The sequence below is a fragment of the Oncorhynchus gorbuscha genome, linkage group LG23 (assembly GCF_021184085.1).
Source record: "Oncorhynchus gorbuscha isolate QuinsamMale2020 ecotype Even-year linkage group LG23, OgorEven_v1.0, whole genome shotgun sequence".
Taxonomy (NCBI): Eukaryota; Metazoa; Chordata; class Actinopteri; order Salmoniformes; family Salmonidae; genus Oncorhynchus; species Oncorhynchus gorbuscha.
The window spans coordinates 8307466-8377289 of record NC_060195.1 but is presented as its reverse complement, the minus strand read 5'-3'; the positions used below and the strand labels follow the sequence as shown (position 1 = coordinate 8377289).

The window sequence follows — 69824 nt, the reverse complement described above, 5'->3', positions numbered from 1 at the left end:
ATTTCACATGAAAAAGGTTGCCAACCCCTAGTGTAGCCTATTACCCGCACCTTCAGGATCTTATTGACAGGCCAGCAGCAGCGGGAGGAGGGGGGGGGGTTGTGAATACCTTTTTCTTCTTCTGGTTATCTTGATCTCTGGCTCCCTCTTGAGTCATTTATGTCTTTATTATTTCATCCAACGTGCTGAAAGCGCGTGTCATTCGGTCATTCGGCCAAGTGTCTGCAGGTTTTCGGTCTTCCCTTGCGGTTGATTGATGAATTAAGGTCACTGATTAGTAAGGAAATCACCTGGTTGTCTAAGTCTTAATTGAAGAGAAAAACCAAAAACCAGCAGACACTAGGCTCTCCATGGAATGAGTTTGACATCCCCTGGTTTAAAGCATCAGACAAGCTCAGTGCATATATAATACAACACATAGGGTGTGTGTGTGTGTGTATATATATATATATATATATATGGAAAAATCTATTGGTCGAAAGAACAGATAACACTCGGGTGACCAAGATGTATTTTAGTAGAGGCCAACCCCAGACAGATAAATACACATTATTCATTATGTAAAGAAAGTAGAATACTAGTGGTTACATTCTTGGTTAATTCGGAGGCACAGATATCACTATTGGATGTCATTGATTCGTTTAGATTTTTGTTGAAGATTGAAAACTGGTTCTATGTGTTTTGACCTATTTTCTAAAGACGAACAGCTGATAGCACCACAAGAAAGTATATGCATAAATAAACACACTTCAGGGAAAATGGCTATACAGCAGAATATGCATAACCCGTTTAAAGGTGTGTGTGTGTGTGTTGATCATCAGGTGTGTGACCCATCTCAAGATGGCACGATCTATAACTACAAAGCTAAGACCCTGAATGGGAGTCGTTCAGTCTCCCTCAGTGAGTACATGGGGAAGACCGTCCTCTTCGTCAACGTAGCCACTTACTGAGGACTCACCTTCCAGTACCTGGGTAAGACTGTCTGGTTTAAGACTAACATTATAACAGTAGGCTAACAGTGGAGTTAGCAAGCTGCAGTAGGCTAACAGTGGAGTTAGCTAACTGCAGTAGGCTAACAGTGGAGTTAGCAAGCTGCAGTAGGCTAACAGTGGAGTTAGCAAGCTGCAGTAGGCTAACAGTGGAGTTAGCAAGCTGCAGTAGGCTAACAGTGGAGTTAGCAAACTGCAGTAGGCTAACAGTGGAGTTAGCAAACTGCAGTAGGCTAACAGTGGAGTTAGCAAACTGCAGTAGGCTAACAGTGGAATTAGCAGAATGCAGTAGGCTTACAGTGGAGTTAGCAGAATGTAGTAGGCTAACAGTGGAGTTAGCAAACTGCAGTAGGCTAACAGTGGAGTTAGCAGAATGCAGTAGGCTAACAGTGGAGTTAGCAGAATGCAGTAGGCTAACAGTGGAGTTAGCAGAATGCAGTAGGCTAACAGTGGAGTTAGCTAACTGCAGTAGGCTAACAGTGGAGTTAGCAGAATGCAGTAGGCTAACAGTGGAGTTAGCAGAATGCAGTAGGCTAACAGTGGAGTTAGCAGAATGCAGTAGGCTAACAGTGGAGTTAGCAAGCTGCAGTAGGCTAACAGTGGAGTTAGCAGAATGCAGTAGGCTAACAGTGGAGTTAGCAGAATGCAGTAGGCTAACAGTGGAGTTAGCAAGCTGCAGTAGGCTAACAGTGGAGTTAGCAGAATGCAGTAGGCTAACAGTGGAGTTAGCTAACTGCAGTAGTCTAACAGTGGAGTTAGCAGAATGCAGTAGGCTAACAGTGGAGTTAGCTAACTGCAGTAGGCTAACAGTGGAGTTAGCAGAATGCAGTAGGCTAACAGTGGAGTTAGCTAACTGCAGTAGTCTAACAGTATGCAGGCTAACTCGAGGCTTCACAGTAGACTGGCCCCACACCTATAGTCTTGGGCGGTATACCATTTATACCGTATACCGGGGAATCTCAAAATACCAGACTGTATGATTTCCAATACGGACGTGCGTGCTACGCCACTGCTTATAACTAAGAGATAGAATAAATATAATCAGAGATATCATCTAATCCTATTATATCCAGGTCAGGGCTCCAGCTTTGCATCTGCTTTGCTAACCTACTAGCTAAGTGACTAGATGTCAAGATCAAGCTTCTTGATTATTATAGCAGACATTCAATCACCTCCTGGTTCAAGATGCCTGTTGCCTATAAATAGTTTTTTTTTTAAATAGCACCGCTTGTGTGCAAATTCAATACTACCGTATACCCTGGTATGGTACAGGAAACATGAACATCTGGATTCTGCCCAACCTTACCCACACTTCGTTTAATCTTCGTTTAATCCCCAAGTCCATACATAGACTAACAGGCTTGACTGACTGAGGCCTAGATTCAATCCGATCAAGCGTTAACCGGCGATAGCTGTCACCCGCATAGCTGACGTTTTGGCTGTGTTGGAGGTGGGAACTGCTTTGGAGCTGTCAGATCGGTGAGCTGCTGCTCTTGTAATCATTGTCAGGAAGCCACACCCAGAAGGAGGAAGTGTACAGGCTATATAGAAATAATGACGTTCTAATTGAAAAATCATTAAACGAAATCATGAGGATTTCTATCAGCCTAATGGAGGTGCAGATTACATCTCACATTCCAGTGTTGGAGATTGTAAACAAAGGCTGTTAATGCGACTCCATGCGGCCAATGGCAATGTCTGCTTTAGGTATAATGCCGGGAGCTGCTTGTGGATTTGACAGAGCTTCAACTCACGACACATTTCAAAAACAACCGCAATGCAGATGTCGGTTCTGATCCTAGGAATGGAGCCCCTAAAGTGCTCTGCAACAAAGACAAAGGCTAGTCCATGTGTGACCAGAACAGGGGAACTGTAGTATACGTCCTACTTTAATGTACATTGTTTAGAAATCCAGATTTTTGACCTCAAGTTACCCAAAGGGGTTTATCGGATTGATCTCGTTGTTGTGGCATCTTTCTATTATAAAACCTTTAATCCAGCTGTGTGTGTGTGTGTGTGTGTGTGTGTGTGTGTGTGTGTGTGTGTGTGTGTGTGTGTGTCATCTAATCAGAGTTGAATGCACTACACGAGGAGATGAAGGATTATGGGTTTACCATTCTCGGGTTCCCCTCCAATCAGTTTGGAAAACAGGAGCCAGGAGAAAATCATGAGATTCTGGCCACTCTAAAGTAAGTATTGTTTGTCTCTCAAAGACCCTTTAACAATTGAACAGTCATTAAAATACATATAAAGTAGTCTAATGTATATGATATACTGTACATTACCAATGTTTTTATTATGAAGGTGAAATAAACCTGAAACTGATGCAAGTGTCTTTGCATGCCAATAAAGGCAAATCCTCTGTCAATCAACAGAGCTTCATTTAGTTTGGGAAAAACATCCCAGGATTGGGAGATCAGTTTCTGAGATGCGATATACAGATCCCTAAAGTATAGCTCGCTCTGAGAATAAGCAACATTCCTATGGTATCTGGTCCCTCTAGCCCACCTTAGACTCTACCCCTGGCCAGCTTAAACCCCATGTTCACCAGACTGTTAACCCTGGTTTCACCAGTGTCTGCCTTCGGTATATTTGGGTTTATAACCTGGGTTGTTAACCTCTAGTAAAAGCAGAGATTGTATGTTTAAGAAGCTTAACAGTGTTGTGGTTTGTGTTTGTGTCACATAGTCTGTCTATCTAGGGCAGTAGCTTAGTGAGTTTGGCACCCATTAAAAAGGTCCTTTAAGTTCTCAAAAGCTATGTGCCCTGGTCAGAACCATATGGGCCCTGGTCAAAAGTAGGGGACTATATAGGGAATAGAGTACAATTTGGGAGGCAGCCCAGTGATAAGTGTATCTCTATCTCTCCTTGGGTTCCAGGCATGTCCGACCAGGAAATGGATTTGTTCCAAACTTCCTGCTATTCCAGAGGGGGGATGTGAACGGAGACACAGAACAAGGAGTCTACACTTTCCTTAAAGTAAGCAAATGTTTAGAGAAAGTGTTCAGGAAAAGCACTCAATATTCCCAGGTTTTCCAGAAATCCCAAAACCTTCAACCAAGAACTTCTGGAAAACTTCAACATTGGAAAGTTATCAGAAACAAGTTGACTGATTGTTGTCATCCTAGTGTGCAGTGGAGTCAATAACACTTTGTGGGCGATTTACCTGGTCAGATTCCCACTATAATCCTGACTGAATTATTGGACAGATACTGTGGCTGTGACAGCTGGCAAAATCAACCCTGTAACAGAAACAGAACTGGGTTACACAGAGAGAATTATACCGTAACATTCACTGTGTCTATTGGGTACAGACATTGTTTTTAATAGGTCTAACAGTTAAGACATGTCATTTAATGGTACAAATGTATTACATTTTTTAATTGTGGCATGAACACAACCAGTCATGATGTTTTCATCTGATTGTCAAATAAACCACTTCATAAAGTAGGCTACCTCCGGCTGCTCACGTTCCTCCACTCCAAATAATCCCAGCATCCAAACAGTGCACTGTGCACGCGCCATTTACTGAATGGAAAGAGACCTCTGTTACAAACAGGGTAATTTCTATTTCGTATTCCTCCCAAGGCAGCAGCTACTCTTCCTGGGGTTTATTATGGATCCCCATGAGTTCCTCCCAAGGCAGCAGCTACTCTTCCTGGGGTTTATTATGGATCCCCATGAGTTCCTCCCAAGGCAGCAGCTACTCTTCCTGGGGTTTATTATGGATCCCCATTAGTTCCTCCCAAGGCAGCAGCTACTCTTCCTGGGGTTTATCATGGATCCCCATTAAGTTCCTGTCAAGGCAGCAGCTACTCTTCCTGGGGTCTATTATGGATCCCCATGAGTTCCTGTCAAGGCAGCAGCTACTCTTCCTGGGGTTTATTATGGATCCCCATTAGTTCCTCCCAAGGCAGCAGCTACTCTTCCTGGGGTCTATCATGGATCCCCATTAGTTCCTGTCAAGGCAGCAGCTACTCTTCCTGGGGTCTTCTATGGATCCCCATGAGTTCCTGCCAAGGCAGCAGCTACTCTTCCTGGGGTCTATTATGGATCCCCATGAGTTCCTGCCAAGGCAGCAGCTACTCTTCCTGGGGTCTATTATGGATCCCCATGAGTTCCTGCCAAGGCAGCAGCTACTCTTCCTGTTGTCCAGCAACATTAAAGCAGTTATATACAGTTTAAAATATGACATGCCATTACATTTCAAAACATTTTACCCAACACATTTAGTGTGTTCCCTCAGGCCTCTACTCTACAACAACATATCTACAATACAACACCCATGTGCACATGTGTGTAGAGTGTCTTATGTGTGTGTCTCTTCACAGTCCCCGCTGTTTTATAAGGGGTATTTTGTCATTTTTTAAATCTAATTTTACCGCTTGCATCGGTTAGCTGATGTGGAATAGAGTTCCATGTAGTCATGGCTCTATGTAGTACTGTGTGCCTCCCATAGTCTGTTCTGGACTTGGAGATTGTGAATATATCTTTGGTGGCATGTCTTGTGGGGTATGAATGGGTGTCTGAGCTGTGTGCTTGTTGTTTAAACAGACAGCTTGGTGCATTCAGCTTGTCAACACTTTTTACAAATACGAGTAATGATGAAGTCAATCTCTCCTCCACTTTCAGCCATGAGAGATTGACATACATATTATTAATGTTAGCTCTATGTGTACATTTAAAGGGCCAGCTGTGTTGCCCTGTTCTGAGACCGGTGTAATTTTTCGAGAAAACTAGAGCCTGTAGGACCTGGCTTGTTGATAGTTCTGTTAAGAAAGTAGAGAAGTGCTTTATTTTGGACAGACAACTGTAATGACATTCAGCAGGTGTCATTAGGCCTACAACACTGGCTCTATTCATGGTTGCCAAGGGAAACCATGCTTAACCAAAAATGTGAACAAGAAAAAGGCGTCAGAGCGAAACAGCACCCATTTGTCCCAGTATTTTTAGCCCATGTATCTCATGCACTCTGGACATAAAGACTATAACTTGGGATCCTTCCTGTAGCTCTCATCCTTCTGATAGGACAACATAACCTGCCCAACGGTAGTTCTAACCCTGTCTTCTAGAACTGTTCTAACACGATAACCCTGTCTTCTAGAATTGTTCTAAACCTAACCCTGTCTTCTAGAATTGTTCTAACCCTAACCCTGTCTTCTAGAACTGTTCTAACCCTGTCTTCTAGAATTGTTCTAACCCTAACAGTCTTCTAGAATTGTTCTAACCCTAACCCTGTCTTCTAGAATTGTTCTAACCCTATAACCCTGTCTTCTAGAATTGTTCTAACCCAATAACCCTGTCTTCTAGAACTGTTCTAACCCTATAACCCTGTCTTCTAGAACTGTTCTAACCCTGTCTTCTAGAACTGTTCTAACCCTGTCTTCTAGAACTGTTCTAACCCTGTCTTCTAGAACTGTTCTAACCCTGTCTTCTAGAATTGTTCTAACCCTGTCTTTTAGAACTGTTCTAACCCTGTCTTCTAGAATTGTTCTAATCCAATAACCCTGTCTTCTAGAACTGTTCTAATCCAATAACCCTGTCTTCTAGAACTGTTCTAATCCAATAACCCTGTCTTCTAGAACTGTTCTAACCCTATAACCCTGTCTTCTAGAACTGTTCTATCCCTATAACCCTGTTTTCTAGAACTGTTCTAGCCCTATAACCCAGTTTTCTAGAACTGTTCTAGCCCTGTCTTCTAGAATTGTTCTAACTATTACCCCGTCTTCTAGAACTGTTCTAACTATTACCCCCCCCCCCGTCTTCTAGAACTGTTCTAACTCTATTACCCCCCGTCTTCTAGAACTGTTCTAACTCTATTACCCCCGTCTTCTAGAACTGTTCTAACTCTATTACCCCCCGTCTTCTAGAACTGTTCTAACTCTATTACCCCCCCGTCTTCTAGAACTGTTCTAACCCTATAACCCTGTCTTCTAGAACTCCTGCCCGCCAGTAGGGGACAGCTTTGAGAACCCCACCAACAGGCTGTTCTGGGAGCCCCTGAAGATCAACGACATCAAGTGGAACTTTGAGAAGTTCCTGGTCGGACCGGATGGGAAGCCCGTGATGAGGTGGTTCCCCCGGGTCCCAGTGTCTGAGGTTCGGGAGGACATCCTCAAATACTTCCGTCAACTCTTCTCCCAGTCCACCCAGCAGAACATTGACTAAGATTTTATGTGCCTGTAGATTTTAAATTCCTGTATTGAAATTCAGCCTACAGATTTATTAGATTCACCTTTTTAGATACATGAAAACACAGTGGACTGGTGTCCAGGGTCCAGATTACACCGCTTTCTGGACTAAAAAGCACTTTCGATGGAAATTCTTCAATGAGTATGCTGTCATTTCATTCCAAGAGTAGGCTTAATCTGGATCAAGTGTAGAATAGAACATCATTCAACTGATTTGTAGAAGAAACTGTCAATCAATTCAAATGAACGGCTGGCTGTGGTGGTAGTGGGTAATGGGTCGCTGGTCATAAAGGTGGCATGTTGTATGAAGGTGAGGCTTGAAAACAGCGCGTCTGTGGTGCCAAACCTGAGTTCTAGGGTCCAGGCCAGTCCTTCAGTGCATTCAGGCTGGGCCTGGTAACCCTAGGAGCCATGTTACCTCCTGGTCCTGCCACCCAGTGCTGCTGCCTGACTAATTCATGTCAATAAATCACGTCAGTATAACATGGTGCCAAGTTCTTCCTGTAAACGATGATGAACTGTGGTGTGTGTGGCCACTCAAATGCTTCCACAAAATGTCTAGGTCAACAAAGAAAAGTTTTAAAATTGAAGATGACCAGAGTAAGACGTACGAAGACATTTAGGATGTTTATTAAGCCAGTTTAAATACAAAAAAAAAAGTCTCATCACATCAGTAATGTGCTTTTTGCCTTCTGCAAACACTCCAGAACTATAAACTAGAAAAAGACCACTGCCAGAGGGGGAAAGAAACCAAGGCATTCCTGTCAAAGAGTAATTCAACCATTCTGGAATCTAGTGTCTCTAAAAAAAAAATAAGTGATCCAACTGGATTTTACAGTGAACATTGTGAATTAACACCCATCTTTACCAGTCTGAATGCAACATACACAGGTTTATAATACCCATACATATGCAATCCTATGTAGCTTTGATTCAGGAGATTAGTAGTTCACCACCAAACCAAATCACACATCAGAAGGATTGGTGGCTCTAGGGGGTAGTGACCAACCCCCCTCGCCCCTTAAAACTCCAGACACCAGGGAAGATATCAAAACATTGTAAAGTATAGTAGTAATAACTCCACGCCATTTTGTCAACACCTATCCAATCCTCTGATCAACACAAGTACCTGGGGTAAGGTACAAGGCTGGGTTTGGACTTCAAACCAGCTCTTGACGGTATCACAGAGGCTCACAGGACTGCCGGATAGACAGGATATTAGTATGGAGCTGCTGGTCTTACAGGATTGAGACAGAAGCCAGCAGAGTCAGGGACGTGGCCCAAACAGCACACTATTCCCTATATAGAAAAGGGACTTTTGACCAGGGCCCGGGAGTCTGGCTGAGGTGGTTTATCACGGAGATAATCACTGACTGATCCTTGGGGGGTTAGCAGAGTCTCCGTTAAAAAAAAGAAGCTTAATTTCCTCTGATGCAAAATGTTTTATTTTACCTTTATTTAACTAGGCAAGTCAGTTTATAACAAATTCTTATTTTCAATGGCGGCCTAGGAACAGTGGGTTAACTGCCTGTTGAGGGGCAGAACGACAGATTTGTACCTTGTCAGCTCAGGGATTTGATCTTGCAACCTTCCGGTCACTAGTCCAACGCTCTAACCACTAGGCTACCCTGCGGACCCTACACTAACCACTAGGCTACCCTGCGGACCCTACACTAACCACTAGGCTACCCTGCGGACCCTACACTCTAACCACTAGGCTACCCTGCCGACATGACTGACAGGTTAAAAGCAATATGATGGAGACCAATTGTACCCCGTTAACTCAATATAAAAATGCACATATTACAGCTCCTACAGTATGCTGACCATACTCTGCAAGCAGAGTGCTCAGGTAGACTAACGTTTACAGCAACCAGAACAGGCCTACTGTAGTGCTATCAACTGTCAGCATTAGGGAAGGAAAGGAAGCCATTCAAGACTATTGGGACAAAGCCTGGATACACTACGACCTATGACCCAATCCTCCAGACATATGACTGGACAGCTTCGGGGGTAAATATGTTGAGGACTTATCTACCTTAGGATAGCAATACATATTGAAATCGATGATCAAATATTTAAACCAATTAAATCAAAAAAGGTGTTGCATTGAAATCACATCGGTAATTTTTGGCCAATCAGGTACGTGCGCATGTATGTGTGTAACCAACATACGATGTCAATAGCTACAATATATTGGGAGTACACTAACAGAAAGAACAGCATTACTAAAAGACAAGTGATTTACATTTAGTCAATGCAACCATCAAAAAACAGTAGATTATAAATAAAATGACGACAAACAAATCATGATTTTTTTTTTGTTGGCATGATATACCAGCTAAATTCACTTCCCAAGTTTACTGTGTTATAACAATCACTGTATGAACAGTTCTACTTGTGGTAGAGTTCTAGAACACCAACAGTAGTGAACAAATCCCACGGTTACCATTTCTATAGATTCCAATTCCAAGGCAATTGACCTTTTCATTATATAAATGGTTGGAATGAATAGAAGTAGTACTTGTTGTTATTGACATGGGATAATAAGAGCCCTTTGACCCTACGAGAAACAAAACTGCTTTGTAAAAACTTTATACATATTTTGCAAATGGGACGATCGTCAATAGCCGATAATCTCTTGGGTATATTGTCTTAAATATTACATTTGGATCATTTCAACCTATTACACACAAATGACTTCAGTTCCTGCATAGAATCATATGAAGCAGATGTTGAATCTCCCCCCAAAAAATGAAGAGGTTAAAAAAGAAACGCATCTAAATTATAATATATTTCTGAATAGCGAAAACAGTGTTTCACAAGTAGGCTTATAAAAAAGGCAAGTATAAACAACATTACAACAGGATATCTACAGTTCAGTAGGAAAAGTATAGTTCAAATCACACCTGGTCAACAGAAAACTAACTGATTCATGCTGCTACCACCCAGCTGGCTCCACGGTGAGAGAACAAATGGTAGAGAGGACCTTAGTGCTTTCCAGGGTCAATATTCTATCGCTCTCTTCTTCCAAACCCAGTTGCAGTGGACTGATCTATAGACAAGAGTAGAGGAAAAGGTTTAGCTCTTAAGCAATCAGCCACTCAAGAGAACGAGAGAGTTTTGCAACAAAACAAACAAACAAATATTCAGGTAACATTTAACCAGATATCCTGGTTGGAGGATCCAGAATTTCCTGCTTCCGGGTGATCTTCCAACCAGGTTTTCCAGATGTTTGCAACTCTTTTACCACAGCCATCTGTTGTATCAGCGTACCCATGTTCTCTGGTGGAGGTCTGGAACCATCCCCGGCGCCGGCCCACCTGGGGCCTCTGGGCTGGGGGAACGATGACAGCACCGGGAATCACATTTTTATTTATATAAGTCCTTTTTTACACAAATTGTCACAAAGTGCTTTACGGTAACCCAGCCTAAGCCTCCAAAACAGCTAGTAGCTGCTTCGTGGCAAAGAGAAAACGCTTCTCTGTCAGTAGCCATTTTATATATTTATTTTACCTTTATTTTACTAGGCAAGTCAGTTAAGAACAAATTCTTATTTTCAATGACGGCCTAGGAACAGTGGGTTAACTGCCTGTTCAGGGGCAGAACGACAGATTTTGTACCTTGTCAGCTCGGGGATTTGAACTTGCAACCTTTCGGTTACTAGTCCAGTGCTCTAACCACTAGGCTACCCTGCCGCTATAATCTAAGGGGTAGTGGCTAGCGGTCCATTTGGGGTCACTGGATCATATTCACTAGGAACCAAAACGGAAGAAAAAAAAACAAAATAGGGAAGGACAACCTGAACAAAAAGGTCCAATAAGAAAACGCTGATTTTTCCTTTTCAATTGCAAAACAGTTTCCACTAATAAATCTATTGTGATACGGACCCTTACCGGTGTGAAGTTGCTACGTTCCGTTTGCGCTACACTGTCGGCGGCCGCGGCGATGTTGAGTATCCTGGGCTGGTGGTGTATTGTCCGGACCTCCTGTCCCGGGCCTCCTCCTGGAGCCACCTGCATAAAGGGACCACAGTAGGGAGGGCTCAGAGGGCCATTCATGGTGCCTGAGGAGGGGTCTGAGGTACGTCTCTCCTGCTGCTGCTGGCCCTACCAGGGAACACTGGGGGACACACCTCGGTGACCCCGGTCAGAGCAGAGTAAAGCAGGGCAAGCAGGCAGGTAGAGGAAGCTCAGAGTCCAGTCACTTGGAATTATACAACAGATCTAGTTGATCTACGTCTGGAAATACAGAGGGTTGGTGGGGGTTGTTTTCAGACAGGCAGAGGAATGTTCCAGTAGTTTGAGATATAACTGGAGTAAAGCACAGCCCTAGTTGGTGCTCCTCAAAACAGACAGGAAGTGAAGCACAGCACACAGCCATTTGTACTTATCTAATCAGGAGAAAATCCATCCTATTGCTGTCATTACTTCAGGGATGTCTTTAAGTGCCATGTGAAACTAGACTGATAGGGCTCGTCTTCACGTGACTGTGGTGGTAAACCTGTCTGTCTGACTGAGGGGTTAGCCTATAATACCTGTACTAATGGACTAGGATCACCACAGCCATGTGAAGACAAGCTAAACAAGTCTATGGTGGGAGATGAGAACAGGCCCGGTGACTACAGTACCCGTCTATGGTGGGAGATGAGAAGGGACTGAGGCCCGGTGACTACAGTACCAGTCTATAGTGAGAGATGAGAAGGGACTGAGGCCCGGTGACTACAGTACCAGTCTATAGTGGGAGATGAGAACAGGCCCGGTGACTACAGTACCAGTCTATAGTGAGAGATGAGAAGAGGACCGGTGACTACAGTACCAGTCTATAGTGAGAGATGAGAAGAGGACCGGTGACTACAGTACCAGTCTATAGTGAGAGATGAGAACAGGCCCGGTGACTACAGTACCCGTCTATGGTGGGAGATGAGAACAGGCCCGGTGACTACAGTACCAGTCTATAGTGGGAGATGAGAAGGGACTGAGGCCCGGTGACTACAGTACCCGTCTATAGTGAGAGATGAGAACAGGCCCGGTGACTACAGTACCCGTCTATAGTGGGAGATGAGAAGAGGCCCGGTGACTACAGTACCTGTTTATAGTGGGAGATGAGAAGGGACTGAGGCCCGGTGACTACAGTACCAGTCTATAGTGGGAGATGAGAACAGGCCCGGTGACTACAGTACCTGTTTATAGTGGGAGATGAGAAGGGACTGAGGCCCGGTGACTACAGTACCAGTCTATAGTGGGAGATGAGAACAGGCCCGGTGACTACAGTACCTGTTTATAGTGGGAGATGAGAACAGGCCCGGTGACTACAGTACCTGTTTATAGTGGGAGATGAGAACAGGCCCGGTGACTACAGTACCAGTCTATAGTGGGAGATGAGAACAGGCCCGGTGACTACAGTACCAGTCTATAGTGGGAGATGAGAACAGGCCCGGTGACTACAGTACCCGTCTATAGTGGGAGATGAGAAGGGACTGAGGCCCGGTGACTACAGTACCAGTCTATAGTGGGAGATGAGAAGAGGCCCGGTGACTACAGTACCAGTCTATAGTGGGAGATGAGAAGAGGCCCGGTGACTACAGTACCAGTCTATAGTGGGAGATGAGAAGAGGCCCGGTGACTACAGTACCAGTCTATAGTGGGAGATAAGGGACTGAGGCCCGGTGACTACAGTACCCATCTATGGTGAGAGAGGAGAAGGGACTGAGGCCCGGTGACTACAGTACCCGTCTATAGTGGGGGATGAGAACAGGCCCGGTGACTACAGTACCTGTTTATGATGCTGCATCTGTAGTCTCTCCAGCTTGCATCTCTCCCTCTGGGCCTGGACAAGATGTCAGAGGAACAAACCAACAGAAATGGATGAACACACATCAGGAAAACCCACACATGGCAGGTGGAGGAGATGAGAACCTCCCTAGTCAATGCAAAGTGTTGTGAAACAGTCTTCGTCCCAAGAGGCACCCTATTCCCTATACAGTGCACTATTGACCAGAGCCCATTGGTATGTGCACTACATAGAGAATGGGGTGCCATTTAGGAAGCAGATGAAAGCAGCTCCTAACCTGATTGGTGAGGTTGGTCACCTGACCCTGCAGCCTCTCCACCTGTCTCCTCAAGTCCTCCTTTTCCTCGTTCATTCGTTCCCTGTCGCTCCTCTCTTTCCTAAAGTCCTCCTCAAAGATCTTCACCTGAGAGAGTAGATACAGCAATGGGAGGAGGATTACCCCGGGTACTAAGTTGGTGAGGGAGGAGGAGGGAGGATTACCCCGGGTACTAAGTTGGTGAGGGAGGAGAGGGAGGATTACCCCGGGTACTAAGTTGGTGAGGGAGGAGGAGGGAGGATTACCCCGGGTACTAAATTGGTGAGGGAGGAGGAGGGAGGATTACCTCGGGTACTAAGTTGGGGAGGGAAGAGGATTACCTCGGGTACTAAATTGGGGAGGGAGGAGGATTACCTCGGGTACTAAATTGGTGAGGGAGGAGGATTACCTCGGGTACTAAGTTGGTGAGGGAGGAGGATTACCTCGGGTACTAAGTTGGTGAGGGAGGAGGATTACCTCGGGTACTAAGTTGGTGAGGGAGGAGGATTACCTCGGGTACTAAGTTGGTGAGGGAGGAGGATTACCTCGGGTACTAAGTTGGTGAGGGAGGAGGATTACCTCGGGTACTAAGTTGGTGAGGGAGGAGGATTACCTCAGGTACTAAGTTGGGGAGGGAGGAGGAGGGAGGATTACCTCATGTACTAAATTGGTGAGGGAGGAGGATTACCTCGGGTACTAAGTTGGTGAGGGAGGAGGATTACCTCAGGTACTAAGTTGGGGAGGGAGGAGGATTACCTCAGGTACTAAGTGTGTCTAACTGACCTGTTCCTTTAACACCGTTATCTGAGTGAGAAGCTCCTGCCTCAAGTTACTAGGCATGTCGTCATGGTTACCACTGGTGCCCTGGCCCGGTGGCTGCTGGGAGGACGGGGGAGGATGCAGGTTCAGGGCCTTTTCTAAAGCCTGAAGGGTGGCAGAGGGAGACTGTAAATTAGAACACAGTACACACACACACACACACACACACACACACACACACACACACACACACGATAGAGACCCTGTTGAGGCGTTGTATCTCCTTCTCCTGGTACTCTCTCTGTTTACTGAGTGGCAGCAGCTGATCCTGCAGGTAACGAATCTTCTGCTTCAACTCTGTGCTCTCAGAGTTCAGACACTCCTTCTCCCCCTGAAAACATTCATACAACATTACCATAACCTGCTTCGACTCCCACCTTTTCAGAGTTCATTCACAGTTTAAACCAGACTGAAGGATGTGACATTCTGATAAGTAATTATTCCACATGTCAGAGACTGTCAGGTTAAAGTTCATCTGATGGTGACCTAACAATGACCAACATCATATCATAGTCAACCTGGCATGTTTTTGCAAAAAAGGTTCTACCCCCCAAGCCAGCAGACTGCTGAACAGCTTCTACCCCCCAAGCCAGCAGACTGCTGAACAGCTTCTACCCCCCAAGCCAGCAGACTGCTGAACAGCTTCTACCCATTTACATTACATTTACATTTAAGTCATTTAGCAGACGCTCTTATCCAGAGCGACTTACAAATTGGTGCATTCACCTTATGACATCCAGTGGAACAGTCACTTTACAATAGTGCATCTAAATCTTAAAGGGGAGGGGGGGGGTGAGAGGGATTACTTATCCTATCCTAGGTATTCCTTAAAGAGGTGGGGTTTCAGGTGTCTCCGGAAAGTGGTGATTGACTCCGCTGTCCTGGCGTCGAAGCCAGCAGACTGCTGAACAGCTTCTACCCCCCAAGCCAGCAGAATGCTGAACAGCTCACACCCCTCAAGCCACCAGACTGCTGAACAGCTCCTACCCCTCAAGCCACCAGACTGCTGAACAGCTTCTAGCCCCAAGCCACCAGACTGCTGAACAGCTCCTACCCCCAGACTGCTGAACAGCTTCTAGCCCCAAGCCACCAGACTGCTGAACAGCTCCTACCCCTCAAGCCACCAGACTGCTGAACAGCTCCTACCCCTCAGCCACCAGACTGCCAAACAGCTCCGACCCCCAGCCACCAGACTGCCGAACAGCTCCGACCCCCAAGCCACCAGACTGCCGAACAGCTCCGACCCCCAAGCCACCAGACTGCCGAACAGCTCCGACCCCCAAGCCACCAGACTGCCGAACAGCTCCTACCCCCAAGCCACCAGACTGCCGAACAGCTCCTACCCCCAAGCCACCAGACTGCCGAACAGCTCCTACCCCCAAGCCACCAGACTGCCGAACAGCTCCTACCCCCAAGCCACCAGACTGCCGAACAGCTCCTACCCCCCAAGCCACCAGACTGCCGAACAGCTCCTACCCCCAAGCCACCAGACTGCCGAACAGCTCCTACCCCCAAGCCACCAGACTGCCGAACAGCTCCTACCCCCCAAGCCACCAGACTGCCGAACAGCTCCTACCCCCAAGCCACCAGACTGCCGAACAGCTCCTACCCCCAAGCCACCAGACTGCCGAACAGCTCCTACCCCCAAGCCACCAGACTGCCGAACAGCTCCTACCCCCAAGCCACCAGACTGCCGAACAGCTCCTACCCCCAAGCCACCAGACTGCCGAACAGCTCCTACCCCCAAGCCACCAGACTGCCGAACAGCTCCTACCCCCAAGCCACCAGACTGCCGAACAGCTCCTACCCCCAAGCCACCAGACTGCCGAACAGCTCCTACCCCCAAGCCACCAGACTGCTGAACAGCTCATCAAAATGGCTACCCAGACTATTTGTATGGAGCCCCTTTATTATTTACACTGAACCTTGCACTGGACTCTACTCACACTACACTGACAGTTCCAACACACGCTCACACACACTTAATATCTATCCTGATTACCTAGTCACTTACCTACATTCCCTTCAGAACGTATTCACACCCATTGACTTATTCTACATGTTGTGTTAATGCCCGAAATGAAAATGGATTACATTTAGATGTTTTGTCAGTGGCCAATGGGGACTTTAATACAGTCAGAGTTTAATGGTCAGAAACCTGAGTATGGATCAACAACATTAGTGTTACTCTACAATACTAACCTAATTGACAGAGTGAAAAGAAGGAAGCCTGTACAAAATAAAACATTCTAGAACACAAAACACATTCTAGAACATGCATCCTGTTTGCAACAAGGCACTAAAGTGAAACTACAAAAGATGTGGCAAAGAAATTAACTTTTTGTCCTGAGACTACCCTCCGAAGGGCCCCGGAGACTACCCTCCGAAGGGCCCCGGAGACTACCCTCCGAAGGGCCCCGGAGACTACCCTCCGAAGGGCCCCGGAGACTACCCTCCGAAGGGCCCCGGAGACTACCCTCCGAAGGGCCCCGGAGACTACCCTCCGAAGGGCCCCGGAGAGGGCCCCTACCCTCCGAAGGGCCCCGGAGACCCTCCGAAGGCCCCGGAGACTACCCTCCGAAGGGCCCCGGAGAGACTACCCTACCCTCCGAAGGGCCCCGGAGACTACCCTCCGAAGGGCCCCGGAGACTACCCTCCGAAGGGCCCCGGAGACTACCCTCCGAAGGGCCCCGGAGACTACCCTCCGAAGGGGGAGACTACCCTCCGAAGGGCCCGGAGACTACCCTACCCTCCGAAGGGCCCCGGAGACCCTACCCTCCGAAGGGCCCCGGAGACTACCCTCCGAAGGGCCCCGGAGACTACCCTCCGAAGGGCCCCGGAGACTACCCTCCGAAGGGCCCCGGAGACTACCCTCCGAAGGGCCCCGGAGACTACCCTCCGAAGGGCCCCGGAGACTACCCTCCGAAGGGCCCCGGAGACTACCCTCCGAAGGGCCCCGGGGACTACCCTCCGAAGGGCCCCGGAGACTACCCTCCGAAGGGGGCCCCGGAGACTACCCTCCGAAGGGCCCCGGAGACTACCCTCCGAAGGGGAGACTACCCCCGAAGGGAGAGACTACCCTCCGAAGGGCCCGGAGACTACCCTCCGAAGGGCCCCGGAGACTACCCTCCGAAGGGGGAGACTACCCCCGGAGACTACCCTCCGAAGGGCCCCGGAGACTACCCTCCGAAGGGCCCCGGAGACCCTCCGAAGGGCCCCCTACCCCGAAGGGCCCCGGAGACTACCCTCCGAAGGGCCCCGGAGACTACCCTCCGAAGGGCCCCGGAGACTACCCTCCGAAGGGCCCCGGAGACTACCCTCCGAAGGGCCCCGGAGACTACCCTCCGAAGGGCCCCGGAGACTACCCTCCGAAGGGCCCCGGAGACTACCCCGAAAGCTCTGTACATGTGAATATTACATCAATTAACTTAACCTGGTATCCCTGCACATTGACTGAGTACTGGTGTGTGTGTGTGTGTGTGTGTGTGTGTGTGTGTGTGTGTGTGTGTGTGTGTGTGTGTGTGTGTATATATATTAGTACTCTGCATTGTTGGGAAAAGGCTCATAACTAAGCATTTCACGGTTAAGTCTACACCTGTTGTATTCGGCGCATGTGACAAAATGTAACTTTACATCAGAAAAATTTCTGATGTATTAGGATTATTAGGATAATTCAGTTGCTACTGGCAGCCTGCAGTACCCCGGTAGTCCTTCAACTTGAGATACTCAATGAGAGGGGGCAGCACTGAGCTATCCCGCAACGTCACTTCCTGGAGTAGCTCACTCTACATGTTATGTCTACATACACATTTGATTTCCTTGGCTTCAAATGAGCTATTTTGAGTCCATTGTGTCACAACAGACTGGTGAGAAATACTCATCGGACCGTGGCTGAGTGGGCTGGAGCGGTTCTCCTCCACGCTGACATGCACGTGTTCCCAGCAGTGAAGACCGGACACACACACACCAACACACACACCAAAAATGTTGTGTACATTGTTGTGTTTGTACACGTCTTGAGGACGTGGTTGGGTCTATTCTAGGTTTCTGTCTGTTCTCACCTGTACGTTGTTGGGTCTATTCTATGTTTCTGTCTGTTCTCACCTGTACGTTCTCAATCTTGGACTTGGCGAGCAGCAGCTTCTTATCGTAGTCCCGCTGCCTCTGTTCTCGCTCCGCCTCTAACTCCTGCACGGCCTTCTGGGAGTCCGCTAACCGCTGACGCAGGTCTGTGATCTGATCGGGGGGTTTCAAACTCTTAAATACAGGGAGTATGTCTTTTCAACGAGACATTTGATCAGAATCATCATTTCAGACTCAGAAGAATGATGTGGAGCAGTTTAGGGTTAGCCCCAAATCTCCGAGCCGTGGAAGTGTGTGTGGGCGTGTAGGTGTGTGCGTCTCAGTGTGTGTGCGTGCGCGTCTCAGTGTGTGGGTGTGTGCGTCTCAGTGTGTGGACCACAGCAGGAACAGTGAGTACCAGAGAGGTGAGGGGATTTCTGATGTGTCACAAGAACATGTGGTTGACACACACACACACACTGGGTGTCATCCAAGTACACACCACTACATCTTCTCCATCAACACATACAGGTTACTATATGAACACAGTGTGTGTGTGAGAGAGAGAGAGATATAGAACATACCTTCTGTTCAAACTGTGACTTCATCGAGTTCCACTGGGCATCCCATTGCTTGTTAACATCCAGTACCTGTTATCATCATCATCAACATCATCACAACAGAAATATGACTGAAACCAATATGTCATGTACATATTTCTGCACAGACTCTCAAGCGGGAACACGAACACCTTATCAAAGGGTGCGTCCTAAAATGTCTCCATATAAAAAGTGCACTACTATGTATTGACCCAGGTCAAAACTAGTGCACTACTATGTATTGACCCAGGTCAAAACTAGTGCACTACTATGTATTGACCCAGGTCAAAACTAGTGCACTACTATGTATTGACCCAGGTCAAAACTAGTGCACTACTATGTATTGACCCAGGTCAAAACTAGTGCACTACTATGTATTGACCCAGGTCAAAACTAGTGCACTACTATGTATTGACCCAGGTCAAAACTACATTTACATTTACATTTAAGTCATTTGCACGCTCTTATACTATGTGACATCCAGTGACAGTCACTTAACAATAGTGCATCTAAAAAACTAGTGCACTACTATGTATTGACCCAGGTCAAAACTAGTGCACTACTATGTATTGACCCAGGTCAAAACTAGTGCACTACTATGTATTGACCCAGGTCAAAACTAGTGCACTACTATGTATTGACCCAGGTCAAAACTAGTGCACAATTTTTTTTAAGGGAATAGGGTGTAATTTGGGACATACACTTTTATAACAAATACTTTTTTTTTTAAACGTGGCAAGAGAACAACTGATGTAACGTTGAGAGGGAGACTCACATCTTTCCTCTGCTTCTCTAGAAGCTTGATCTTCTTCTCGTAGGCCTCTGGGTCACAGGGCTTGGCCAGGGCTTTCTCCATCTCTGTGGCATTCCCCCTCCGCTGTAGTACAAGGGATATAAAACATGATGATTCTTTTAAAAAACAAGGAATAATCCAATTTCAAACCTGTTTATTTTTTTGTATTTGTTTTCATTAGATCCCAGTGTTGATACAGTGACAAACACCCCCCCATGTCAGCAATCACATTTTCAAGACATAGGACTTTCAAAAAGCTAACTGTCAAAACATCACAATGATGCGTTTCGCAATAAATGATTTGATGAAACGTAATTCATTCATAGAGCCCACTCTGCAACAGGACAAGGATATGAAACATCGCTCTTACAATTCCCAGCACTGGTACAGATTTACCATTTACACAAGTCGTGTCATAAAAATAAACATGTGCTTTTTTGGGGAAGTCTCTCAAGACATTCTACAGTGACCAAATGGGACAATGGGACAATGTGAAAAAAGCAATACAGTAGTACTACAGTCAATCACATCCCCATACTGTACAGTACATTAGTGACCAATGGGACAATGTGAAAAAAGCAATACAGTAGTACTACAGTCAATCACATCCCCATACTGTACAGTACATTAGTGACAATGTGAAAAAAGCATTACAGTAGTACTACAGTCAATCACATCCCCATACTGTACAGTACATTAGTGACAATGTGAAAAAAGCATTACAGTAGTACTACAGTCAATCACATCCCCATACTGTACAGTACGTTAGGATGAGACATCAGTCATGGTAACTATTCCACTACCGCGATGCCTGGCAATGACCTGACTCATACTGCCAATACTCAATACGGAAACTAGAGTATTTAAATACTGGAGTGTTTACTGTAACAGTGCACATCCTGAAATGATGCTGTGGCTTCCTAGACGTCTATGCTGATCATTGCCCCCCCTCTCTCTCTCTCTACCCCCCAGCTTTTAATGTACTCTGAATCAGACAGGTGCCATTCCATCCATTCTCGGGAGGGATTTCCATACCTTCTGTGGTGTGCTGACCTCCATCTTGGATCTAACGCTGGCAGTTTCCGCTTTCACCACGTCTTCTTTGGCTTCTGGCTGCCTCTCGCTCTCTGCCGCGGTCTCTCCTGCTCCCGTTACCTGCTCTTTCAGCTTCAGGTTCTCTGGTCTGCAGTGACCAGCAGGGTTAGTGTTACTATGCAGTTATAGAGATATCTAGACTATGTATCACAGTGTTTAGTAGGAGGAATGTGCTGCTTGGCAGAGCCCTAGAATATTCTCTGGGAAGACTCTACAGCCCCACTGAGGTAGGGAGAATATTAGGGCAATTCCGGGAATCATCAAAAACAAAACTTTGACCAACTGTCACTTCACTTGAAGCTTTGTAGTTGCTAGACAGAGAATCAATGTGAAAAACAAAAGTGAAAGTCCACTTATAATTTACTGACTACCAACAGTTTATTGCCTTTAAGCTCAATAAACTCCAACAAAGTACTAAACTTGACTTAGGAGCAGAAAACAGCATAACGCCAACCGTTTCAAGTCACAATAGTAAATGTAAACTCCTCCTCTCCCCTGGGGAGATGAAACTGAATGCAGAGAAAATACAACAACTCACCTCAGCAGTTCCACATCTCCATTTCTGTACTGAAGGTCTTCCTCCATCTTCTTTCTCAGCTCGCTGTTCTCGTGTCTGAGCTGCTCACAAAGAGTCTTGACAAACAGAGGGACACGCATGAGTAACACAGCACTGTCCTCCTGTACCAAGACACACACCCCCCCCCCACATGACCGAGGCAGTCCCGTTCTGTTCCCCCTTCTCCTTCCCCATCGGACTCTCTCGACCACGGTCATCATGGGACGCTCGGTGGTGAGAGACTTCGGCCTGCCTACGGCCTGTGGGCTGACCAAGGTCCAGCGTCCCAGGCGCCCGTGTCCGAGACATCAATTCCGTTCTAGCCAACTACTCTAATACTGGCACCATCGTCACTCACTTTGGCAATCTGAGGAACCGTAGAAGGACTACAACATTGTCTTGAACACCCTTGTTGGCACAGGGAAGAGAATAATCATATCTGGCCCGATGCCGTACTATAGAAAGGGTCCGGAAAGTTACTGCCGCCTCGCTGCCCTAAAGGAGTCCCTGAAGAAACTTTGCACAGACAGGAACGTCTCTGTTTGTGACAATTTTGACTTGCTGTGGGAGCAACCAACAGTCTTTAAAAGAGAGGGGATTCTCCCTAACCACAGTGGTTCCAGGATGATCTCCTTCAACATAGTGAACCGCTAGGCTAGTGCTCCAGTCCCCCCCTGTCATAATAAGCAATAGTCTGGGTGGCCAGCTATTTACAGCAGTTCTTCTAGCTTGGGGGCAGAAGCTGGTAAGGAACCTTTTGGTTCTAGACTTGGCACTCTAGTACCACTTGCTGTGCGGTAGCGTGGAACTCTGCCACCCCAGGAAACTCAAGCTAGCAATAAAAACTGATAAAAGAACACCTTACGGCATATAAAGAGACATATATATTAAAATGAATTTGTATTGTATTTTGAATTATATGATGTATTGTGTTATGCATTTCATTTGGTGTGTTTCGTTTCCTATTTGGACCCAGGAAGACTAGACGCTGCCTTGGTTTTGCAACATCATTTGGTTCAGCATCAGGAATGACAAAATACACAACAGTCATTCGCTATTCAGGTCACATGCTGAATTTCCAGTCTTTGAAATACCTGTGTGGACATTTGTCTACTAAGCCTGGCTGTCTACCTGCCTCTCTCCCCTGTCAGTTACCTGTAGGAGGGAGGTCCTCTGCTCGTTCTTCTGGACCTTGGTGGAGAGGTGGTGGAACTCGACGGCCATGCGTCCCAGGTGGGCTAGGAGCTGGTTGGGGTTGGACGCCTCAGCAAAGATACTAAAGGAGCTTTCTAGACGCTGTAGCTGGCTGGTTAACTCCTGGTTCTCCTGAGGAAGCTGTCCTGTTCCTGCACCAGCCTGGAGATCAAATCAAACTTTATATAGCACCTCCAAAACAATACATTTTGAGACAAATATGACATTAAGATAAAAAAACATCTTTGTTATTTCAAGAGAGAATTATATGATAGCAAAACAAAGAGGATCTGAGAAACACCAATCAGAAGCTCTGTACTGCCATACTGACTGGACTCCAATCAAGTAATGTCAAAAACAACCTATTTCTAGTTCTCCAGTTTCATGGATACGAAATGTATAAAAATAAGGACAAATCCCATCTGGATCATACAGCCTGTAGATAGACTATCCCGTGTTGTATTGATTGCGACTATCCCTGTTGTATTGATTGATCAATCATGTAAGTTACGCTCTATATCCTATATGCAATGCAGGGCTATACATGTTGTGCAATATTATACAATGAAGCAAAAAACCCATTAAGATCGACTCCGAGCTGATGAAACATTTAGAAGAAGCTCAGTCTATAGACGTGTGAAAATGTGTCACAGTTTTCCTATACTTTTGGGTGATGATGCATTATATCAGCGATAGTCATTTGATTCTATACCATATCAGTCCGGAATATTCTGTGACTGACATTCTTCCCTGTCAGGCATTCTCTAACTGCAGGCGTGTGTGTGTGTGTGTGTGTGGTCAGTAATAAATCGTGGACATTCCCTGTGCTGACCCATGTCGAGCTACCAGTATTGAGTTAGTTGGCTGTTAGTTGACTCACTAGAAGAGAGACACAGGAGAAGTTCCTGATATAGAAGACAAGACCAAAGACAACCGAGAGCTAAGGAAATGAAACTTGAGGAGCCGCTCTTAGATTCTCCACCAGGTATAACGACCATGTTCAGTAGTTTTTAAACCTCAACTTCTAAAACGACTATATGAATATTGTATTACTACCCTTATAAAATACATTTTGGGGTTTCAGAACTCTTAAGTCCTACAAACACAGTCCTGTCCAGTCAGTATGGCAACATTGTCCCCATGTTGGTGAATGAGAGATTTGAAATAAAATAGGACACCAATTTGCACCTTTGGTGACTTGACCTATGTTGTATGTTCTATGAACATAGAGCATGATTTATGGGGGAAGAGGTATAGCTTTTAAATGATACATCACTTTCTATTTTCTGATCATATTGTTGTTCTTGTCTGGCCCTGTACAGGGCCCAAAACAACTGCTCAGTTTAACAGTGCTGACTGGAAATTATAACTACACACACACAGAGTCCAATTCTTGCTGAACTTGAGCCTTCTAGACACAAACAGATTGAGTGGTCCTGAATGTAGGCTACACACACAACTTTATGGATTAAACTGAACCAATTACATAAAGAACCTGGATTGTTTCCAAACATCCTATTTTTTTGCCCCTGTTATTGTTAGCCTCTAGTACTTACCGTCAGGGTATCAGAGGTCTTCTGTTCCATATTCACCACCTCAAACTCGGACAGACCTTCCTACAAGCACCAAGGAGGACAATGATCCAGACTGGTCAGTATTAAAGGGATACTTCAGGATTTTGGCAATGAAGCCCTTTATCTACTTCCCCAGAGTCCGACCAACTCACCTTTTTTATTTGTATGCCTCTGTATCCAGTAAGGAGGATGTTAGAGGTAGTTTCCCGAACCAAGGCTAACTAGCAGTAGCGCTTAAAATTATAAAAATATACTATAAAAAAAATGATATCCACAAGTTCACCCAACTCTGGGGAAGAAAAAGGAACTTCATTGGGATTTTGGCAAACTATCCCTTTAAGTAAACCAATACGACTATTTAGTTAACCAATATGGTTTACACTTGTAGCTACAATGTATTGAACGTAGGTGAACCGTTAAAAATTAAACTACTTTCAGTTAGCTTTTGCTGGAAGCCAGAAACCAGTTGGGACAGACACCACCACCGGCCATGTGACTTATGTTTCAGATGTAGGCTAATGAGGCTGTACTTATTATTGAGCAAGCTGAGCAGCCCAGCACATCATCTATAAAATATAAAGTACTATATAGCTATAAAGTAAAATCTCTGTTTACTTACGCTGGGCTGATCATGATGTAGGGCCTTCTCCGTTGAGAGACACGACTGACTCGGTCTCTGGTCGTTACTGGGCTGACGGTGAAGCTTCCTCTGACCTGAAACAGTTAGGAGTCACATCACGGTTATAGGGTCAAAAATACATTCAAAATAGCTTCTTATCAAAGGGCGATTCCTGAAGCAAGAATTTTGCTAGGAGTGTCTGGGAGGGGTATGAAAATGAGCCGTTATTGACAGAAAGATTAGGACCTCCTATTGGTCTATTAACTAGTGATGTCACCAAGGCCAAAACTCCATCCCACCAAAACAGGCTGAAATTTCAGGTGGTATTTTCAATCAGCTCTTACACTAAAATTACATTAACATTTTCACAATATTACACCAACCTCAGTGTGGAAATATATATTTATTAAAAAAAAAAATTAACATTTAAAAACAGGACAATCACGTTTTTGATTGCACTGGGCCATTGGTGATAACATATTGCTGCAAATCATGAATAATCATGTAGGAAACCCATCTCTGATAGCATACCTTGTGTCTCAGTCTGAACAGGTCCTCCCATACACAGACTGGTAGCGAAGCTGGAGGTCGAAGACTTCAGGGCCTCGTTGTCTCTGACCAGCTCCTCTACACGCTGACGTAACTTAGAAGCCTCCCACTGAGACTCCTCCAACAGGTCTCCTACACACCAAACCATTAGTAACAACCCTATTCACAGCAGTAACAACAGGTCTCCTACACACCAAACCATTAGTAACAACCCTATTCACAGCAGTAACAACAGGTCTCCTACACACCAAACCATTAGTAACAACCCTATTCACAGCAGTAACAAACTGCTCCTACACACCAAACCATTAGTAACAACCCTATTCACAGCAGTAACAGGTCTCCTACACACCAAACCATTAGTAACAACCGTATTCACAGCAGTAACAAACTGCTCCTACACACCAGACAGACAGAAACATCTTGATTTGAAGTAGTCACTTGTTCATTTTGCGTTGTGGCATATAGATGAATGTTATTCATGACCTATAATACATGACGGATAGACGGTAGCTAGTGTTTCTGATGACTAACAACTAAAATCATGCCGACCCTGAGAACATTACTCATTACAGAGAAACAGACCACACCAACTCAAAAAATATACAAGGTCACAAGTCACTAGAGAAACTCCCTGCAAACATTACAGCACATTGCCAAAGAATGAAAATCAGGTCTTACCACATTGTTCCTACAAGGCTATGAGAATATGTACCCATAATGTATAGGTCACAACACTAATCTCAACAGAGGAGTGTGATGAGGGTTGGGGGGGGGTATGGTCTTGAGATCTGTCAGATAGATCACATGGATACTACCGGTCAAATGTTATAGAACACCTACTCATTCAAGGGTTGATCTTTATATTTACTATTTTCTACATTGTGAATCATAGTCACATGTGCCGAATACAACAGGTATAGTAGACATTACAGTGAAATGCTTACGAGCCCCTAACCACCAATGCAGTAAAAAATAAATAAGGATAAAAATAAGAAATAAAAGTAACAAGTAATTAAAGAGCAGCAGTAAAATAACAACAACGAGACTATACACAGGGGGGGGGGGTACCAATACAGAGTCAATGTTAGTTGAGGTAGTATGTACATGTAGGTAGTTATTAAAGTGACTATGCATTGATGACATAGTAGCAGTGGTGTAAGGGGGGGGGGGGGCAATGCAAATAATCTGAGTAGCCATTTGACTAGATGTTCAGGAGTCTTATGGCTTGAGGGTAGAAGCCTGTTGGACCTAGACTTGGCACTCCGGTACCATTTGCCGTGCAGTAGCAGAGAGAACAGTCTATGACTAGGGTGGCTGGAGTCTGACAATTTTTGGGGCCTTCCTCTGACACCGCCTGGTATAGAGGTCCTGGATGGCAGGAAGCTTGGCCCCAGTGATGTACTGGGCCGTTCGCACTACCCTCTGTAGCGCCTTGTGGTCGGAGGCCGAGCAGTTGCCACACCAGGCAGTGATGCAACCAGGATGCTCTCGATGGTGCAGCTGTAGAACGCTTTGAGGATCCGAGGACCCATGCCAAATCTTTTCAGTCTCCTGAGAGGGAATAGGTTTTGTCGTGCCCTCTTCACGACATGTCTTGGTGTGCTTGGACCATGTTAGTTTGTTGGTGATGTGGACACCAAGGAACTTGAAGCTCTCAACCTGCTCCACTGCAGCCCCATCGATGAGAATCGTGGCGTGCTTGGTTCTCTTTTTCCTGTAGTCCACAATCATCTCCTTTGTCTTGATCACGTTGAGGGAGAGGTTGTTGTCCTGGCACCACACAGCCAGGTCTCTGACCGCCTCCCTATTGGCCGTCTCGTCATTGAACAGGCCTACCACTGTTGTGTCATTGGAAAATGTAATGATGGTACAGGAGACTGAGCACGCACCCCCGAGGGGCCCCTGTGTTAAGGATGTGTTGTTACCTACCCTTACCACCTGGGGTCGGCCCGTCAGGAAGTCCAGGATCCAGTTGCAGAGGGAGGTGTTTAGTCCCAGGGTCCCAATGACTGATGTGGTGTACTCCTCAATTCCATTGGAGGAATCCCGGGAACATATTCCAGTCTGTTCTAGCAAAACAGTCCTGTAGCTTAGCATCTGCTTCATCTGACCACTTTTTTAAAAAATGACCTAGGTCACCAGTGCTTCCTGCTTTAATTTTTGCTTGTAAGCAAGAATCAGGAGGCTAGAATTATGGTCATATTTGACAAATGGGAGGCAAGGGAGAGCTTTGTACGCATCTCTGTGTGTGGAGTAAAGGTGGTCCAGATTTATTTTCCTTTGGTTGCACGTTTAACATGCCGATAAATATTTGGTAAAACGGATTTAGGTTTCCCTGCATTAAAGTCCCCGGCTACTAGGAGCGCCACCTTTGGGTGAGTGTTTTATTGTTTGCTTATGCAGGAATACAGCTCATTCTTTGCCGTCTTAGTGCCAGCCTCTGATTGTGGTGGTATGTAAACAGCTACGAAGAATACAGATGAAAACTCTCTCAGTATGTTGTGTGGTCTACAGCTTATCATGAGATACTCTACCTCAGGCGAGCAATAGCTCGAGACTTCCTTATATATCGTGCACCACCGGTTACTTACAAAAATACATAGTCCACCGCCCCATGTCTTACCAGACGCCGCTGTTCTATCCTGCCGGTACATCGTATAACCAGCCAGCTGTATGTTGATATTGTCGTCGTTCAGCCACAACTCCGTGAAGCATAAGATGTTACAGTTTTTAAAAGTCCCGTTGGTAGTTTAATCTTCCGCATAACTCGTGCAATCTTTGGAGAATAACATTGACGTTTGCTAGCAGAATGGAAGGAAGTGGGGGTTTATTCGATCGCCTTGATACGGCCTTGGTCTTTTACCAAATAGGGCTATCTTCTGTATACCACCCCTACCTTATCACAACACAACTGATTGGCTCAAACGCATTAAGGAAAGAAATTCCACAAATTAACTTTTAAGAAGACACCTGTTAATTGAAATGCATTGCAGGTGACTACCTCATGAAGCTGGTTGAGAGAATGTCAAGAGTGTGCAAAGCTGTCATCAAGGCAAAGGGTGGCTATTTGAAGAATCTCAAATATATTTTGATTTGTTTAATACTTTTTGGGTTACTACATGACTCCATGTGTTATTTCATAGTTTTGATGTCTTCACTATTAAATTGTACAATGTAGAAAATAGTAAAAATAAAGGAAAAACCCTTGAATGAGTAGGTGTTCTAAAACTTTTGACCAGGGGTGTAGTTAACCCAGGTCTACTGCTGTACAGTGGCTTTGGTACAATGGCACAAGTCCCTACAATAATACAGGTAGATGAGGGGGATGTTGTTTAAAGACATGTCTTACAATAATTTAAAATGAACCCAGAACTAAAATCTGCCGCAATTTGGTCAGATGCCCACTTATGTGTCTATGTTTTCTGTCCACAAGAGATTAGGACCATAATAAAGAGCTAGACCAGAGCGGCAGGCTGCGTCACAAAAGCAGGTACGGACCTAAGCTCTTGAGTCCCTTCATCCTCTCTCGGAGAACGCTGTTCTCTTCCAGCAGTAGTCTATAGCTGCTCCCTCCAACGCTGCTGCCCTCCTCCCTGGCCTCTCTGGCATTAGCCTCGCCCCCGCCTGGGTCGTAGATACGATAGGGCCCTTTTCCTTCCATCGCCACTGATTCACTTACCAGGCATGGTGCTGGGAACTGGAGGAACAACAGAACAGAAAAGTCAATAGGAAAGAACCAATAGAAAGAGAGGCAGAGCTGTGTGGGAGGTTTCAGTTAGGGGATGTGTTTTGACTATGCTCAGTAACTTTTGTAACAGTACGGGGAAATAGGCCCATGTCATGTTTACCGTTTGTGATGGGAGAACCTAGACTTTAGTAGCCTGGTGCCAGATCCGTTTGTGCTATCATGTCAACTCCATGGCATGGCAATGAATGACAAGGAGTTGACAAACAGATCTGGGACCAGGCTAAGTCAATAGCTCTAGCACACAAAGCTAAGGGGGAAACTAATAGACATTGAGATGATCTTTAGCATGACATTACAAAATGTAAATCTCATACCAACCTCCTACAGGAGGAGCAGTACCAACCTCCTACAGGAGGAGCAGTACCAACCTCCTACAGGAGGAGCAGTACCAACCTCCTACAGGAGGAGCAGTACCAACCTCCTACAGGAGGAGCAGTACCAACCTCCTACAGGAGGAGCAGTACCAACCTCCTACAGGAGGAGCAGTACCAACCTCCTACAGGAGGAGCAGGAGGAGCAGTACCAACCTCCTACAGGAGGAGCAGTACCAACCTCCTACAGGAGGAGCAGTACCAACCTCCTACAGGAGGAGCAGTACCAACCTCCTACTCCCTCATATACAGTGCATTCTGAAAGTATTCAGACCCCTTGACTGTCTGCACATTTTGTTATGGCACAGCCTTATTCTAAATGGATTTAATAACTTTTTTTCTAAATCAATCTACACACAATTCCCCATAATGACAAATTGAACAGTTTTTTAAAAATGTTTGCAAATTTAAAATAAAAAACATTAATCGAAGCACAGATCTGGGAATGGGTACCAAACATTTCTGCAGCATTGAAGGTCTCCAAGAACACAGTGGCCTCCATTGTTTTAAATGGAAGAAGTTTGGAACCACCAAGACTCTTCCTAGAGCTGGCCACCCGGCTAAAATGAGCAATCAGGGGAGAAGTGCTTTGGTCAGGGAGGTGACCAAGAACCTGATGGTCACTGACAGAGCTCCACTGTGGAGATGGGAGAACCTTCCAGAAGGACAACCATCTTTGCAGCACTCCACCAATCAGGCCAGCTCCTCAGACAGAATCCACTCCTCAGTAAAAGGCACGACAGCCCGCTTGGAGTTTTCCAAAAGGCACCTAAAGACTCACAGACCATAAGAAACAAGATTCTCTGGTCTGATGAAACCAAGATTGAACTCTTTGTCCTGAATGCCAAGCGTCACATCTGGAGGAAACCTGGCACCATCCCTATGGTGAAGCATGGTGGTGGCAGCATCATGCTGTGGGGATGTTTTTCAGCGGCAGGGACTGGGAGACTAGTTAGGATCGAGGGAAAGATGAATGGAGCAAAGTACAGAGAGCTCCCTGATGAAAACCTGCTCAAGAGTGCTCAGGACCTCAGACTGGAGCGAAGGTTCAGCTTCCAACAGGACAACGACCCTAAGCACACAGCCAAGACAACGCAAGAGTGGCTTTGGGACAAGTCTCTGAATGTCCTTGAGTGGCTCAGCCAGAGCCTGGACTTGGACCCGATCTAACATCTCTGGAGAGACCTGGAAATAGCTGTGCAGCAACGCTCCCCATCCAAACTGACAGAGCTTGAGAGGATCTGCAGAGAAGAATAGGAGAAACTCCACAAATGCAGGTGTACCAAACTTGTAGCGTCACAATCAAGAAGACTTGAGGCTGTAATCGCTGCCAAAGGTGCTTCAACAAAGTACTGAGTAAAGGGTCTGAATACTTATGTAAATGTGGTATGTCAGTCTTAAAAAATATAATAATAATAATAATTTAGACACATTTGCAAAGATTTCTAAAATCCTGTTTTTGCTTTGACATTATGAGGTATTGTGTGTAGATTGATAAAGGGGAAGAAAAAAAAGCAATTTTAGAATAAGTCTGTAAAGTAAACTAAAATGTGGAAAAAGTCAAGGGGTCTAAATACTTCCCGAAAGCGTTGGAGGAGAAGTTGTTACATAAAAACCATTGTTTTGGTTTCCCACTAAATCATTTACAATGCAAAGAGTCACATATGAACGTCACCATCAAAGGGGACTTCTGTAAAAGCTATTTCAGGACACGATCATTTAAAAATGTGTAACCCTAGAAACTCTGATGTGGTCAAGTCATTGAGTGATAACAACCTTGTAAAAATGCTATTAAAAATGCCACATTGGAGAATGCCTGAAAAATGACCATGCAATAATAAAACACGGAACTTCCAGGCAGAAAAGATGAGAAACAAAGACATTGTATAGTAGAAACCAGACGATTAGTAGTTGATCTCCGTTGCAAAATAGAATAACGAAATGAAAGACAATATATTAAAACCAATTGAATTGAAACTGGATGTTGTCATGAGATGTGATGATGTGTCCACCGAGAGACAAGACAACATGACCCAACTCACTCGGTCTTTTCGGCCTTTCTTTCTTTCCTCGTTCATTTACAGATGAGAAGAAGAGACGACTAAAAAGTATCCAGTCCAGAAAACAGTCCCTGATTAGATGGCAAGCGAGAACAACTCTCGCGGTTCAGTAGTTAGGAGAGACATCCTTGAGGAGTTTCACCGCTGGCTTCAGTTAACGATACAAATTACGTCTAGCCATGGAGCTAGCTAGCTAACTAGTCATTTCAGGTGCTAAGATGCCGAAAAAAAATAAACATTAGTTAGTTAACGTTAGCTAACAAAGTAGTATAGCAAGCTGACATTTAGCTTATTTGAACGATAGCCCTTTTCGCGTTAGATAACGTTATATATCTAAGTGAAAGTATTTCTACAAGATAACGTCCTGGCTAACAAAGTCATGCAAATTATAGCTGACATGACACAATATATCACGGATAGCAAACGACCTAGTCATTTGTTACACAAAAAAAAAAACAGTGTCTGAATCCAGACAACTTTCTATAAATGTTCATGGTAAACAAAGATATCTTTGGTTTATGTTTTAGCTACCTTTCTGCTTCAGTGGCTCCATCCATTTACCCAGACACCAAATGCGGAAGTGGCCTCTGCTGTAACCTGGGAAATTCCACCTCGCTGTCGTTTGATGTTGTAAACAGTTGTGATTGACAAGCGGGCCGACCAATGCAGAAGCTTGACACAGGCCGTGTTAATCTTTAAAGAAACCGTGCAGTTTTTTGTTGTTGTTGCTCCAAACCTTGGTAGCTCAGGGATTGATTGGGGGGCATGGATGACTGCAGTCAGAGCAAGGTTTGAACCCGTGACCTTAAAGCTAGAATCCTTAGTTGAAACAATAACAAAGCCGGCAAAGCCACGTCTGGTTTGGTAAAAAGCTGAGGGATGGACCTAGACATATATAACCACTCTCAAATTCATAGACAGAGCTACAGATGCTAAGGACTGACTGTCCATGATACCATAATTATGATTTGAACCATGTTATGAGGCTATACAGTGTGTGTGTTTAAATGTATGTTGTTTACAAACATTGGTGTAAAACAAATGTATATTTCGGGTTGAGATGGGGTACGACTGTTGAAATAATCTCATTAAGTGTTTAGAAATTATATTCTTCAAGAATCAATGGGTATATGTCATTAATTTATAAGTCCCCCAAAAATATGTAGCAACTAAGGATTTTAGCTATAAACTCTGCACCTCTAGGCAGAGGCTGTAGTACAGTCACAGACTTCACTACTCCTTTATAGCTCTGCACCTCTAGGCAGAGGCTGTAGTACAGTCACAGACTTCACTACTCCTTTATAGCTGACAATCTGGACCCTCTATTTCTGAAACTATCCGCCGCCATTGTCGCAACCCCTATTACCAGCCTGTTCAACCTCTCTTTCATATCGTCTGAGATCCCCAAGGACTGGAAAGCTGCCGCAGTCATCCCCCTCTTCAAAGGGGGTGACACCCTGGACCCAAACTGTTACAGACCTATATCCATCCTGCCCTGCCTATCTAAGGTCTTCGAAAGCCAAGTCAACAAACAGGTGACTGACCATCTCGAATCCCACCGTACCTTCTCCGCTATGCAATCCGGTTTCCGAGCCGGTCACGGGTGCACCTCAGCCACACTCAAGGTACTAAACGACATCATAACCGCCATCGATAAAAGACAGTACTGTGCAGCCGTCTTCATCGACCTTGCCAAGGCTTTCGACTCTGTCAATCACCATTTTCTTATCGGCAGACTCAGTAGCCTCGGTTTACTCAGTAGCCTCGGTTTTTCAGATGACTGCCTTGCCTGGTTCACCAATTACTTTGCAGACAGAGTTCAGCGTGTCAAATCGGAGGGCATGTTGTCCGGTCCTCTGGCAGTCTCTATGGGGGTGCCACAGGGTTCAATTCTCGGGCCGACTCTTTTCTCTGTATATATCAATGATGTTGCTCTTGCTGCGGGCGATTCCCTGATCCACCTCTACGCAGACGACACCATTGTATACACTTTCGGCCCGTCATTGGACACTGTGCTATCTAACCTCCAATCGAGCTTCAATGCCATACAACACTCCTTCCGTGGCCTCCAACTGCTCTTAAAAGCTAGTAAAACCAAATGCATGCTTTTCAACCGATCGCTGCCTGCACCCGCATGCCCGACTAGCATCACCACACTGGATGGCTCCGACCTTGAATATGTGGACACCTATAAGTACCTAGGTGTCTGGCTAGACTGCAAACTCTCCTTCCAGACCCATATCAAACATCTCCAATCGAAAATCAAATCAAGATTCGGCTTTCTATTCCGCAACAAAGCCTCCTTCACTCACGCTGCCAAGCTTACCCTAGTAAAACTGACTATCCTACCGATCCTCGACTTCGGCGACGTCATCTACAAAATTGCTTCCAACACTCTACTCAGCAAACTGGATGCAGTTTATCACAGTGCCATCCGTTTTGTCACTAAAGCACCTTATACTACCCACCACTGCTTGTATGTACTTGTATGCTCTAGTCAGCTGGCCCTCGCTACATATTCGTCGCCAGACCCACTGGCTTCAGGTCATCTACAAGGCCATGCTAGGCAAAGCTCCGCCTTATCTCAGCTCACTGGTCACGATGGCAACACCCATCCGTAGCACGCGCTCCAGCAGGTGTATCTCATTGATCATCCCTAAAGCCAACACCTCATTCGGCCGCCTTTCGTTCCAGTACTCTGCTGCCTGTGACTGGAACGAATTGTAAAAATCGCTGAAGTTGGAGACTTTTATCTCCCTCACCAACTTCAAACATCAGCTAGCTGAGCAGCTAACCGATCGCTGCAGCTGTACATAATCTATTGGTAAATAGCACACCCATTTTCACCTACCTCATCCCCACAGTTTTTATTTATTTACTTTTCTGCTCTTTTGCACACCAATATCTCTACCTGTACATGATCATCTGATCATTTATCACTCCAGTGTTAATCTGCAATATTGTCATTATTCGCCTACCTCCTCATGCCTTTTGCACACAATGTATATAGACTCCCCTTTTTTTTCTCTGTGTTATTGACTAGTTAATTGTTTACTCCATGTGTAACTCTGTGTTGTCTGTTCACACTGCTATGCTTTATCTTGGCCAGGTCGCAGTTGCAAATGAGAACCTGTTCTCAACTAGCCTACCTGGTTAAATAAAGGTGAAATAAAAAAATAAATAAAAATAAATAGCTCCCCACCTCTAGGCAGAGGCTGTAGTACAGTCACAGACTTCACTACTCCTTTATAGCTCCGCACCTCTAGGCAGAGGCTGTAGTACAGTCACAGACTTCACTACTCCTTTATAGCTCTGCACCTCTAGGCAGAGGCTGTAGTACAGTCACAGACTTCACTACTCCTTTATAGCTCCCCACCTCTAGGCAGAGGCTGTAGTACAGTCACAGACTTCACTACTCCTTTATAGCTCCGCACCTCTAGGCAGAGGCTGTAGTACAGTCACAGACTTCACTACTCCTTTATAGCTCTGCACCTCTAGGCAGAGGCTGTAGTACAGTCACAGACTTCACTACTCCTTTAAAAAGCTCTACAGGACGAATGACTATTTCCATGATGTTCTATCTACAGTGAGGGAAATGAGTATTTCATGGTAACAGGTAACAAACTGAGATTAGGAGCACTCCCTTTAAGAGGGTAAAATACTTATTTCCCTCATTAAAATGCAAATCAATTTATAACATTTTTGACATGTGTTTTTGAAATTATAGACTGACCATTTCTTTGTCAGTGGGCAAACGTACAAAATCCGTAGGGGATCAAATACTCATTTCCCTCACTGTATGCTCATATGAACTCTGGGACAACCTTGATACAAGTGCCAACACCAGCATGCATAGGCCTACTGCAGATAGGCCTATGATCAACAACATTCTGCTCAGTTATTTTCAAAGATAGGTATCTCATGATGGGTGACCTCCATTCACTAGATGCAACCAAAACCAATAGAGACATATTGTGGGAAATATAACAATACCTAAACACAAACTGCTATTGACTAAAATACGTGAGACACAGTGCAGACCTGTGTCTTTACCATACAGTTAGATAGATGACTCACCTTTGCATATGTGTCATTAAAGCGTCTGTGACAGCATGGGCTGCATTTTGACCAGTGGGGGCTGGTGGGAGGAGCTATAGGAGGACAGGCTCTTGTTTTAACATTTACATTTACATTTAAGTCATTTAGCTTTAATGGCTGGAATATAATTAAATGGAATGGTATCAAACATATGGAAAACACGTGTTTGACTCCATTCCATGAATTACATTCCTACCATTACACAGAGTCTGTCCTCCTATAGCTCCTCTCACCAGCCTCCACTGGTTTTGAAGTAGTCAATTTCTTCTTCACGATTGGCTGATCTCTCCTGATGACTCGGGTGGACATGAGTCCAACAGTGTCACTAGGAGGATCAGTCAAGGAAGTAGGAAGTCCCACCCGTTTTGACGACATTAAAAGGGTGGAAGCCCTCATTGGCGATGCCCATGCTAATACAGTCTTTTTTCCACTAGAGGCCTCTCTCATTCTCTGTGGTCTGTAGGACCCATTGGACACCATATTCAGGGTTGGGGAGTAATGTAATCTGATTACAAAAACCAGTAACTGTAATCTATTACATCACCAGCAATGCTGCTGTAATCTGATTACAGATACTTTTGAAAAAAAAAATGGATGATTACTTCTTGGATTACTTTTAAATTCCCGAAAGTATGTATTTTTTGTTGTCCCAATGACATGAAAAACAGCACACGTTTCAGTTTGCTCCACCTGAGTGAGACTGACCACAGAAACCACTATGATGACAAACCTAAGGCATTTGATCTAGCATTTTTGTATTCTAATGCCTCTTCAAGGTAATCTGAAAGTAATCACACAGGTAACTAGTAACTGAAACGGATTACATTTAGAAAGTAACCTAGGCAACCCTGGCCATAACCAGCCCTCCGAGCCAACCTTAGACTTACAAAGACTGAAAAGCTTTGTTTCCGGTATGGGGGGGCGACACAACAGTTCACTCATGTCAGGCCAGGTAACCATCAGAATGGTTAAAACTTGGCACTCTGCTATCTTTTTATTCTTCCCTTTCCATCAAACCCAGTCGGACGGCACAAACCCAGTTGGAACAAACCCAGTTCAAACCCAGCTGGAACTATAAAGTCAGTTTTAGCCTGCTGAGCTAAAGCTTAATCAAATCTGTTTTTCAGAAATATACATATTCTAGCTCTGCCAAATTTTTACATTTGGCGTTACATAACCAACAAAACATGTTTATATTGTGAAACAAAAAAAAAAACCTGCAAAAGTTTGTCTTTCTAATCAGGAATAATTTAGTTGTATTGCTTATCTTGAACATCGGCTCGCTGGTTTTGAATAGAGTAGAATAGAGTACAGTAGAGTAGAATACAGTATAATAGAGTAGAATAGAGTACTGTAGAGTAGAATACAGTATAATAGAGTAGAATGGAGTACAGTAGAGTAGAATACAGTAGAATAGAGTACAGTAGAGTAGAATACAGTAGAATAGAGTAGAACACAGTACAGTAGAGTAGAATACAGTAGAATAGAGTACAGTAGAGTAGAATACAGTAGAATAGAGTAGAATAGAGTACAGTAGAGTAGAATACAGTAGAATAGAGTAGAATACAGTAGAATAGAGTACAGTAGAGTTGAATTCAGTAGAATACAGTATAATAGAGTACAGTGGAGTAGAATACATTAGAATGGAGTAGAATAGAGTACAGTAGAGCAGAATACAGTATAATAAAGTAGAATGGAGTACAGTAGATTCGAATACAGTATAATAGAGTATAACAGAGTACAGTAGAGTAGAATAGAGTACAGTGGAGTAGAATACAGTAGAATAGAGTGCAGTAGAGTAGAATACATTGGAATGGAGTAGAATAGAGTACAGTGGAATAGAGTACAGTAGAGTAGAATAGAGTATGGTAGAGGAGAATAGAGTACAGTGGAGTAGAATACAGTAGAATAGAGCACAGTAGAGTAGAATACAATATAATGGAGTAGAATAGAGTACGATAGAGTAGAATACAGTAGAATAGAGTACAGTAGAGTAGAATACAGTAGAATAGAGTACAGTAGAGTAGAATACAATATAATGGAGTAAAATAGAGTACAGTAGAGCAGAATACAGTGTAATAAAGTAGAATGGAGTACAGTAGATTCGAATGCAGTATAATAGACTATAACAGAGTACAGTAGAGTAGAATAGAGTACAGTGGAGTAGAATACAGTAGAATAGAGTACAGTAGAGTAGAATACATTGGAATGGAGTAGAATAGAGTACAGTAGAGTAGAATACAGTATAATAAAGTAGAATGGAGTACAGTAGATTCGAATACAGTATAATAGAGTATAACAGAGTACAGTAGAGTAGAATAGAGTACAGTGGAGTAGAATACAGTAGAATAGAGTGCAGTAGAGTAGAATACATTGGAATGGAGTAGAATAGAGTACAGTAGAATAGAGTACAGTAGAGTAGAATAGAGTATGGTAGAGGAGAATAGAATACAGTGGAGTAGAATACAGTAGAATAGAGCACAGTAGAGTAGAATACAATATAATGGAGTAGAATAGAGTACGATAGAGTAGAATACAGTAGAATAGAGTACAGTAGAGTAGAATACAGTAGAATAGAGTACAGTAGAGTAGAATACAATATAATGGAGTAGAATAGAGTACAGTAGAGCAGAATACAGTGTAATAAAGTAGAATGGAGTACAGTAGATTCGAATGCAGTATAATAGACTATAACAGAGTACAGTAGAGTAGAATAGAGTACAGTGGAGTAGAATACAGTAGAATAGAGTACAGTAGAGTAGAATACATTGGAATGGAGTAGAATAGAGTACAGTAGAGTAGACTACAGTATAATAGAGTAGAATAGAGTATAGTAGAGGAGAATAGAGTACAGTGGAGTAGAATACAGTAGAATAGAGTACAGTAGAGTATAATACAATATAATGGAGTAGAATAGAGTACGATAGAGTAGAATACAGTAGAATAGAGTACAGTAGAGTAGAATACAGTAGAATAGAGTACAGTAGAGTAGAATACAATATAATGGAGTAGAATAGAGTATGGTAGAGTAGAATACAGTAGAATAGAGTACAGTAGAGTAAAATACAGTAGAATAGAGTACAGTAGAGTAGAATACAATATAATGGAGTAGAATAGAGTATGGTAGAGTAGAATACAGTAAAATAGAGTACAGTACAGTAGAATACAGTATAATAGAGTACAGTAGAGTAGAATACAATATAATGGAGTAGAATAGAGTACGGTAGAGTAGAATAAAGTAGAATAGAGTAGAATAGAGTACTGTAGAGTAGAATACAGTATAATAGAGTAGAATAGAGTACAGTAGAGTAGAATACAGTATAATAGAGTAGAATAGAGTACAGTAGAGTAGAATACAGTAGAATAGAGTAGAATACAGTAGAATAGAGTAGAATGGAGTACAGTAGATTGGAATACAGTAGAATAGAGTAGAATAGAGTACAGTAGAGTTGAATGCAGTAGAATACAGTATAATAGAGTACAGTGGAGTAGAACACATTAGAATGGAGTAGAATAGAGTACAGTAGATTCGAATACAGTATAATAAAGTAGAATGGATTACAGTAGATTTGAATACAGTATAATAGAGTATAACAGAGTACAGTAGAGTAGAATAGAGTACAGTGGAGTAGAATACAGTAGAATAGAGTACAGTAGAGTAGAATGCATTGGAATGGAGTAGAATAGAGTACAGTAGACTACAGTATAATAGAGTAGAATAGAGTATAGTAGAGGAGAATAGAGTACAGTGGAGTAGAATACAGTAGAATAGAGTACAGTAGAGTAGAATACAATATAATGGAGTAGAATAGAGTACGGTAGAGTAGAATACAGTAGAATAGAGTACAGTAGAGTAGAATACAGTAGAATAGAGTACAGTAGAGTAGAATACAGTAGAATAGAGTACAGTAGAGTAGAATACAATACAATGGAGTAGAATAGAGTACGGTAGAGTAGAATACAGTAGAATAGAGTACAGTAGAGTAAAATACAGTAGAATAGAGTACAGTAGAGTAGAATACAATATAATGGAGTAGAATAGAGTACGGTAGAGTAGAATACAGTAGAATAGAGTACAGTAGAGTAGAATACAGTAGAATAGAGTACCGTAGAGTAGAATACAATATAATGGAGTAGAATAGAGTATGGTAGAGTAGAATACAGTAGAATAGAGTACAGTAGAGTAGAATACAGTATAATAGAGTATAACAGAGTACAGTAGAGTAGAATAGAGTACAGTGGAGTAGAATACAGTAGAATAGAGTACAGTAGAGTAGAATGCATTGGAATGGAGTAGAATAGAGTACAGTAGACTACAGTATAATAGAGTAGAATAGAGTATAGTAGAGGAGAATAGAGTACAGTGGAGTAGAATACAGTAGAATAGAGTACAGTAGAGTAGAATACAATATAATGGAGTAGAATAGAGTACGGTAGAGTAGAATACAGTAGAATAGAGTACAGTAGAGTAGAATACAGTAGAATAGAGTACAGTAGAGTAGAATACAGTAGAATAGAGTACAGTAGAGTAGAATACAATACAATGGAGTAGAATAGAGTACGGTAGAGTAGAATACAGTAGAATAGAGTACAGTAGAGTAAAATACAGTAGAATAGAGTACAGTAGAGTAGAATACAATATAATGGAGTAGAATAGAGTACGGTAGAGTAGAATACAGTAGAATAGAGTACAGTAGAGTAGAATACAGTAGAATAGAGTACCGTAGAGTAGAATACAATATAATGGAGTAGAATAGAGTACGGTAGAGTAGAATACAGTAGAATAGAGTACAGTACATTACATTACATTTAAGTCATTACAGTACAGTAGAATACAGTATAATAGAGTAGAATAGAGTACTTGTAGAGTAGAATACAGTATAATAGAGTAGAATAGAGTATAGTAGAGTGGAATACAGTAGAATAGAGTACAGTAGAGTAGAATCCAGTAGAATAGAGTAGAATACAGTAGAATACAGTAGAATAGAGTAGAATGGAGTACAGTAGATTGGAATACAGTAGAATAGAGTACAATAGAGTACAGTAGAGTTTAATTCAGTAGAATACAGTATAATAGAGTACAGTGGAGTAGAATACATTAGAATGGAGTAGAATAGAGTACAGTAGATTTGAATACAGTATAATAAAGTAGAATGGAGTACAGTAGATTCGAATACAGTATAATAGAGTATAACAGAGTACAGTAGAGTAGAATATAGTACAGTGGAGTAGAATACAGTAGAATAGAGTACAGTAGAGTAGAATACATTAGAATGGAGTAGAATAGAGTACAGTAGACTACAGTATAATAGAGTAGAATAGAGTATAGTAGAGGAGAATAGAGTACAGTGGAGTAGAATACAGTAGAATAGAGTACAGTAGAGTAGAATACAATATAATGGAGTAGAATAGAGTACGGTAGAGTAGAATACAGTAGAATAGAGTACAGTAGAGTAGAACACAGTAGAATAGAGTACAGTAGAGTAGAATACAATATAATGGAGTAGAATAGAGTATGGTAGAGTAGAATACAGTAGAATAGAGTACAGTAGAGTAGAATACAGTATAATAGAGTACAGTAGAGTAGAATACAATATAATGGAGTAGAATAGAGTATGGTAGAGTAGAATACAGTAGAATAGAGTACAGTAGAGTAGAATACAGTAGAATAGAGTACAGTAGAGTAGAATACAATATAATGGAGTAGAATAGAGTACAGTAGAGTAGAATACAGTAGAATAAAGTACAGTAGAGTAGAATACAGTAGAGTAGAATACAATATAATGGAGTAGAATAGAGTACGGTAGAGTAGAATACAGTAGAATAGAGTACAGTAGAGTAGAATACAGTAGAATAGAGTACAGTAGAGTATAATACAATATAATGGAGTAGAATAGAGTATGGTAGAGTAGAATACAGTAGAATAGAGTACAGTAGAGTAGAATACAGTAGAATGGAGTAGAATAAAGTAGATGGAAACAGATCTAACACAAGTCTCCAATCTCCATTGAAATATTTTTTCATCTGTCCGAGTGGATACTGGCCCTTGATCTAGCCCAGGATTTCTTAAACTATGGGTCAGGACCAAAAGTGGGCCCTGGGCATCTGAGAGGTGGGTATTATTTATTCTTAATTTGAATCATTGGAGGACGATTTGGGTCAAGGGAAGACTGTCAATTTCTCATTTGGGTCTCGAGCACGTTGGTCATTCAACTTTAACAAAAACATTTGAACTAATATACTTTTAATATCAAAGTTATTTTCTTCTTTGTAGGAATGAACATCACATAATTTTCCGCAATACATGGCTCACTTTAGGCTTCTCCTCAAGAACAAAATACTGTGAAACGTCCACATCTGGACTGTAACTTGGTTGGATATGTGCTGAATGGAAGTCTGGAAAAGCTGACTGATATTAGCATGGTGTATGTACATCGTTCAGTATAGGGTTTGTTATTCATAATTCAGATGTATGGGGCAGCAGATGGGGAAGCAGATGGGGAAGCAGATGGGAAGGCAGGGTAGCTTAGTGGTTAAAGCGTTGGACTAGTAACCGAAAGGTTGCAAGTTCAAATCCTCTGAGCTGACAAGGTACAAGTCTGTCTGTCCTTCTGCCCCTCAACAGGCAGTTAACCCACTGTTCCTAGACCAGTTAACCCACTGTTCCTAGACCAGTTAACCCACTGTTCCTAGACCAGTTAACCCACTGTTCCTAGGCTGTCATTGAAAATAAGAATTTGTTCTTAACTGTCTTGCCTAGTTAAATAAAGGTTAAAAATGTACTGTTAATATACACCAATTGTAAAATCATGTTTAATTTGAAGTGATTACAAAAATGTCATGTTATAATTTCTGATGTGTTTTTGGAACAAATATGACCTATAATGACTCTGGAAAGTTTTGCAATTCTTTTTCTTTCGCCAAATCAGTTAAAGAGATTATATTACATCACAGAAATGGATTTAAATGTTTAAAAATATATATATTATATGACATCAAAACATGATTTTTAGATTACAGAAAGAGTATCATGTTTATATATTTGATGTATCATATTTATAATTATGATGTATCTGTTTGAGATATTAAGAATTATATTCTCGATAAATTTAACCTTTTTAATGTTAACAATCATTCACAAATCAATAGCATTTTGTTCACTAACTTGATTTTCCCCTGTAAGAAAATTAGATGATTCATTTAGCATGACCAAGTCAGAGTCAGAAAGCTTCAGCACAGGACTATTTATAACCTAGACAAACTATCTTATAACATTTAACAAAATTAAATCAATATATACAATTTAGAAAAAAAGCAAAGAAACTCACCGACACATTGAGCGTCTTTCCGAGAGGCACTTTTTAATAAGGAAACTGGTGAGTCGGGGGAAGCTATTTCAATGTTTTTAGAGATACATGGGGAATTCCCACATAGAGAAAGAATCTGATGCAGTTCATAGCCTCAACAGAAGAGAACAGAGCAGAGCAGGGGGACCTGGGCTCCGTCCAACTGAGCGCTAGCGTAGACTGATCTGTCCTAAAGTGAACAACACAAGACAACCAGCAGAACAGACACAATCAACACTATCAGTCTGGTATGTGTTAATTCTACTCTACACAGAAATACTAGAGTTTTATGTTATTTTAATTTTATTGAACTTCTTATTTACAATGACGGCCTACCAAAAGGCCTCCTGTGAGGACTGGGATTTAAAAAAATATATACGTATATAGGACAAAACACACATCACAACAAGAGAGACTCCACAACACTACATAAAGAGAGACCTAAGACAACAGCATAGCATGGCAGCAACACATGACAACAACATGGTAGCAACACAGCATGACAACAACATGGTAGCAACACAACATAGCAGAAGCACAACATTGTAGCAGCACAAAACATGGTACAAACATTATTGGACACAGACAACAGCACAAAACATGGTACAAACATTATTGGACACAGACAACAGCACAAAACATGGTACAAACATTATTGGACACAGACAACAGCACAAAACATGGTACAAACATTATTGGACACAGACAACAGCACAACGAGCAAGACGGTAGAGACAACAATACATCATGCAAAGCAGCCTCAACTGTCAGTAAGAGTTTCCATGATTAGTTTGAGTCTTTAAATGAAGAGATGGAGATAAAACTGTACAGTTTGAGTCTTTAAATGAAGAGATGGAGATACAACTGTACAGTTTGAGAGTTTTTTTGCATCGTACCCTTCATGAATCACAACTAAAGTGTGATGGAAATTAAATGGTATGAGGTCTCATGTGTATCTATGCACATTTAGTTTACATAACACAGCCATTAATGTCCATACAGTATAAGGCCTAATAACCAAGTCTAATCTCATTTATATTAAATTAAACCATTTGACTTGAAGAGAATCCAATAGAATTGCCTTACTTTTACAGCAGTCAGAAAGGACCATTTTGCAACACAGGGTGATGATCTGACAATGCATTGCAAAGAAAGTTTACTATTTACCTTGATCTACGAATGTATAATAATGAACATGAAATGGGGATGATTTTGAGGTTGTGTCGTTATGTCGTCTTTGTTTAAATGATCAGTGTTGGGCTGCTGCACGGTGTAGTCTACAGTCTACACGTTGCCATGGATCTCTTGGCCTGATGTAGGGGGATTTCCTCCTCTCTCAAAACCCTATTTTCTTCTTTCCGCTTTTAACTCTGAGAGGCTTAACAACAGCTGCACTCACAAATAAAGCTCATCACATGCAGTACATCATACAGTAAAGTCCACCCAAGATGGCGTAGCAGTCGGACGTGTGTTTTGTCTTGTCTTGTCCCGTCCTGTCCCGTGTAAATATTGTTTTCTTCATTTTATTCCAGTATATATTTCGTATATATATTTTAATCTCGCTTTCCATCTATGGACTGAATATACTCTCCTGGAACCCGCCTCACCCAATGTGGTACGGATCTGCTATTTTTATACTTAATTAAGAACCAGAACCCCCATCAGAAGCTAGACAGCTAACTAGCTACTAGCTAGTAGTTGGTTAGCCACTGCTAGCGGTCTTCACCGTTAACTCAGACACCAGCCAGCCTCAGCTCGGTCAATACCTGCCAGTCTGTACAGCGCAACATCAACCTTGAGCATATTGGACTGCTTTCTCTACCACATCTCCGGATTCCTACTGCAAACTCTGAATCTTTACACCGGATCATCGCAGCTCGCTGCAATCCGAGTGGCTACTCCTGGTTAACTGCTGCAATCCGAGTGGCTACTCCTGCGCATGCCTCTCCCTAATGTCAATATGTCTTGTCTATTCCTGTTTTGGTTAGTGATTATTGTCTTATTTCACTGTAGAGCACCCAGCCCTGCCCAATATGCCTTAGATAGCCCTTTTGTCCCACCCCCCACACATGTGGTGACCTCACCTGGCTTAACTGGTGCCTCTAGAGACAAAACCTCTCTCATCATCACTCAATGCCTAGGTTTATCTCCACTGTACTCACATCCTACCATACCCTTGTCTGTACATTATGCCTTGAATCTATTCTTCCACGCCCAGGAATCTGCTCCTTTTACTCTCTGTTCCGAATGCACTAGACAACCAGTTCTTATAGCTTTTAGCCATACCCTTATCCTACTCCTCCTCTGTTCCTCTGCTGATGTAGAGGTTAACCCAGGCCCTGCAGCCCCAAGCACCACTCCCATTCCCCAGGCACTCTCATTTGTTGACTTCTGTAACTGTAAAAGCCTTGGTTTCATGCATGTTAACATCAGAAGCCTCCTCCATAAGTTTGTTTAATTCACTGCTTTAGCACACTCCGCCAACCCTGATGTCCTTGCCGTGTCTGAATCCTGGCTTAGGAAGGCCACCAAAAATCCCCAAATTTCCATCCCCAACTACAACATTTTTCGACAAGATAGACTTGCCAAAGGAGGCGGAGTTGCAATCTACTGCAGAGATAGGTCTGTGCCCAAACAATTTGAGCTTCTACTTTTAAAAATCCACCTTTCCAGAAACAAGTTTCTCACCGTTGCCGCTTGTTATAGACCCCCCTCAGCCCCCAGCTGTGCCCTGGACACCATATGTGAATTGATTGCTCCCCATTTATCTTCAGAGTTCGTACTGTTAGGATATGGGATATGCTTTTTAACACCCCAGCCGCCCTACAATCTAAACTAGATGCTCTCAATCTCACACACATGATCAAGAAACCGACCATGTACAACCCTAAATCCTTAACCATGGGCAGACTCTTAGATATCATCCTGACCAACAGGCCATCTAAATACACCTCTGCTGTCTTCAACCAGGATCTCAGCAATCACTGCCTCATTATTATTATTATTTTATTTTTTTGTGTGAATTTTTATCCTCTTTTTCTCCCCAATTGGTATCCAATTGTTTAGTAGCTACTATCTTGTCTCATCGCTACAACTCCTGTACGGGCTCGGGAGAGACGAAGGTTGAAAGTCATGCGTCCTCCGATACACAACCCAACCAAGACGCACTGCTTCTTAACACAGCGCTCATCCAACCCAGAAGCCAGCCGCACCAATGTGTCAGAAGAAACACCGTGCACCTGGAAACCTTGGTTAGCGTGAACTGCGCCCGGCCCGCCACAGGAGTCGCTGGTACGCGATGAGACAAGGATATCCTTACCGGCCAAACCCTCCCTAACCCGGACGACTCTAGGCCAATTGTGCGTCGCCCCACGGACCTCCCGGTCGCAGCCGGTTACGACAGAGCCTGGTGCTGCAGCACAGCGCCCTTAACCACTGCGCCACCCGGGAGGCCGATCACTGCCTCATAGCCTGCGTCCGTAATGGGTCCGCGGTCAAATGACCACCCCTCATCACTGTCAAACGCTCCCTAAAACACTTCAGCAAGCAGGCCTTTCTAATCGACCTGGCCCTGGTATCTTGGAAGGATATTGACCTCATTCTGTCAGTCCATGGAGATTAAGAGCACCTCCTCCCAGCTGCCCACTGCACTGACGCTAGGAAACACCGTCACCACCGATAAATCCCCCTGCAGCAACTTGCCCAAAAAGGGTTTGCAAGAATTGCGGCCGACAATTTTAGAAAGAGAGGGTCCAGATTGTCTAGCCCAGCTGATTGGTTTGGGTCCAGATTTTGCAGCTCTTTCAGAACATCAGCTATCTGGATTTGGGTGGAATGTCGTGGGCTAGGAGAGGTTAGCGTGACACTAAACTGTGACAGCTGAATTATTTTCATTTCCCATAAAATCAGTTTGTCAGGCCACAGTACTGAAAGAGGGAGAAAAAAAGAAAGAGAGGTTGAACAGGTTAAGCCTTAGATTTCTAGCCTCTTGATATTATTGTTGGATCTGATTTGAATAGCTAGCATTTCGATGGCTATAGGAAATAGATATGCCGATAGTGGACAACCTTGTTTTTACTCCTCTTGACAGTTTAATTATTTCTGAGAAGTAGCCATTATTTACTATTTTACACCTGGGGTTACTATACATAACTTTAACTCATTGGATAAGAGATTGGATAAGAGATTCTCCAATATTAGAAAAAAAAAGTCCAGGCATTTATATACAAATTCCAGTCGTATTTAATCAAAGGCCTTTTCAAAGTCAGCAATGAATACCAGGCCTGGTTTTACACATTTTTAAAAGTGTTCTGTTGTTTCCAGTACTTGTCTGTAACGGGTGTCCTCCTCTTCATCTGAAGAGGAGAGGCGAGAAGGATCGGAGGACCAAAATGCGGCGTGGTATGTGTTCATGACGCAATGTAATAAAGAAAACACTGAACACTGAAACACACTACACAAAACCAATAAACGAAATAACGACCGTGAAGCTAATGAGAACTGTGCTGACAATCAACATAGACAAACACCCACAAATCCCAACACAAAACAGGCAACCTAAATATGATTCCCAATCAGAGACAATAACTAACACCTGCCTCTGATTGAGAACCATATCAGGCCCAAACACAGAAACAGACAAACTAGACATCCAACATAGAATGCCCACTCAGATCACACCCTGACCAAACAAAACATAGAAACATACAAAGAGAACTATGGTCAGGGTGTGACATTGGTGTGACATTGTCTTATATTATCTCCATGTAAAAAAACCTGTCTGTTTAGGATTAACAATATCCGACAATACCTTTTAAATTCTATGCACTATGCATTTTGCCTGGATTTTAGCATCTCAGTGTAAGGGGTTTTTTTAGGGGGCCTAGATCTTTATATTTACCACCAGGGTCCTGTTTCAGTCATAGTCAAATCTAACCGCCTTAACTGAGTTTGTGATAGTCTACCATTTTTGTAGGACTGGTTAAAACATGCTAATAAGCTAATAAACCTTCTGAGTACATTGAACAATATTTTATATACTTCCCATTCAGCCCTAGAGTTTTCCCAGACTTGAATGCTTTAATTGCATCTATAAGCTCCTCCTCTGTAACTAGTCCTTCACATGAGTCTTTCTGTACAGCTGTTAAGTCGACACTAAAATAAGTTACACTCGTAACTATTTTCAATGAGTGAAAATGGAGGAGACTGAAATTAAAACATTTATGCTTTTAAAGTACTTTGCTTCCTCTTTCTAAATATTTTTTGGTAAATCATGGATGAGTTTCTGTGAATTATTTTTGTTAGCATTTCTGTGTTGGAAGATCAAAACGTAATTTGGTGCATTTTCTTCTATTTCCCCATCCAGTTCGCTTCATTTTTACAATATATTACACTTGAGTTATTTTTGTTTTTCCTCTAAACTTATTCTGAACCTTTATGTTACAGTTTTTGTTGCTATATATCTGGACTGAGTTCTTTAGACCTCAATTGTTTTGTTTTAAAGATGAGTGTTGAATTGCATGGCCTCTTAAAAGCACATTTAAAAGTGTTCTTTACAATAAGGGGATCTGCTGTACCTATGTTGTGTAGGAAAAAGTAAGTTATGAATTATTCTTAGTATTGGTTAAAAAAATATTTTGTCATCCAGTAGGCTTTGAATACATTTCCAATATCCTCGCCCTTGCGGAAATTCTGTAAGAGTAATGTGTATACACAGAGTAATCTGTAATGAGTTATAATAATAATAATATATGCCATTTAGCAGACGCTTTTATCCAAAGCGACTTACAGTCATGTGTGAAAGTCGTTACAAGCGCCATGCTCTACCAACTGAGCTACAGAAGAGTTATGTGTATACACTGAGTAATCTGTAATGAGTTATGTGTATACACAGAGTAATCTGTAATGAGTAATGTGATGGTTTGACCGCATTCTGTCCCCTTTCAACACTTTTTAAAACTTCTGGTGCCAGAGAGAATGATATAAGAAAGTAGTCAAGACGACTAGCTGTATTGAGCCTCTGCCATGTATATCTCACAAGGTCAGGATATTTAAGCCTCCATATATCCACTAGTTTCAATATATCCATGACATTTGTAATTTCCTTAAGTGCATGGGAGATATTGAGGGTAACAAGGATAACCTTGTCTTTCGAACCTTGTTTTCCTCATCTATCTATCCCCCTACTCTACCATGCCCAGTTCAAAGGCACTTCAATATGTTGTCTTGCCAAGTCAACCTGTCTCCTCCATTTCATCTGATTTAAAAAGTGACATTAATAAGAGATCATAGCTTTCACCTGGTCAGTCTGTCATGGACAGTGCAGGCGTTCTTAATGTTTTGTACGCTCAGTGTCTATGCATAGTCCTGGTCAGTCTGTTATGGAAAGAGCAGGTGTCCTTAATGTTTTGTACGCTCAGTATCTATGCATAGTCCTGGTCAGTCTGTCATGGAAAGAGCAGGTGTTCATAATGTTTTGTACACTCAGTGTCTATGCATAGACCTGGTCAGGCGGTGTCTGTCATGGAAAGAGCAGGTGTTTTTCATAATGTCCTGGTTTGTTACGCTTAATGTTTTTAGTGTCTATGCATAGTCCTGGTCAGTCTGTTATGGAAAGAGGCAGGTGTCCTTAATGTTTTGTACGCTCAGTGTCTATGCATAGTCCTGGTCAGTCTGTCATGGAAATAGCAGGTGTTCATAATGTTTTGTACACTCAGTGTCTATGCCAGAGGAAATATATAATTTCTCTCATAGTTCTGGTCAGTGAAATAAAGAATGTAATGGATGTGATTCAAATAAGCTATTATATTAACTATGAAGACCACAACATACTGTGTTTTTTAAGATTGTATTTTTGGTTCAGTGAGTGGGAGAGGCAGCGAGTGGGAGAGGCAGAGAGTGGGAGAGGCAGAGAGTGGGAGAGGCAAAGAGTGGGAGAGGCAGAGAGTGGGAGAGGCAGAGAGTGGGAGAGGCAGAGAGTGGGAGAGGCAGAGAGTGGGAGAGGCAGCGAGTGGGAGAGGCAGAGAGTGGGAGAGGCAGAGAGTGGGAGAGGCAGAGAGTGGGAGAGGCAGAGAGTGGGAGAGGCAGTGAGTGGGAGAGGCAGGCAGAGAGTGGGGGAGAGGAGAGCAGAGTGGGAGAGGCAGAGAGTGGGAGAGGCAGAGAGTGGGAGAGGCAGAGAGTGGGAGAGGCAGAGAGTGGGAGAGGCAGAGAGTGGGAGAGGCAGAGAGTGGGAGAGGCAGCGAGTGGGAGAGGCAGCGAGTGGGAGAGGCAGAGAGTGGGAGAGGCAGAGAGTGGGAGAGGCAGTGAGTGGGAGAGGCAGAGAGTGGGAGAGGCAGAGAGTGGGAGAGGCAGAGAGTGGGAGAGGCAGAGAGTGGGAGAGGCAGTGAGTGGGAGAGGCAGAGAGTGGGAGAGGCAGTGAGTGAATTATACAAAGTCCGTATCCAAAGTAGTAGCCTATTTCGAATAGAGTACCATTTCCTATTCCCTAAATAGTGTACTACTTTTGGCCTGGACCCATAGGGCTCTTGCACTACTTTTAACAAGGGCCCAATGGCACCCTATTCCCTATATAGTGCACTACTTTTGACCAGGGCCCATAGGGTTGTGGTCAAAAGTAGTGCACTATATAAGGGATAAGGTGCCATTCTGGTAAGTAGAGATGTTGACACGGCCTCAACCCTGATCCTGTTGTATCTGCAGCACTGTCAAGAGGAAATCAACACAGGGCATTACTGAGTCATTACTGAGTCAGGGCATTACTGAGTCAGGGCATTACTGAGTCAGGGCATTACTGAGTCATTACTGAGTCAGGGCATTACTGAGTCATTACTGAGTGAGGGCATTACTGAGTCATTACTGAGTCAGGGCATTACTGAGTCATTACTGAGTCAGGGCATTACTGAGTCATTACTGAGTCAGGGCATTACTGAGTCATTACTGAGTCAGGGCATTACTGAGTCATTACTGAGTCAGGGCATTACTGAGTCATTACTGAATCAGGGCATTACTGAGTCAGGGCATTACTGAGTCATTACTGAGTCATTACTGGGTCAGGGAATTACTGGGTCAGGGCATTAATGAGTCATTACTGAGTCAGGGCATTACTGAGTCATTACTGAGTCAGGGCATTACTGAGTCAGGGCATTACTGAGTCATTACTGAGTCAGGGCATTACTGAGTCATTACTGAGTCAGGGCATTACTGAGTCATTACTGAGTCAGGGCATTACTGAGTCATTACTGAGTCAGGGCATTACTGAGTCATTACTGAGTCAGGGCATTACTGAGTCATTACTGAGTCATTACTGAGTCAGGGCATTACTGAGTCAGGGCATTACTGAGTCATTACTGAGTCAGGGCATTACTGAGTCATTACTGAGTCAGGTCATTACTGAGTCAGGACATTACTGAGTCATTACTGAGTCAGGGCATTACTGAGTCAGGGCATTACTGAGTCAGGGCATTACTGAGTCATTACTGAGTCAGGGCATTACTGAGTCATTACTGAGTCAGGGCATTACTGAGTCATTACTGAGTCATTACTGAGTCAGGGCATTACTGAGTCATTACTGAGTCAGGGCATTACTGAGTCATTACTGAGTCAGGTCATTACTGAGTCAGGGCATTACTGAGTCATTACTGAGTCATTACTGAGTCAGGGCATTACTGAGTCATTACTGAGTCAGGGCATTACTGAGTCATTACCCCGTCATCGGTGCATATTACACAGAAATGTGGACCTAAGAGCAATTTCGTTGAAAATGTATTCAATGCAGTTTCCAAAATTGTATGCATTTATACCAATATAGGTTATATCTTATCATTCAAATCTGTTTTCAAAAAAGAAATTCCAAACAGAATACGGTACTACGACAAATTCCTTTTATTATCAGGAGACACAATGTAACGTTCCTAAAACCATACAGTATTCATTGGATGGATGACCTATTGACCTATTGCATTGTAGAAGCGCCATACAAATCACTTCAAGCCCTCAATAGGTTGATAGACACATAGCCAAGCAGTTTCCTATCTCTCACTTTCAATGTAAATACCACTAACACTACAGGGGTTCTGGGGAAAAAAAATAATAAGAAAAAAATATTTGACATGAAAAAGACTGACACAGAGGTGACAGCTATCTGACACAGGGGTGACAACACAGAGCTCCAATGTTCCAGTAATTTAAAAATGCATCATTAGTTATGGATTGGTGTAAGCATAGCAAGGTTATGAACATCACTTGAACCAATTTAGATCTGTGATTACTTGAGGAAAGCTAGGAAAGAAGAAAGGAACAGAGACTCTGTGGGGAGGCTGTTGAGGTCATAGGTCACTTTGGCAGAGGAGTGGCAGCGGTGAGGGACAAACAGAGCAGACTGACTATGTGGATGTATACACAGCACAGTTGACTGGTAGATTGACAGCTTCAGTTGGTGTTCTAGAGTGTTCCAGAAGCTCCACGGGTGTTCTGGAGCCTTCTGGAAGCCTGCTGGGTGGTTCTAGTTCTAGAGTGTTCTAGAGCCCCTTCTGGAAGCCTGCTGGGTGGTTCTGGTTCTAGTCTTGTCCTCCACACAGCATCAGCAGGGTCTTACGGTAGTCCCCTGAGGTATCACCCTGAGAGAGGAAGCAGCAGCTTTTTAGGAACTTACTAAAACAGACACTGTCCCAAATGGCACTATATAATAATAGGGGACCATTTGGGATGCATACAAATGTTTTTTTGTTTGTTGTTTTGTGTGTGAATTGTACCCCTTTTTCTCCCCATTTTCGTGGTCTCCAATTGTTTAGTAGCTACTATCTTGTCTCATCGCTACAACTCCCGTACGGGCTCGGGAGAGACGAAGGTTGAAAGTCATGCGTCCTCCGATACACAACCCAACCAAGACGCACTGCTTCTTCACACATCGTGCATCCAACCCCGGAAGCCAGCCGCACCAATGTGTCGGAGGAAACACTGTGCACCTGGCAACTTTGGTTAGCGCGCACTGCGCCCGGCCCGCCACAGGAGTCGCTGGTGCGCGATGAGACAAGGATATCCCTACCGGCCAAACCCTCCCTAACCCGGATGACGCTAGGCCAATTGTGCGTCGCCCCACGGACCTCCCGGTCGCGGCCGGTTACGACAGAGCCTGGGCGCGAACCCAGAGTCTCTGGTGGCACAGCAGGGGATGCATACAGGAGAGGAAGGAGTATTTAGGGTCTCTTTTACTGAGTGTTTATGCAGTATATGTTATTATATCATATATTATATAATTAACCAATAAGGTCTGAGGGGGTATGGCCAATATACCACGGCTAAGGGCTGTTCTTAGACCCGACGAACCGTGGTATACGGTCTGATATACCACGGCTGTCAGCCAATCAGCATTCAGGGCTCGAACCACCCAGGTCATAATCTAAGTTATATAATATGTGATATAATCTTATAAATTATAAACTGTGTTGTTTTTACTCTTATAATTACATTGGTAAACAGTTTGTAATAGCAATAATTATACGCGTTGCGTTGTGTCTAAGAACAGCCCTTAGCCGTGGTATATTAGCCACATACCACACCCCCTCTGGCCTTATTGGTTAATTCTATCATATATTATATAGCTATATACATATTCTAAGTTATTCAGAGTGGGGTAATCAGTTAGGTATATGAACAGCTCCCACAGTAAAAGCATTGTCAACTCAATAATGTCACACAGACACAGTAACACAGACACATTAACACAGAGACACACAGTACATCACAGAGACACACAGTACATCACAGAGACACACAGTACATCACACAGACACACAGTACATCACACAGACACAGTAACACAGACACACAGTACATCACACAGACACACAGGGTTAGTGGACAGACACACAGGGTTAGTGGACAGACACACAGGGTTAGTGGACAGACACACAGGGTTACATACACACAGGGTTAGTGGACAGACACACAGGGTTAAGGGACAGACACACAGGGTTAAGGGACAGACATTTATAGAAATCAAAGAAGTTATAACATATCAGAATCTAAGTTCACAATCGGGTTTGAAATACATTAAATTAGCAAAACGGCAATAAAGAGCGTCTTCGGATCGGGTTCGATTTTTATTGTATTTTACTGACACAGCGACTGTATTCACAGCACGACTCTTTCAACCAATCAGTATATCAATCCCCAACCATTCCATTATAGCTCTTATATCCTCCTCTGGTACATAGATGATATCATTGACATTATTTAAGGGTCACCCTCACCTGCATAAGTTAGTACTGGTGAATGTGTCCTAAATGAAACCCTACTCTAGGTTCTATATAGTGCACTACTTTCAACCCGGGCCCGTAGAGGAACAGGGTGCCATTCAGTACACAACCCAGGTCTTTTACATGTGAGAGTCGGTATAGACCTGTTATTGGGCACTTCCTGCCTCGACATCTTCCAGCCAATCACGGGTGTCGGCCTACAGAGAGGAAGTAAGGGGAAATTCCTAAACAGCTGTATGGCAGCCGCAGCACCACAAGCTCCGCCCGACACAGGAAGCTATAGAGCACCGGTCCCCGTTCCACCCGTCTCGAACGGAAATAGGATGTGTAGCAGCACAGTTAGTGCAACACAACACACACACGCACACACACACACACACACACGCACGCACGCACGCACGCACGCACGCAGACACACACACACACACACACACACACACACACACACACACACACACACACACACACACACACACACACACACACACACACACACACACACACACACACACACACACACACACACACACACACAGACACACAGAACACACACCGAGGGTGTACAGGGGCATGTAAAGGGACGTGCAAAGTGCAGTAGACAGTAGTGTGAGTGTAGTAGACAGTAGTGTGAGTGTAGTAGACAGTAGTGTGAGTGTAGTAGACAGTAGTGTGAGTGTAGTAGACAGTAGTGTGAGTGTAGTAGACAGTAGTGTGAGTGTAGTAGACAGTAGTAGACTGTAGTGTGAGTGTAGTAGACAGTAGTGTGAGTGTAGTAGACAGTAGTAGACAGTAGTGTGAGTGTAGTAGACAGTAGTAGACAGTAGTGTGAGTGTAGTAGACAGTAGTGTGAGTGTAGTAGACAGTAGTAGACAGTAGTGTGAGTGTAGTAGACAGTAGTGTGAGTGTAGTAGACAGTAGTAGACAGTAGTGTGAGTGTAGTAGACAGTAGTGTGAGTGTAGTAGACAGTAGTAGACAGTAGTGTGAGTGTAGTAGACAGTAGTGTGAGTGTAGTAGACAGTAGTGTGAGTGTAGTAGACAGTAGTGTGAGTGTAGTAGACAGTAGTGTGAGTGTAGTAGACAGTAGTGTGAGTGTAGTAGACAGTAGTGTGAGTGTAGTAGACAGTAGTGTGAGTGTAGTAGACAGTAGTGTGAGTGTAGTAGACAGTAGTGTGAGTGTAGTAGACAGTAGTGTGAGTGTAGTAGACAGTAGTAGACAGTAGTGTGAGTGTAGTAGACAGTAGTGTGAGTGTAGTAGACAGTAGTGTGAGTGTAGTAGACAGTAGTAGACAGTAGTGTGAGTGTAGTAGACAGTAGTGTGAGTGTAGTAGACAGTAGTAGACAGTAGTGTGAGTGTAGTAGACAGTAGTGTGAGTGTAGTAGACAGTAGTGTGTCACTCGACATGTAAAGTATGAAAACTTACAACCATGGTTTCTACCTGGATGAATTCATGGAGAGAACAGTCGTGAGTCTCCTTGAACTCTTTGCGGATATTGAAAAGATCGATTTCACTGCGTGAGACCATGATGCGGATCAGAGCCCTGTCGTCTGTTCCAATACACTGCAGAGAGAACAGAGAAAACATGTTTATACACACATATACTGATCACAAATATATAAAATACCCCCCCCCCAAAAAAAAAAACTCTAATTTCACAAGGCCCTAATCTATAGATTTCACATGACTGGGAATACAGATATGCATCTGTTGGTCACAGATACTTAAAAACACAATGTGCCTCAGGATGTTATCTCAGTCTTTTTGTGCATTCAAATTGCTATTGGTAAAATGTTAATCGTAGCTAATGCCTGCCCATACCATAACCTCACCATGGGGCACTCTGTTCACAATGTTGACATCAGCAAACCGCTCACCCACACCACGCCGTACACGTGGTCTGCGGTTGTGAGGCCGGTTGGATGTACTCCAAAATTCTCTAAAACGACGTTGGAGACGGCTTATGGTAGAGAAATCAACAATCAATTCTCTGGCAACAGGTCTGGTGGACATTCCTGAAGTCAGCATGTCAATTGACGCTCCCTTAAAATCTTGAGACATCAGTGACATTGTGTTGTGTGACAAAACTGCACATTTTTAGAGAGGCCTTTTATTGTCCCCCAGCACAAGGTGCACCTGTGTAATAATCATGCTCCTTTAATCAGCGTCTTGATATGCCACACCTGTCAGGTGGATGGATTGTCTTGGTAAAGGAGAAATGATCACTGACATGGGATGGAAACACATTTCTTCACAACATTTGAGAGAAATAATATGTTTGTGCGTCTGGGACATTTCTGGGATCTTTTATTTCAGCTTCATGAAACATGGGACCAACTCTTTACATGTTGTGTTTATATTTTAGTTCAGTGTCGTTGGATCCCTAGTATTCACTGTCAATGAAGCAACAGGTTTCTGGGGTCCACACACAACACAAAACACAATACAAAACACAATACAAAACACACAATACAAAACACAACACAAAACACAATACAAAACACAATACAAAACACAATACAAAACACAAACACAATACAAAACACAATACAAAACACAATACAAAACACAAACACAATACAACACACAATACAAAACACAATACAAAACACACAATACAACACAAAACACAATGCAATACACAATACAAAACACAATACAAAACACAAACACAATACAAAACACACAATACAAAACACAATACAAAACACACAATACAACACAAAACACAATGCAATACACAATACAAAACACAATACAAAACACAATACAAAACACACAATACAAAACACAATACAAAACACACAATACAACACAAAACACAATACACAACACGAAACACAATGCAATACACAATACAAAACACAATACAAAACACAATACAAAACACAATACAACACAATACAAAACACAATACAAAACACAATACAAAACACACAATAAAAAACACAATACAAAACACACAATACAACACAAAACACAATGCAAAACACAATACAACACACAATACAACACACAATACACAATACAAAACACAATACAACACAAAACACAATGCAAAACACAATACAACACACAATACAACACACAATACACAATACAAAACACAATACAACACAAAACACAATACAACACACAAACACAATACAAAACACAATACAACACACAATACAACACACAATACAAAACACAAAACATACATAGCCTGCTCTAGCAGGAAGACAGAAACAACAACATGAAGTGTTAGAAAAACCATCCCCTTTGGCCTGCTAGTACTAACAGCTAGCCTAGTAAAAACTGGAGCTTTGAAACATGGCTGGACTGCGATGGGAGCCGTTTGGAAAAAGCATCAGAAATAGACCTACCTTCATGGCTTTGTACAGGCGCTCTGCAATGTAATTAGGCTGGTTCTTTACACTCCGAACTGCAACGAGAAAGAGAGATATGATAGGTCAACAACAACAAAACATTACAATAGTCAAACCCTTCTGTGGTCCTTCTGTAGCTCAGTTGGTAGAGCATGGCGCTTGTAACGCCAGGGTAGTGGGTTCGATCCCCAGGACCAACCATACGTAGAATGTATGCACACATGACTGTAAATCGCTTTGGATAAAAGTGTCTGCTAAATGGCATATATTTATTTATTATTATTATTATATTATTTGTCAACAGCCTCAATGGCCTATACTCCACTCTGGAGTCAAGGGTCAAACTGAAGAAGCCATCCAATCAAATGCCTTATTACCTATGCCATACATGGCCTGTTTCACGTCTCCAGACATCTCATTCTTGATGATCTGTTCAATGTCCTTATTGCTGCATCGAACAAACTCTTGGAACACTGAGAAGAAAAAACATCTACATTACATGTCTATCATCGATTGTAAAAGCCAGACATCGAGGCTTGTATGTCCAATAATGTGTCTATCTAATATTGCATTAGTGGTTAAACAGTGTTTCTCTGGTACCTCTCTGAGATGTGGTCAGTAGTGATTAAACAGTGTTTCTCTGGTACCTCTCTGAGATGTGGTCAGTAGTGATTAAACAGTGTTTCTCTGGTACCTCTCTGAGATGTGGTCAGTAGTGATTAAACAGTGTTTCTCTGGTACCTCTCCTGAGATGTGGTCAGTAGTGATTAAACAGTGTTTCTCTGGTACCTCTCCTGAGATGTGGTCAGTAGTGATTAAACAGTGTTTCTCTGGTACCTCTCCTGAGATGTGGTCAGTAGTGATTAAACAGTGTTTCTCTGGTACCTCTCCTGAGATGTGGTCAGTAGTGATAAAACAGTGTTTCTCTGGTACCTCTCCTGAGATGTGGTCAGTAGTGATAAAATAGTGTTTCTCTGGTACCTCTCCTGAGATGTGGTCAGTAGTGATAAAATAGTGTTTCTCTGGTACCTCTCCTGAGATGTGGTCAGTAGTGATAAAACAGTGTTTCTCTGGTACCTCTCCTGAGATGTGGGAAGCTCCTGGTACAGAGGATACTCATGAACTTAATCTCCATGTCGTCAGAGTCTTCGTTACAGGCATCGGCCAGTTCCTGAAAAGAGCATCAACACTATTCCACAATAAACCCCGTTGAAAAATCGAACAAGCGAGAGTCATGTTGCATGATGTACTCACCTGGGCGTCCACCAATGCTCTGTCCCAGTCGGCCGGACCCTGCTCTCTCGCCCCCTGGTGGTGGAGGAAGAGCACGGCAGGAATTGTTATGTAGAATAGATTTCACTCATTCCTATAGAATTATACGGACGGCCCATATTATGTCCCTTTGTTTTGTAGATGTACAGTACGAGGGAATAAACGTTACCTGCACCAGCGACGTGAGGATCTGACTGAAGCGCCCTGAGGTGTCCGACTGGATAGCGTCCTCCATGCTCTTCTTATAGCCTGCAAGACATCAGACCCAGGTTAATACAAGGCTATTATTCATGCATCATAGGTGTTTATAGCTACAATAACTGTTAATGCTTCAGTGTGTTATGGTTCAGTAACAGCTACTAGAAGAACTGGCTCCCCCTAAAGGCAACGATAGGTACCACAGTTCAAAGAGCAAGTCATATTGTATTAGTTGTGAACACATATTACGCAGTTGTTATCGCAGGTGCAGAGAAATGCTGATGTTTCTCGCTCCAACAGTGCAGTACTGCTTAACAATATTTAAAAAAAATACACACAAATACCGCAACAAATAAAAATTAAGAAATATAAGAACGAGCGATGTCAGAGTCCGCAATACAAAATATCATGGTACCAATAATTGCTATATGCATATAGAGTACCAGTCAAAAGTTTGGACACACCTACTCATTCAAGGATTTTTCTTTATTTTTACTATTTTCTACATTGTAGAATAGTGATTAGTGATTATATATCTTTTAAAGGGCGCTTTAAGCCTCACCATCCTCGTAGGCAACGTTCATGGCGTGGATCTCCTCGTTGCTCCTGGTTACCAGGATCTCAATCAGAGCGTGTTCATCTGTCCCCGCCCCCTGGAAAAATATTGAACCAGTTTGTGTGACTCCCGGAATAGGAAACGGGTGTTGTCATTCTGGTTTGTTTGAGCAGCCAACATCAAATCCATTGCATGTCTTCTAAATGCTGGGATTTATCTTTTAGAATTTAGTCAACATGGAAATGCCTATCTTGGCCAACACTGTGTCTGCCAGGCTGTCTCTCTCTCTCTCTCTCTCTCTCTCTCTCTCTCTCTCTCTCTCTCTCTCTCTCTCTCTCTCTCTCTCTCTCTCTCTCTCTCTCTCTCTCTCTCTCTCTCTCTCTCTCTCTCTCTCTCTCTCTCTCTCTCTCTCTCTCTCTCTCTCTCTCTCTCTCTCTCTCTCTCTCTCTCTCTCTCTCTCTCTCTCTCTCTCTCTCTCTCTCTCTCTCTCTCTCTCTCTCTCTCTCTCTCTCTCTCTGTGCTCTGTGCTCTGTGCTCTGTGCTCTGTGCTCTGTGCTCTGTGCTGTCAAAACACTTTTGATTCATAGTTCGTCATATCTGTCTCACACATCAATCCACCCACTGGAGAAAGAACCCGTAGGCTGTCCTTTGTCTGTGGAACATACTAAATCTGACCTGTCTACTAGATATGTATCATACAGAGAGATCCTTCACAAACATTCAGTGTGTAAATACATTTCTATATATATTACAGTGCATTCAGAAATTTACAGTTTTTTCCTTCAGCAATCGACATACAATACCCAATAATGACGAAATAAAAACATACATTTTTCGGCGTTGTTCGTAACTTCTTTTGTACATAATGTTGCTGCTACCATCTCATATGACCGAAAATATAACACAATATAACAACTGGCCCAGATACACAATGAGCCAGACGGTAGAGATATAACACCCCCGACCTGGCCCAGATACACAATGAGTTGGACGGTAGAGATATAACACCCCCGACCTGGCCCAGATACACAATGAGTTGGACGGTAGAGATATAACACCCCCGACCTGGCCCAGATACACAATGAGTTGGACGGTAGAGATATAACACCCCCGACCTGGCCCAGATACACAATGAGTTGGACAGTAGAGATATAACACCCCCCGACCTGGCCCAGATACCCAATGAGTTGGACGGTAGAGATATAACACCCCCGACCTGGCCCAGATACCCAATGAGCCAGACGGTAGAGATATAACACCCCCGACCTGGCCCAGATACCCAATGAGTTGGACGGTAGAGACATAACACCCCCCGACCTGGCCCAGATACCCAATGAGCCGGATGGTAGAGATATAACACTCCCGACCTGGCCCAGAAACACAATGAGCCAGACGGTAGAGATATAACACCCCCGACCTGGCCCAGATACCCAATGAGTTGGACGGTAGAGATATAACACCCCCGACCTGGCCCAGATACACAATGAGCCAGACGGTAGAGATATAACACCCTACCTGGCCCAGATCCCCGTTATTCGCTGGAGAAGGAAACGGAGACTTAGTGGAAAGAGATCAGGGCGCCTTGTGAACATCAGGTGATGGGTGTCAATCTGCCTTCCGTCCTGCTAGGTAACGTTCAAACGCTGGGAAATAAATGGGACGAACTGAAAGCACGTTTATTCTGCCAAAGGGACATTAAAAACTATATCTTATGTTTCCACAAGTCGTGGCTGAACTACGACATTAAGAACATACAGCTGGCGGGTTATACACTCTATCGGCAGGACAGAACAGCAGCCTCTGGTAAGACACAGGGGCCTATGCATTTATGTAAACAGCAGCTGGTGCACAATATCTAAGGAAGTCTCAAATTTTTGGTCGCCTGAGGTAGAGTATTTCATGATAAGCTGCAGACCACACTATCTACCTAGAGAGTTTTCATCTCTATTTTTCGTTGCTGTCTACATACCACCACAGACCAATGCTGGCACTAAAACCGCACTCAATGAGCTGCATACTGCCATAAGCAAACAGGAAAACGCTCATCCAGAGGCGGCGCTCCTAGTGTCCGGAGACTTTAATGCAGGGAAACTCAAATCAGTTTTACCTCATTTCTATCAGCATGTTAAATGTGCAACCAGATGGAAAACATTCTAGACCACCTTTCCTCCACACACAGAGACACGTACAAAGCTCTCCCTCGCCCTCCATTTGGCAAATCTGAGCATAATTCTATCCTCCTGATTCCAAGCTAAAATTAAAGCTGGAAGCACCAATGAATCGGTCTATAAAAAAAAGTGGTCAGATGAAGCAGATGCTAAACTACAGGACTGTTTTGCACAGACTGGAATATGTTCCGGGATTCTTCTTGTGGCATTGAGAAGTACACCACATCAGTCACTGGCTTTATCAATAAGTGCATCGAGGACGTCGTCCCCACAGTGACTGTACGTACATACCCCAACCAGAAGCCATGGATTACAGGCAACATTCGCACTGAGCTAAAGGGTAGAGCTGCCGCTTACAAGGAGCGGGACTCTAACCCAGAAGCTTATAAGAAATCCCGCTATGCCCTGCGATGAACCATCAAACAGGCAAAGCGTCAATACAGGACTAAGATTGAATCGTACTACACCTGCTCTGACACTTACAGACTACAAAGGAAAGCACAGCCGAGAGCTGCCCAGTGACAACGGCTCCGACGCATGTTGGATGTGGCAGGGCCACAGTAACACTGAAACATGCATGAGAGCATCAGCTGTTCCGGACGACTGTGTGATCAATCTCTCCGCAACCGATGTGATTAAGACCTTTAAACAGGTCAACATTCACAAGGCCGCAGGGCCAGACGGATTACCAGGACGTGTACTCCGAGCATGCGCTGACCAACTGGCAAGTGTCTTCACTGACATTTTCAACCTCTCCCTGACCGAGTCTGTAATACCAACATGTTTCAAGCTGGCCACCATAGTCCCTGTGCCCAAAAACACTAAGGTAACCTGCCTAAATGACCACCATAGTCCCTGTGCCCAAGAACACTAGGGTAACCTGCCTAAATGACTAGCAACCTGTAGCACACGTCTGTAGCCATGAAGTGCTTTGAAAGGCTGGTCACGGCTCACATCAACACCATTATCCCAGAAACCCTAGACCCATTCCAATTTGCAAACCTCACCAATAGATCCACAGATGATGTAATCTCTATTGCACTCCACACTGCCCTTTCACACCTGGACAAAAGGATCACCTATGTGAGAATGCTATTCGTTGACTACAGCTCAGTGTTCATCACCATAGTGCCCTCAAAGCTCATCACTAAGCTAAGGACCCTGGGACTAAACACCTCCCTCTACAACTGGATCCTGGACTTCCTGACTACAGGAAAAGGAGGACCGAGCACGCCCCCATTGTCATCGATGGGGCTGTAGTGGAGCAGGTTTAGAGCTTCAAGTTCATTGGCGTCCACATCACCAACAAACTAACATGGTCCAAGTACACCAAGACAGTCGTGAAGGGTGCATGACGAAACCTATTCCCACTCAGGAGACTGAAAAGATTTGGCATGGGTCCTCAGATCCTCAAAGCGTTCTACAGCTGCACCATCGAGAGCATCCTGACTGGTTGCATCACTGCCTGGGATGGCAACTGCTCGACCTCCGACCGCAAGGCATTACAAAGGGAAGTGCCTTCGACCCAGTACATCACCGGGGCCAAGCTTCCTGCCATCCAGGACCTCTATACCAGCCAGTGTCAGAGGAATGCCCAGTACATCACCGGGGCCAAGCTTCCTGCCATCCAGGACCTCTATACCAGCCAGTGTCAGAGGAATGCCCAGTACATCACCGGGGCCAAGCTTCCTGCCATCCAGGACCTCTATACCAGCCAGTGTCAGAGGAATGCCCAGTACATCACCGGGGCCAAGCTTCCTGCCATCCAGGACCTCTATACCAGCCAGTGTCAGAGGAATGACCAGTACATCACCGGGGCCAAGCTTCCTGCCATCCAGGACTTCTATACCAGCCAGTGTCAGAGGAATGCCCAGTACATCACCGGGGCCAAGCTTCCTGCCATCCAGGACCTCTATACCAGCTAGTGTCAGAGGAATGCCCAGTACATCACCGGGGCCAAGCTTCCTGCCATCCAGGACCTCTATACCAGCCAGTGTCAGAGGAATGACCAGTACATCACCGGGGCCAAGCTTCCTGCCATCCAGGACTTCTATACCAGCCAGTGTCAGAGGAATGCCCAGTACATCACCGGGGCCAAGCTTCCTGCCATCCAGGACCTCTATACCAGCCAGTGTCAGAGGAATGCCCAGCCATCCAGGACATACCAGCCAGTGTCAGAGGAATGCCCAGGCCAAGCTTCCTGCCATCCAGGACCTCTATACCAGCCAGTGTCAGAGGAATGCCCAGTACATCACCGGGGCCAAGCTTCCTGCCATCCAGGACCTCTATACCAGGCCAGTGTCAGAGGAAGGCCCTAAAAATGGTCAAAGACTCCAGCCACCCGAGTCATAGACTGTTCTCTCTGCTACCGCGCGGTACCGGAGCACCAAGTCAAGGTCCAAGAGGCTTCTAAATATCTTCTACCCCCAAGCCATAAGACTCCTGAACATCGGGTCAAATGGCTACTCAGACTATTTGCATTGAAACCCCTGCTCTGGAACACTGCTGCTACTCTCTGTTTATTATCTATGCATAGTCACTTTAATAACTCTACCTACATGTACATATTACTTCAACTAACCGGTGGCCCCACACATTGACTCTGTACCGGTAACCCAAAAACCTGCTATTGTTATTTACTGCTGCTCTTTAATTATTTGTTATTCTTATCAAATTCTTTTTTTTTTTTTGGGGGGGTATTTTCTTAAAACTGCATTGTTGGTTAAGTAAGCATTCCACTGTAAGTTCTAAACCTGTTGTATTCAGCATTTCACTGTAAGGTCTAAACCTGTTGTATTCAGCATTTCACTGTAAGGTCTAAACCTGTTGTATTCAGCATTTCACTGTAAGGTCTAAACCTGTTGTATTCAGCATTTCACTGTAAGGTCTAAACCTGTTGTATTCGGCGCATGTGACAAATACAACTTGATTTGATTCTTTGAAATTATTGTCAAAAACAGAAATACCGTATTTACATAAGTATTCAGACCCTTTGCTATGAGACTTGAAATTGAGCTCAGGTGCATCCTGCATCCATTGATCATCCTTGAGATGTTTCTACAACTTCATTGGAGTCCACCTGTAGTAGGTTCAATTGATTGGACATGATTTGGAAAGGCACACACCTGTCTATATAAGGTCCAATAGTTGTCAGAGCAAAAACAAAGCCATAAGTTCGAAGGAATTGTCCGTAGAGCTCTGAGACAGGGTTGTGTTGAGGCACAGATCTGGGGAAGGGTACCAAAAAATATCTGCAGCGTTGAAGGTGCCCAAGAACACAGTGGCCTCCATCGTTCTTAAATGGAAGAAGTTTGGAACCACCAAGACTCTTCCTAGAGCTGCCCGGCCAAACTGAGCAATCAGGGGAGAAGGGCTTTGGTCAGGGAGGTGACCAAGAAGCCGATGGTCACTCTGACAGAGCTCCAGAGTTCCTCTGTGGAGATGGGAGAACCTTCAAGAAGGACATTCATCTCTGCAGCATTCCACCAATCAGGCCTTTATGGTAGAGTGGTTAGATGGAAGCCACTCCTCAGTAAAAGGCCCATGACAGCCCGCTTGGAGTTTGCAAATGGCATCTAAAGACAGACAATGAAAAACAAGATTCTCTGGTCTGATGAAACCAAGATTGAATTATTTGGCCTGAATTCCAAGTGTCACATCTGGAGGAAACCTGGCACCATCCCTACGGTGAAGCATGGTGGTGGCAGCATTATGCTGTGGGGATGTTTTTCATCGGCAGGGACTGAGAGACTAGTCCTGACCGAGGGAAAGATGAACGACGCAAAGTACAGAGAGACTCTTGATGAAAACCTGCTCCAGAGCGCTCAGGACCTCAGACTGGGGAGATGGTTCACCTTCCAACCTGACAACGACACGCAGGTGTCTCTTTGGGTCTCTGAATGTCCTTGAGTAGCGAACCAGAGCCCGGACTACATCCCGATCGAACATCTCTGGAGAGATCAGAAAATAGCTTTGCAGTGTCGCTCCCCATCCAACCTGGCAGAGCTTGAGAGGATCTGCAGAGAAGAATGGGAGAAATTCACCAAATATGGGTGTGCCAAGCTTGTAGCGTCATACCCAAGAAGACCTTCTGTAGCTCAATTGGTAGAGCATGGCGCTTGTAACGCCAGGGTAGTGGGTTCGATCCCCGGGACCACCCATACGTAGAATGTATGCACACATGACTGTAAGTCGCTTTGGATAAAAGCGTCTGCTAAATGGCATATATTATTATTATATTATTATATTAAGACATGAGGCTGTAATCACTGCCAAAGTTGCTTCAACAAAGTACTGAGTAAAGGGTCTGAATACTTACGTAAATGTGATGATATTTCAGTTGTTTTTTAAAATATAAATTTGCAAACATTTCTTAAAATCTGTTTTTGCCTTTTTCATTATTGGGTATTGTGTGTAGATTTGAGTAATTTCATACATTTTAGAATAAGGCTGTAACATAACAAAATGTGGAAAAAGTCATTGTGTCTGAATACTTTACGAATGCGCTGTAGATACACTGACCACCCCCTCCTCCTACCTCCATCGCTTTCCTCATCATCTTGGCATCAAACTCAGCGGGCGTCAGCATCAGGCCGATAATCAGCCTCTCCAGGTTCTTAGAGAGCTCAGATTTCAGATCCTTCATCAGGTCCTATAGGAGAGGTCGTAGTTAACACCCAGAACAGATGACGGGGGCGGCAGGGTAGCCTAGTGGTTAGAGTGTAGAGGTGGCAGGGTAGCCTAGTGGTTAGAGTGTAGAGGTGGCAGGGTAGCCTAGTGGTTAGAGTGTAGAGGTGGCAGGGTAGCCTAGTGGTTAGAGTGTAGAGGTGGCAGGGTAGCCTAGTGGTTAGAGTGTAGAGGTGGCAGGGTAGCCTAGTGGTTAGAGTATAGAGGTGGCAGGGTAGCCTAGTGGTTAGAGTGTAGAGGTGGCAGGGTAGCCTAGTGGTTAGAGTGTAGAGGTGGCAGGGTAGCCTAGTGGTTAGAGTATAGAGGAGGCAGGGTAGCCTAGTGGTTAGAGTGTAGAGGTGGCAGGGTAGCCTAGTGGTTAGAGTATAGAGGTGGCAGGGTAGCCTAGTGGTTAGAGTATAGAGGTGGCAGCGTAGCCTAGTGGTTAGAGCGTAGAGATGGCAGCCTAGTGGTTAGAGTGTAGAGGTGGCAGGGTAGCCTAGTGGTTAGAGTGTAGAGGTGGCAGGGTAGCCTAGTGGTTAGAGTGTAGAGGTGGCAGGGTAGCCTAGTGGTTAGAGTATAGAGGTGGCAGGGTAGCCTAGTGGTTAGAGCGTAGAGGTGGCAGGGTAGCCTAGTGGTTAGAGCGTAGAGGTGGCAGGGTAGCCTAGTGGTTAGAGCGTAGAGGTGGCAGGGTAGCCTAGTGGTTAGAGCGTATGGGCGGCAGGGTAGCCTAGTGGTTAGAGCGTAGAGGTGGCAGGGTAGCCTAGTGGTTAGAGTGTAGAGGTGGCAGGGTAGCCTAGTGGTTAGAGTGTAGAGGAGGCAGGGTAGCCTAGTGGTTAGAGCGTAGAGGAGGCAGGGTAGCCTAGTGGTTAGAGCGTAGGGGCGGCAGGGTAGCCTAGTGGTTAGAGTGTAGAGGTGGCAGGGTATCCTAGTGGTTAGAGTGTAGAGGTGGCAGGGTAGCCTAGTGGTTAGAGCGTAGAGGCGGCAGGGTAGCCTAGTGGTTAGAGCGTAGGGGCGGCAGGGTAGCCTAGTGGTTAGAGCGTAGAGGTGGCAGGGTAGCCTAGTGGTTAGAGTGTAGAGGTGGCATGGTAGCCTAGTGGTTAGAGTGTAGAGGTGGCAGGGTAGCCTAGTGGTTAGAGTGTAGAGGTGGCAGGGTAGCCTAGTGGTTAGAGTGTAGAGGTGGCAGGGTAGCCTAGTGGTTAGAGTGTAGAGGTGGCAAGGTAGCCTAGTGGTTAGAGTGTAGAGGCGGCAGGTAGCCTAGTGGTTAGAGTGTAGGGACGGCAGGGTAGCCTAGTGGTTAGAGTGTAGAGGTGGCAGGGTAGCCTAGTGGTTAGAGCGTGGAGGTGGCAGGGTAGCCTAGTGGTTAGAGTGTAGAGGTGGCAGGGTAGCCTAGTGGTTAGAGTGTAGAGGTGGCAGGGTAGCCTAGTGGTTAGAGCGTAGAGGTGGCAGGGTAGCCTAGTGGTTAGAGCGTAGAGGTGGCAGGGTAGCCTAGTGGTTAGAGTGTAGAGGTGGCAGGGTAGCCTAGTGGTTAGAGCGTAGGGGCGGCAGGGTAGCCTAGTGGTTAGAGTGTAGAGGTGGCAGGGTAGCCTAGTGGTTAGAGCGTAGAGGTGGCAGGGTAGCCTAGTGGTTAGAGTGTAGGGTCCGCAGGGTAGCCTAGTGGTTAGAGCGTAGAGGTGGCAGGGTAGCCTAGTGGTTAGAGTGTAGAGGTGGCAGGGTAGCCTAGTGGTTAGAGCGTAGAGGTGGCAGGGTAGCCTAGTGGTTAGAGCGTAGAGGTGGCAGGGTAGCCTAGTGGTTAGAGTGTAGAGGTGGCAGGGTAGCCTAGTGGTTAGAGCGTAGGGGCGGCAGGGTAGCCTAGTGGTTAGAGTGTAGAGGTGGCAGGGTAGCCTAGTGGTTAGAGCGTAGAGGTGGCAGGGTAGCCTAGTGGTTAGAGTGTAGGGGCGGCAGGGTAGCCTAGTGGTTAGAGTGTAGAGGTGGCAGGGTAGCCTAGTGGTTAGAGCGTAGAGGTGGCAGGGTAGCCTAGTGGTTAGAGCGTAGAGGTGGCAGGGTAGCCTAGTGGTTAGAGCGTAGAGGTGGCAGGGTAGCCTCGTGGTTAGAGCGTAGAGGTGGCAGGGTAGCCTAGTGGTTAGAGTGTAGAGGTGGCAGGGTAGCCTAGTGGTTAGAGCGTATAGGTGGTAGGGTAGCCTAGTGGTTAGAGTGTAGAGGTGGTAGGGTTGCCTAGTGGTTAGAGCGTTGGACTAGCAGCCGAAAGTGTTGCAAGTTCAAATCCCCGAGCTGAAAAGGTACAAATTTGTCATTCTGCCCCTGAACAGGCAGTTAACCCACTGTTCCTAGGCCATCATTGAAAATAAGATTTTTTTCTTAACTGACTTGCCTAGTTAAATAAAGGTAAAATAAATTAAAAAATGATCATCTGATCCTGTGTACATCTGTATCCCATTTGTGGAACTACTGGCACAAAATGGCTGCTGTGCATCACCCACTCACTGGAATGATGTCATCACATTGCAGCAAACAGAGTTTTGGATGTGGTGGGTGTCACAGTACAATGTAAAGCGCTACCATGTGAGTGTTGGGGATGTCTGTCTTACCCTGCCGAGGATGGACTTAAAGGCCTGTCTGATCTCCTGTCTCTGCTCGTTGCTCCTGTTAGCCACAATGTCAATGATGACGTCTTCATCTGTGCCTGAAGACACGGCGGGAACAATGGTTATAAATACCTGTTTTATCAAACACTTCCACACAATATGTTTCATACAATATCACATGATGTATGAACCAGTTAGAACAACGTTATTAACACGGTTAGAGTGAAGGTGATGTGTTTTCCATGGGAGGCAATGTACCAAAGCCTTTCATGGCTTTCCTCAGGTTCTGAGCATCATCAGCCGGGTCGAAATCACTGGCAGGACGGATGGTCGGTCTGAGCTGAAGAAGAGAGGATGATGAGAGAGGGGGAAGGGGACAAATCAGATATAGTAAACACACACACACACACACACACACACACACACACACACACACACACACACACACACACACACACACACACACACACACACACACACACACACACACACACACACACACACACACACACACACACACACACACACACACACACACACACACACACACGTATAGTAAAGGCAAAGCCGTTATTGCATAATCCTCCTCCTGAAATGTCAACACTTCAAAGGGTCAGAGCAGGGTCAGAGTAGGGTCAGAGCAGGGTCAGAGCAGCAAGCATGCACAGGTCACCACGGGGTGAGGGGCCACAGCAAGGGAGGAGATGGTTGAGTTATCACCATGGGGTGAGCGGCCACAGCAAGGGAGGAGATGGTAGAGTTATCACCACGGGGTGAGGGGCCACAGCAAGGGAGGAGATGGTGGAGTTATCACCACGGGGTGAGGGGCCACAGCAAGTTAGGAGATGGTAGAGTTATCACCACGGGGTGAGGGGCCACAGCAAGGGAAGAGATGGCTGAGTTATCACCACGGGGTGAGGGGCCACAGCAAGGGAAGAGATGGCTGAGTTATCACCACGGGGTGAGGGGCCACACGGGAAGAGATGGGAGAGTTATCACCACCGGG

At 44.2% G+C, this 69824-nt stretch overlaps 2 protein-coding genes and 1 pseudogene across 9 annotated transcripts in view; 1 reads left to right on the top strand and 2 right to left on the bottom strand.

Moving 5' to 3' along the window:
* LOC124010777 overlaps nt 1-7663 on the top strand; it is an 11664-nt pseudogene extending 4001 nt beyond the window's left edge. The window contains exons 2-5 of one of the 2 annotated variants that reach the window (XR_006834489.1): nt 822-972; nt 3061-3178; nt 3869-3968; nt 6927-7663. The product of XR_006834489.1 is annotated as a glutathione peroxidase 3-like, transcript variant X2 (transcript). Of the gene's footprint in view, nt 1-797; nt 973-3060; nt 3179-3868; nt 3969-6926 lie in introns of both variants that reach the window. The other variant, XR_006834488.1, reaches the window with a different exon arrangement.
* A 1841-nt stretch (nt 7664-9504) lies between these two features.
* LOC124010776 (TNFAIP3-interacting protein 1-like) lies at nt 9505-44044 on the bottom strand. Of its 5 annotated transcripts, none has more exons than XM_046323436.1 (19): nt 43922-44027; nt 42737-42944; nt 28630-28828; nt 25111-25260; nt 24580-24674; nt 23943-24002; nt 22348-22548; nt 21175-21269; nt 20577-20724; nt 19524-19625; nt 18734-18799; nt 18192-18323; nt 14290-14418; nt 14052-14192; nt 13251-13376; nt 12956-13009; nt 11071-11196; nt 10457-10517; nt 9505-10235 (listed from the first exon to the last, which is right to left on the bottom strand). In XM_046323436.1, the coding sequence occupies exons 3-19, from the start codon at nt 28790-28792 to the stop codon at nt 10195-10197; spliced, it is 1890 nt and encodes a 629-aa protein (XP_046179392.1). In that variant the 5' UTR covers nt 28793-28828; nt 42737-42944; nt 43922-44027; the 3' UTR covers nt 9505-10194. The 5 variants fall into 5 exon arrangements, with proteins under 5 accessions (XP_046179392.1, XP_046179389.1, XP_046179390.1 ...); XM_046323433.1 differs by lacking the exons at nt 42737-42944; nt 43922-44027 and adding exons at nt 31293-31351; nt 31842-31898; XM_046323434.1 differs by lacking the exons at nt 42737-42944; nt 43922-44027 and adding exons at nt 31293-31351; nt 31842-31897 and having other exon boundaries at nt 11077-11196.
* A 7567-nt stretch (nt 44045-51611) lies between these two features.
* LOC124010775 (annexin A6-like) overlaps nt 51612-69824 on the bottom strand; it is a 48824-nt gene continuing 30611 nt past the window's right edge. The window contains exons 15-25 of one of the 2 annotated variants that reach the window (XM_046323431.1): nt 69077-69158; nt 68822-68916; nt 66106-66219; nt 59407-59497; nt 58816-58895; nt 58629-58682; nt 58452-58545; nt 57752-57847; nt 57372-57430; nt 55432-55569; nt 51612-52368 (exon numbers count right to left, since the gene is read on the bottom strand). In XM_046323431.1, coding sequence (XP_046179387.1) covers nt 52309-52368; nt 55432-55569; nt 57372-57430; nt 57752-57847; nt 58452-58545; nt 58629-58682; nt 58816-58895; nt 59407-59497; nt 66106-66219; nt 68822-68916; nt 69077-69158 — 963 coding nt within the window. In that variant the 3' untranslated portion in view covers nt 51612-52308. The remainder of the gene's footprint in view (nt 52369-55431; nt 55570-57371; nt 57431-57751; nt 57848-58451; nt 58546-58628; nt 58683-58815; nt 58896-59406; nt 59498-66105; nt 66220-68821; nt 68917-69076; nt 69159-69824) is intronic. The other variant, XM_046323432.1, reaches the window with a different exon arrangement.

What these genes read in the sequence shown, in the direction of transcription:
- LOC124010776 (XM_046323433.1), bottom strand. Translation starts at nt 31,328, where the DNA reads ATGAACGAGGAAAGAAAGAAAGGCCGAAAAGACCGA. An exon ending in GAAGGGACTCAAGAGCTTAG is followed by an intron (nt 25,261 to 28,629) that starts GTCCGTACCTGC and finishes TTTGGTGTGTAG; the next exon opens with GAGACCTGTTGGAGGAGTCT. An exon ending in CCAAGATTGAGAACGTACAG is followed by an intron (nt 14,419 to 18,191) that starts GTGAGAACAGAC and finishes GAATGTTTTCAG; the next exon opens with GGGGAGAAGGAGTGTCTGAA.